The 54,635-nt window shown below is 48.9% G+C and overlaps 3 protein-coding genes across 4 annotated transcripts; 1 reads left to right on the top strand and 2 right to left on the bottom strand.

Moving 5' to 3' along the window:
- The first annotated feature begins 1,813 nt into the window (after positions 1-1,813).
- Positions 1,814-35,879, top strand: CLCN6 (chloride voltage-gated channel 6). Of its 2 annotated transcripts, XM_027564883.1 has the most exons (23): positions 1,814-2,127; positions 2,915-2,974; positions 8,958-9,023; positions 9,702-9,767; positions 12,375-12,441; positions 14,484-14,590; positions 15,612-15,738; positions 16,928-16,995; positions 18,275-18,333; positions 19,178-19,310; positions 20,331-20,444; positions 20,692-20,858; positions 21,397-21,523; positions 23,825-23,951; positions 24,224-24,377; positions 24,718-24,877; positions 24,967-25,073; positions 26,061-26,247; positions 27,187-27,344; positions 27,461-27,617; positions 29,199-29,306; positions 29,450-29,575; positions 32,665-35,879. In XM_027564883.1, exons 1-23 carry the CDS (start codon positions 2,041-2,043, stop codon positions 32,743-32,745), a joined length of 2,613 nt encoding a protein of 870 aa, XP_027420684.1. In that variant the 5' UTR covers positions 1,814-2,040; the 3' UTR covers positions 32,746-35,879. The 2 variants fall into 2 exon arrangements, with proteins under 2 accessions (XP_027420684.1, XP_027420685.1); XM_027564884.1 differs by lacking the exons at positions 29,199-29,306; positions 29,450-29,575; positions 32,665-35,879 and having other exon boundaries at positions 1,818-2,127; positions 27,495-27,616.
- Positions 35,880-38,659: 2,780 nt separating this feature from the next.
- On the bottom strand, positions 38,660-40,565 carry NPPA (natriuretic peptide A). The gene is made up of 3 exons (XM_027564082.1): positions 39,907-40,565; positions 39,484-39,810; positions 38,660-38,957 (listed from the first exon to the last, which is right to left on the bottom strand). Exons 1-3 carry the CDS (start codon positions 40,024-40,026, stop codon positions 38,946-38,948), a joined length of 459 nt encoding a protein of 152 aa, XP_027419883.1. The 5' UTR covers positions 40,027-40,565; the 3' UTR covers positions 38,660-38,945.
- A 9,785-nt stretch (positions 40,566-50,350) lies between these two features.
- On the bottom strand, positions 50,351-51,999 carry NPPB (natriuretic peptide B). Its single transcript, XM_027564081.1, has 3 exons — positions 51,607-51,999; positions 51,086-51,332; positions 50,351-50,554 (listed from the first exon to the last, which is right to left on the bottom strand). Exons 1-3 carry the CDS (start codon positions 51,730-51,732, stop codon positions 50,538-50,540), a joined length of 390 nt encoding a protein of 129 aa, XP_027419882.1. The 5' UTR covers positions 51,733-51,999; the 3' UTR covers positions 50,351-50,537.
- Positions 52,000-54,635: the final 2,636 nt, after the last annotated feature.

Below are 54,635 nucleotides of genomic sequence, written 5' to 3'. Positions count from 1 at the left end.
CAACTTGGAACAAAGACTGTCCAGTCTGTGCATGCCTTCCAAGCTGTTGTCCTTACACACATCAGTGAAGTCAGTTCAAGAAACTGCACAGCCACCATAGCTGAAGCCCTGAACCATGGCAACCACAGGCAGGCCAGGCTGACAGATGGCACAGGGCCATGGGGCAGTTTGGTGCGGAACATGGGACACACTACTCATATAACACAAAAGTATCCAGTGTGTGGCAACGCGGAACATTACAGGAACAACCAGGCCAAGATCATGTGTTTCAGGGAATGCCTACTGCCAAGCCCATGTTCTTAACTAGTTTGGGGTCCTAGACTCATGAGAAACTGATGAGATCCAATACTCCTCTACCCTAAAACATACACAAGTGTCCTTGGTACATGCAGGGTCAAGGAGTTGACTCCAGACTATGCTTTCCATCCTGAGGGATGCCCATTTTGATTCTGACCTAAAGCTCTAGTTTCTCTGAAAGGGATGAACACGAAGAGTAAGAAAGGGGAGTGTGTCAAGATCAGCCGAGTCTGGCCTCTCCTCAGAAAGCTAGCGAGTGAGTGCATCGTTAATCATCTGCTGGACCAAAACAGGAGCGGGGGAAGAGGCTGAACCGCCTACAAACTAACTGCTCCTTCATTTGTTCATGAAGACTTCTTAGCTCTGACCAGGCACTAAACTCGTTTCAGCATTTTTTCACTTAATCCATTTTAAGTTAGGACCCCAAAGGACCCTTTTGCAGCTGTGGATTCACATGTTTATCTCCCCTCTTCCCAGTTCCCTGAGACCAGAGCCAAGTATTCTGCCTACGGTATCCCAATGCCTGGCATCCGGTAGTAACAACTGGCACTCACTGGGCACCAACAGGCCAGGCACTGTTACACCGTTCTCAGAACAACCCTCCACCAATGGATGTGCGTGCTCAGTCAGTCAGTGTGTACAACTCTTTTTGACTCCATGTAGCCTGCCAGACTCCCCTGTCCATGGGATTTCCCAGGTAAGAATACTGGATTGGGTTGTCCTTTCCTTCCCTAGGGGATCTTCCGGACCCAGGGATCGCACCGGTGTCTCCTGCCTCTCCAGCACTGGCAGGCGGATCCTTTACCACTCAGCCACCTGGGAAGCCCCTCTGCCATTTGATGAGCACTTACTTAATCGGTGCCAGGCACCCGCAACAGTGGAGAAATACTGGAGTCCACCACTCTTAGAGGGGCCCGGGTGGGCACTTGTGTGCAGCCCGATGCAGTGGGCGTCGGGGACAGCAGTGCCAGCGGCCCTCGGCTCTTCTCAAGGTGTTCAGCCACTCTGGCACGCTGCGAACAGAATCACCGCGTCACTGGGTCACGGGTGGGGGCGGGAACCAAGGCCCAAGTCCGGTCCCAGGGCACTGGGTCACCACCCCACCTCAGGGCCGCTTCAGCCCTTAAGTCCCTCCGTCCAGGTTGGGGGCCGAAACTGATTCTCTGCTCCAGGGTTGGGGGGTCGCAAGGCAGTCAGTGGGGGCTACATTAGTCTCACCGAGGGCGCGCGCGCAGAGGGGGCTGGCCAGCCTCCACCGCTCCCCGCACCGCCCCCCCCCGCAAGAGCCCGCCCCCCGGTGGGTGGCCCCCAAGGCCCGGGTCTCCCCTGCGGGCGACGTATGCCTCGCCGTCACTCACCCTCTGGTCACTGATGACTCAGAACTAGCGGCCTCCGCAGCGGTGTGGCGGCTAACGAGGCTCCGGCGGAGGGGGCGGGGCTCGGGAGGAGGCGAGGCGCGGGTGTCAGGTTGCTAAGGGAGGCGGGAGCAGAGGACGGAAACCGCCCTCGCGGACGCCCGGAAGCCCCGCCCCCAACATGGCCGCGCCCAGAAGTCTCGTTGGAAGCCGGCCCTCCGCCGTCATGTGACGCGAGCCCTCGCCCCACCCGTCTGCAGCCACTCCCCGTCTCCATCCTCAAGCTCGAGAGGGCCACGTGACACTCCCGGGACCAGTCACGTGAGGCGCGGATCCTGGGTGGGAGGGGGGTTGGCAGAGGGGTCCAGAGTGGCAGTAAAGGAGGAAGATGGCGGGATGCAGGGGGTCCCTGTGCTGCTGCTGCAGGTGGTGTTGCTGCTGCGGTGACCGTGAGACCCGCACCCCGGAGGAGCTGGTAAGGAGCGGGTGGAGTCGGGCTGGGGAGGGGGCGGTTGCTAAGGGACTGCAAGAGGCGTTGCCGGGGGTGGGGCCGGGTCGAGCTAGGCCCGCAGGTGGCCGCGGGTGGGGCCTGGGCTCCTCACGCCGGGCTCTCGAAGCATCTGCACGACTTCACGTGCCCAAGTCTGGGGTCTTTTCTCATAAGCCCTCCCTGGAATCTGAGGGAAGATCTAGGCCAGCTCCAGTCAATCTCATCCATATTAATTTTTTAGTTTCCACCTAAAAGGAGTTTTGAATGAAACGAGCATTTTCAGAATGAGCCCCTTCACTGGACTTTGCATATCATGCCGCTGGCTTAGTTTTTCCAGCGCTCTGTCACTGTATCCTTCACCCTTTCTGGGTCACTGATAATCCAGCTTCCCTCTGCAAAGCACCCTGGGAAAACTTGAGTTGTATCCTCAGAGTTGACAAGTCTCTCCTGATGTAAGACTCCACGTGTTGTCAGAAGGAACCTGAATTCTTTCCCTCTTAAGCTGGCAGGTGACATCTTTGAAGTGTCCTGAAGATGAGTGGTGATTTGAAGAATGTATGGTAGGCGTGAAGAGCTCAGCTGATGACTGTATACCCTCACCACATCACCCCCATCCCAAAATGTTTTTGTTTGTTTGTTTTAGGTGTTCCCATTTGATGATAATGGCTACAGAGGATTTAGAAATTAGTAGCTGGTTTCAGCAAATCCTTCTGTCTCTTTCCACTTTTAAAAACATTGAAAGGGTCTCCCTGCTCTGTATTTGGTTTTCTAGACCATCCTTGGAGAAACACAGGAGGAGGAGGATGAGATCCTTCCAAGGAAAGACTATGAGGTAAGATTCTTAGATGCTGTCTGGGTAACAGAAGAAGTGAATGACCAGCTCACTTCAGACTTAAGCATTGGGATTCCAACCAGAGATGCTCTGTGACCTTCTCTCCCAGGGAGTGAGTAGGTAAGAGATAACTTCTTTGTCAGAATGGGCTGTTTAAGAAGCCCTTTTTTCACCTTAGCTTCAAAGCAGGGTCTGAGTGTGTCTCCAGGCTTTCATCAGTCTATTGCACCTTAACCTGGTTAGAGCATGTGTTTGCCATTAGACTGTTTGCTTTTGTAACTTGGAGAGACCCAGAGTCAAAGCCACTGACAGCATTTGCTTGTAAACATGTGTGAGCCAGGAAGCCTTGCTTTTCTTCTAAGAGAACTGAGTTTTCAGATGATTGTTTCCTGCCCAAGCAGCTTCTCTCGGAATTGTCAGTTCTTGGTTATAGTTCCTGACTTCATGCACGGGACTCAGAGAGAGAGAGTGTGTGTGTGTGTTTTGTGTGGTGGGGAGCAGTAGGGCCAGTGCTGCTGCTGCTGCTAAGTCGCTGCAGTCATGTCCGACTCTGTGCGACCCCATAGACGGCAGCCCACCAGGCTGCCCTGTCCCTGGGATTCTCTAGGCGAGAACACTGGAGTGGGTTGCCATTTCCTTCTCCAGTGCATGAAAGTGAAAAGTGAAAGTGAAGTCGCTCAGTCATGTCTGACTTTTAGCGACCCCATGGACCGCAGCCTACCAGGCTCCTCCATCCATGGGATTTTCCAGGCAAGAGTACTGGAGTGGGGTGCCATTGCCTTCTCCGAAGGCCAGTGCTGCTAGAGTATACCTTTTATTATTTAGTCAGCTTATAGTGACATTTCTGTGACTTTTGAAATGGCAAAAACAAGCCATGGTTGTGATAGAGGATTTTCATATGATTTGCAAAAAGAAGCTAGGGAAAAATCTACAATCCTGTTCATGAAAAGATGACTGTTCATTTTATTAAACGTCCTTTTCCGTGCCTTCTTTTAAATAACAAAGTGAAATTTTACTAAATACACTATTTTAACATGGTTTTCCCTCCCAGTTGATAACAAATTTTTGTTTATCAATAGATACTTTTCTGTAATTCATTTTTAAATGGGGAAATAGTATTTCATTATCTATGAAATAAGATAATGTTTTTTATCTGACTTTTCTGTGTTATGAATTGCATGGTGGTGACCATCCTTTCTTGTTTATCTTTAATTGCTTTCTTAGAACTAATTCTCAAAGTGAGATTAATCGTGTCTATACTTAATGACTTAAAAAAAAATAATACCATGTACTTTAAAAATTCAATATTCTAGAGCAGTAACATACCCAGACTAATTTTCTTTCTAATATCTTATGTACGCTTGCTGTAGAATTTAGTGTATCTATTATGATTAGTAGCTTCTCATGGAACTTTTTTTAAGTTCCATGAGAAGCTACAGATCATAAATGTAGACAAATGGGCAGAATAGTACACTGAAAACCCCCTGTACTCGTCACACAGCATCGTTCAGTCGTGCCTGACCGTGTTGCATGTGTGTGCCCATCCGCTTCCCCGGTCCCCTATTATCTTGAAGGAAAGTCTATGCATCATATCATTTCACCCATAAATAATTCAGTTCGAGTCTCTAGTGGGTAAGGACACTTTTTTTCCTATCATAAGCCAGTGCCATTTTCACACCTGAGAAATTCACAGTAAGTCCTTGATGTCAAACAACCAGTGTTTGGGTTTTCTAGTTGTCTTATAAATGTCATAAGTACTTTTTCATAGTTTGTTTGAGTTGGGTTCCAAGTAAGGTCCTAACCTTGCACTTGATACATCTTTTAAGTCAAATAGGTTTGAGATGAAGTAGATTCCACCTTCATCTTTGTTTTGTTTTGTTTCATCTTTTTTTTTTCCCCTTGCAATTGACTTAACAAAATAATTTTAAGAGTCTAAAATTTGCCAACTGTACCGCAGTGGCATAATGTGTTACTCTGATGTGAGTGCTTTTAATCAATCAAAAAGCACTATATCCAATGATGTATTGTCTCATATTTCTTCTTAAAAATTTATTTTATTTGGCTGCGCCAGGTCTTAGTTGCAGCAAGCGGGACCTTGAATCTTCGTCAAGGCATGCAAACTCTTAGTTGCAGCATGTGGGATCTAGTTCCCTGACCAGGGATGGAACCTGGGCCCCCTGCTTTGGGAGCATGGAGTCTTAGTCCCTGGACCATCAGGGAAGTCCCATAATTCTTAAATACGTGTTTGCTTGTACACAGTAGAAAGATTTGCAAGAATTAGTATGATAATCCATTTCATGCTGTCACCTCGCCGTCCCTCCTTGAACCTGGTGATATCATTCTAATGGTTACAACTGACACTGTCCCAGCCTTTATCCTCCTCCTGAGATCTCAACACTGCATGTCTGCTCCATTGATCTTCTGTTCCCTTCACTCTTTTTGCTAAATTGCACTCATGTCAGTAATGCATTTCCTCTCACCTGATATGCATATTTGTGTAAATTTTATGGGTTAATGTTCTTCCGTGTGAGTCATTAATATTTCTCAATTAACCATCTTCTTGAGAGCATCTGCTGTAAGAGCAAGTTAGTTAGGCATTGATTCAGAAAAGTCAGCTCAGATTTTATTTATGAGGGATCAACTAGAAAACCCTTCTTGCTGAAGATCTTTATAAAATGTGCTACTTCCTGCCTTAGTGGGCTTCCCTGGTAGCTCAGCTGGTAAAGAATCGCCTGCAATGCGGGAAACCTGGGTTCAATCCCTGGGTTGGGAAGATCCCCTGGAGAAGGGAATGGCTACCCACCCTGGTATTCTTGGCCTAGAGAATTCCACGGATAGAGGAGCCTGGCAGGCTACAGTCCATGGGCTCACAAAGAGTTGGACACAACCAAGTGACTAGCACACACAGTTCCTGCCTTAGTAAAAGTTCATTGTATGTACTTGACTTTTTCTTTAATAAGTTGGGGATCTTACAAGATGTTAGAATCCCCGTTTGACATCCATTCTCATTATAGATGGTTTGAATAATGTCAACTCCCTGTTTGTGGGATGAGACCATTCCCAAGGAGTATTGTTTTTCTGCATGCCACAGAACCTATAGTGCCCTTTTGAGGTAGAAAAAGGCACCCCCTTAGAGCTGAGGACTTAGAATTTCTAACAGGCCTCCCCTCTCTGAGTCATTTCAACGCCGACACCTCTGCTAAAGGCCCATCGAAGGTGCTTTTTGTGTGGGCCGTAAGATGCCTTCCTGAGTGAATTTGGGCTACACCTCAGTCCCCATTTGTGCCCTGTAGCCGAATGCCATGTTTGCTCATAACCATGGACATCAGCCCTGCAGCCTACCTATACAAGTTTTATTTTTAAAGAATTTTATTTTAAAGAAGTTGTTAGTTTCCCAAACCAAAGAGCAACATATACAGCAGAAATAACAGAAAATTAGTCATGACAAAGGAGAAGTAATTATCTGGTTTTAATAATAGATCATATAGTTCATGGGTACATGTTTACCAAATGTCAAATTTTCAAAGCTTAAAAAAAAAAGTTTGGTGTTCTTGTATTACAGTTCTTTCTAAATGCCCCTTTTAATAGCCTTATGGAGCTATAATTCACATTCTATACAATTTACCCATTTAAATTGTACATGCAGTGGTTTTTAGTATATTCACAGAGTTGCACAACTATCATCAAATCAATTTCAGAATATTTTCATCACCCGGAGAGAAAACATGCACCTGTTAGCAGTCACCGCCCACTCTTCTTGCCCCTGACCGTAGGCAAGCACTAATCTACTTTCTGTGGCTATACCTTTGCCTGTTGTGGATGTCTGCAAACCTTCTCAATGTTTATGGAGCCTAAGCATTATTAGAACCATCAAGCAAATAATTGCTAGTGATTTTTATACATATTGGGCATGAAGGATATCATATTTTTCAACATGTTAATTTTTCCCATTTGTTCCTAGAATGTGATGTCACTTAATTGATTAAAATGTGTGTGTGTGTACACATACACACATATATATGTATATGTGTGTGGACATACAGTTACCCCTTGAACAACATGAGTTTAAAGTGCTCAGGTCCACTTACATGCAAGTTTGTTGTTTTTGTTTTTTCCAATAAATATTGTATTTTCATTTTATAAATCTTTAAGTGTGGGGAAAAATTTGTGTTGCATTAGAGATCACAGTGTGTGGAATCTAAAGAACTAGGGTTGAGTCCTGATTCTATCCACATTATTTCAGCTTGTTGTCCTTGGTTGAGCCATTTATCAAATTCTTCATTTTTGAGGAAGAAATAGCAAAATGTGGATTTTTACCTGTGTGGAAAGTTGCTTCCCCTAACCCCTTTGTTGTTCAAGGGTCTACTGTATGTGTGTGCATATGTGTGTGTGTGTGTGTGTATGTAAACCATATATGTGTATATATATTACCACTAAATACACATATGTTTAATCATTCACTGATGGGTCTAGTTTCCCAGCAGAAATATTGTTTAATGGTTGGTTTTTTTTTTTTCCCCTGATTGTTTTTTTTTGTTTTATAATCAGGCAGACAATTTTGTTTTAATATAAAAAAATGTTCACCATATTTGCCAGGAAAATTTTAAGTAATATCCAGATGTGAGTGCCTACTGAAATACCACCTCAGAGTTAACCATTGTGAACGGTTTTCCCAAACGTTTTCTATTGTTTGCTGACATACAAATCTTTGTTTAATCAAAATAGGATGCTATTACACCTTTTAATCTACATCTGCCTTTATTTATTTATTTTGCATCTTGCCTTTTTAACTTAATCTTTGCACATTGGCCACATCTGTCCTTGAAGACCTGTCCAAATTCTTTTAATGGCTACATGAATGTGTGCGTGCTAAGTCTATTCAGTCGTGTCCAACTCTGTGCAACCCTATGGACTGTAGCCTGCCAGACTCCTCTGTCCATGGGATTCTCCAGGCAAGAACACTGAAGTGGGTTGCCATGCCCTCCTGCAGGGGATCTTCCCAACCCGAGTCTCTTACGTCCCCTGTATTGGCAGGCAGGTTCTTTACCACTAGTACCACCTGGGAAGCCCTATGACTACATAGTCTTGCATATTGGGTGGATAAAAGTTGATTTGATCAGTCACCTGCTGCTACTCCAGGACCCTTTTAGAAAAGGAATTTGGACTTTGGGTAGTCACAGAAATGGAATGAACTATCACATGTCACACCTGCGTTTGTTTAGCGGCTGACTCTGAACTCCTGTGTGGGAGTGTGGCCACCAGGCCAGTGTCCCAAGTTTGTTCACTAGCTGATGTGTAGGTAGCAACAGGTTATGGGGAGAGAGCACACAGCAGACTGTTTTCCTTTGGTGCCAGACTGCTACTGCTTGTGCATGATGTAGAAATAAAATCACTTCCTTTGAATTGTTCCTCAGAAATGTCCCTGGCACACCTGCAGATTGTTTGCGAAACTGCTGTGTTCCGTGAAGTTTAAGGAACTGTTTTAGGAGCCAGGCTGGATCTGTGCCTCTTCTAACATAAACTGGAAGTTGTTTTTTTTAAAACAGTCTCCACGTTTGTCTCGTGACTCACCTCTTTTTCACAGATCCTAACTGCAGAAGATACTTAAAATTAGACTTGCTTAATTAATTTGGTTCTGGTTAATGGAAGCATTTGTTCATTAATGGAGTAAGTTGGGTAACACCAGTGAGGGCATGAGGACTTTAGTGTTTGGCAGAAACAGGGCACTTAAAAATATGTAGTTTAAAACTTCCTAAAGCGTATTCACCTACAGGGGTGCTGCTGAAACGTCCATGTAAGTGATTTTGATTAAGAAGGACCTGAGGGCGTCCAAGAGTCTGTGTTTCTAACAAGCCCTTCCTGAGTGCTGCTCTGGCCATCAGTGCTTTGAGTGGTGGGAACTGGAAGGTTTATCCTTTCTAGGTTATGGTAATTCTTCTTATCTGCTTATAACTTTTTCTTTACTCACACATCCCTCTTTCAGAGTTTGGATTATGATCGCTGTATCAATGACCCTTATCTGGAAGTTTTGGAGACTATGGATAATAAGGTGAGTTCCTTATTGATCTTTTGGGACCAAGTAGGTTTTATGACAGCCTCTTTTTCTTTTTTTAATTTATTTATTTTAATTGGAGACTAATTACTTTACAATATTGTAGTGGTTTTTGCCATACATTGACATGAATCAGCCATGGGTGTACATGTGTTCCCCATCCTGAACCCCCCTCCCACCTCCCTCCCCATGCCACCCCTGAGCACTCTGTCTCATGCATCGAACCTAGACTGGTGATCTGTTTCACATATGATAATATACATATTTCAATGCTATTCTCTCAACCCTCGCCTTCTCCTGTAGAGTCCAAAAGGCTTTTCTATACATCTGTGTCTCTTTTGGACAGCCTCTTTTTTGTTCTAAATACTTTAGTGATTTCCTTAACCTTTGGACTCTTAACCCTTTTCATGGGATATTTATTAATACCATCTATTAACTAAATTAAATCTGTTAATTCCTTAGTCCTTCAACCTGCCAGCCAGCATGTCCACTGTCAGTGCACCTGGCCTGGCCCTTCGCGTTCTTCATTCTTGCATTGTAAAGCTTCCCTACCACACCAGACATCATCTCTGTGCTTGCTGTCCATGTGGAATTTAGTCTGAAACTGGTTGCCTAAGATGTAGTTCCCCGTTGCTGCCATCATAATCCTGAGTCATTCTTTTCCTTTGTGAACAGAAAGGTCGCAAGTATGAGGCAGTCAAGTGGATGATGGTGTTTGCCATTGGAGTCTGCACCGGTCTGGTGAGCAGGCGAGGAGATTGTGGGCCAAGGGGCAGCAGAGGGCAGAGGGCATGTGCCAGTCTGGCAGATAAGTCATTTGTCCTTCTAACAGAGAATGCCTTTTTTCTTTCTTTCTTTTTTAAGTGTAATCCTGATACTTTTTTTATACTTTTCAATTTCTGAAATGAAAGTGAGCCATGCAACACTGATGTCCTTTAAAGCACTTGAAGTCTTGCTCAAGACCTGTCCTTTGTTATGTGGTCCCATTAGGTAGATGGCAGAGTGGGGAGAGTGCTTAGTGGATGCTGAAGTCACTGTGCAGGGAGAAAGCAACATGATGAGAACGAAAGTGTGGCTATTATGCTCTTTGCTCGAGCACAGCATGCCAGTAAATAGGACATCGCGGATCTCCATGAACTCATTACGCCATCCCTCTTCCCTGAACACTGCTCATTTTACCTAGAAGGTAGAGCTGGCAGTTGTGGGTAGAGGAATACGCCTGAGTGCACAGGGTTCTGCGTCAGCACATTCACAGATGAATCCCAGACAAGAAGAAATCATGAAATATTGCCAAAGATTGTCATAGCAAAAGTCTGGAACCATAACTGCTGACTCACCGTGCTTCAACCCGGAGCAGAGAAGCTGGAAGAGTTAGTAGACAATCCAAATGATAAATGTCAAATCTGATTTTCTGACAATACATTGTTAGAAAAGGGGATTGTCTTCATCCATACAGACTGCTATAGCAAAAGTACCGTGGACTGAGGGGTTTAAACAACAGGCATTTACTTTTCATAGTTCTGGGGTCTGAAATGTCCAGGCCAACAGATCTGGTGTCTGGTGAGGGCCCAATTCGTCATTCACATATGGCCGTCTTTTTGCTGTGTCTTCAGGTGGCAGGAGAGGCAAGGGAGCTCTCTGGGGTCTCTTTTATAAGGACACTAATGCTATTCATGACCTAATTACCTACAGAGGCCCCCCCCCCACCTCCTAATTAGAGGAGGTTAGCATTTCAACATATGAATTTGGGAGTGGGCAGGGGAGACCACAAACATTAGCCCGTAACAGTGTATATGTATTCTTAAGCAGTAGCCTGTTCATCACCTTTCTCTAGAATTAACCACAGGTTTCAAACTTAATTCTAGATAACGTACTCATTAAGTGTAAATGCGTATTTAAACATAACATAGCCATAGGAACTGACCACAGGTTTTAATTTCAGATTTTTACTGTAGTAAATTCAGAGATGAAGGAACATCTTACTATTTAAGATTAATAGCATTCAGGAGGCCTCTTTGATAATGTTCTGCCATTGTGGGGAATCGTGGGCTGATTTAATTGTTTTATTTTGCTTTATAGTTTCCTGGTTGCAGATTACCTTGTAATAAGCATAGTCACTAGCCATATAGGTGTTAGTCTTTCTGCAACCGTCGTGTCAAACTCTAGCAACTTTACCGAACACCCTCCTGTTCTGCCTTAAGGCAGGTCTGAAAGCAGACCTGCCTTAATAATGTAGCAACCATCTCCTCTTGCTGCTGGCTCTCTTCTCCTTTGATCTGTCACTGTTTATTGTTTCAATATTTAAAAGCCCCCCAAGCACTGGTTTGTGGGAAGACCAGAGTTAAAGGCACAAAGCCTTTGATCCTGAATTCACATGGTCAGAAGTCTTCCCAGTTCTCTGTTAAGTCCTGAGCATGCCCTTCAGAGAGTGAGCTAGTGGAACAGGAGTGGTTTTCTCTTATTCACCAGGCTAATCATTGGCTATACAATGGTTATAAATCGAAGTCATGATTTATAAAATGGTAATAACAGAGTGCCAAAGAATCAATGCTTTTGAATTGTGGTGTTGGAGAAGACTCTTGAGAGTCCCTTGGAATACAAGGAGATCAAACCAGTCAATCCTAAAGGAAATCAGTCCTGAATATACTTTGGCTGCCTGATGCAAAGAGCCAACTCATTGGAAAAAATCCTGATGCTGGGAAAGATTGAGGGCAGAAGGAGAAGGGGGTGACAGGAGATGAGATGGTTGGATGGCATCATCAATGGACAAGAACTTGAGCAAACTCTGAGAGATAGTGGAGGACAGGAGCCTGGCATGCTGCAGTCAAGGTGGTTGCAAAGAGTCGGACATAACTTAGTGAATGAACAATAACATGTGCAACAGCCATATACTACTCCTGAGTAGGTACTGGCTTTCAAAGTAATATTCTGATACCCTAATGTTTTCTACACTTACCCAGCTAAGGATCACTGAAAGTGTGTTTGGCTTTCTCCTTTTGACCCTACCTTTGGGAAGAGCAGAGCAGGCCCTCACACGCCTCTGTACTATTTCTAAGCACTCTCAGTCTTCCTTGGTCTGAGGTTCTTTTTTTATTCTTATCCCTATGTGTTGTAACTCTCCTTCTGACAACTTAGCTACACCCCTTCTTTTGTCCTCAGAAGGGCTGTGGGACCAGACTCAGGTGGGGCACTCCTTGACTAAGGAAAGGCCTGTTCACACATGGCCTGTTGGTAGCATGGGTGCATGTGACCAAGGAGAACAAGCGGTGGGGGGTGGGGGGCTGTGTTTCCAGGGGAGTGCCTATGACAGTGTGGAAACTCAGGTGACAGCTCTTGTCCTCTTCCCAGGTGGGTCTCTTCGTGGACTTCTTTGCTCGGCTCTTCACGCAGCTCAAGTTTGGTGTGGTGCAGGCATGTATCCTTTACAAGGGTCACAGTGTTCCCCAACATGTGTGGTTGCTCACCCTGCTTTCCCATACAGAAATGAGTTTACAGACGTGATCTTTGAAGAGCTACTTATTGGCCACTTGTGATTAAAGTTTTGCATTATTATCAAAGGACACAGAGGAAGACTTGAATAGAAAGATGCTCATGGTCATGGTAGTAAGACACGAAGCCCAGATACCTGTTTTTTCTTATCAGTCTGTGAACTGATTGTGGTTCCAAGGAAAATCTCACTAGAATTGTTCATGGAACTTGAAAATAATTCTCTTCCTAAATTTGTGTGGAATCATAAAGAGCCCAAAGTATCTGAGACAGCTTTGAACAGCAGATGGGACTGGCCGTCCTAGATGTCAAGATTTACATAATTTAAGATATAGTAATTAACCCAGTGTCATATTGGTACAAGAACACCCAGTTAGACCAGTGGAAAGTAATAGAGAAGCAGAAATGGGCCCACACACATACAGCAATGCAGTGAGTGACAGAGTTGATATTATAAATCAGTGAGAAAGGATAGGTTTGTTAATAAAAGATGCTGGGAGATTGGTTACCCATCTGGAAAAATACAAAATTAGATTCTTACTTTGTACTATACATTAATTCCAGATGGATTAAAGATGTAAATAGGCAAAACAAAACTTGAAGAGACTGTGTAACGTCAAGACCAGGGAGTAATCTCTAAGAACTCCAGAAGGCATGAAGATCAATAAACTTGATGACATCAAAGTAAACATTCTGTTTATACACGCATCAAAAAAAAAAAACTCAGACAATAAAACTCCATAAACAAACTGAAAAACAAGTTTACAGCTTAGGAGAAGTGACTCTCTGTGCATTTAAGAGACAGATAATTAGTATCCATAATAGAGGGAGAACAGCAACTCAATTAAGAAAAAAGCCGAAAACAGCTCAGTAGAAAAACATACAAAGGATGTGAGCAGACAGTTCTCAGAAGAGGAAAATGACCTGTGGAAGAGCGCTTACCTCACCACCAGCAGGGAAGTGAAAGTTAAATACACAGGACGGTGCGCGTCCCTGACTCCTGTGGAAGAGCGCTTACCTCACCACCAGCAGGGAAGTGAAAGTTAAATACACAGGACGGTGTGTGTCCCTGACTCCTGCGTTTGTGTTCTAGGCGTGGCCCTCAGACATGCACAGAGATGTTCATTGCATCTCTGGGATTGCAGAACACTGCTGTCACAGCAAGATGGGAGAGTGGGCCAGTTGTAATTTAGATGGTGTAATTTCACATAGAAGTTAAAATGAACCAGAGCTTTTAGATCAACATGGCTAATTCTCAAAAAGTGTTGAGGGAAAGAGAGCAAGGGTAGAAGGTGCATCAACCGCAACGCCACTGTTTTAATTTCAGAAACACTCAGAACAGTATGGATGCACATGGACGTGTTCCGGGGAGGATGTGCAAGGGTTCACCTTAGGGGTTTCTTCCATGAAAGAGGGAGGGAGACACAAGGGGTTTTGTTGCTGTTTTGAACGGTATCTAGTGTTTGAATTTTCAAAAAGCACCTGGAGCAGATGTGGCTTAACACTGAGATTTGTTAAGGCTCTGAGGGTACAGATGTTTGTACATCTTGTAATGTTTGAAGTATTTCATGATTTTAAAATGGTTCCTAGTGTAGGAGACAAAGGCTTCCCTGGTGGCTCAACGCCTGCCCATGCAAGAGTCGCGGTTTCTATCCCTGGGTTGAGAACATCCCCTGGAGAAAGAAATGGCGACCCACTCCAGTATTCTTGCCTGGGAAATCCCTTGGACAGAGGAGCCCAGCAGGCTACAGTCCATGGGGTCGCGAAAGAGTCAGACATGACTTAATGACTGAAAACACCAATGAGAAGATATCTCAGACAGTTGTGTTTTTGTGAAGTTTATATGTGGAAAACAGGAAGATGTGCAGTAAGCAGCCCCCATGCTTCAGAGGAAGAAAAACTGCTTCATACTTAGTGGTGGCAGAACCGCCCCTACTGGCAGGCTCGTTTTCCTTAACCCCATTTCTGCAGCGGTGGAGGAGTGCAGCCAGAAAGGCTGTCTCGCGCTGTCCCTCCTGGAACTCTTGGGTTTCAACTTGACGTTTGTCTTTTTCGCAAGCCTTCTTGTCCTAATTGAGGTGAGGTGTGATGGGGGTGAGGCAGTGGGGGTCTTCTTGCTCATGAGGTTGTTGGGGAGTCCATTTTTCTCTATCTCCATTTCCGAAATGTCAAGACACTGATTTAGTGTCTTGTAGAAAAAGTGATCTCTCTTTCACTTAGAGAGGTTTTCTGAAAGTGGTTTCAGCCTCTGGGGAGATTAAAGGGGAACAATCTGGACTAGGAGGTTGCCTCTCAACCTTGACAGCACATTAGAAGAAACCCCTGGGGAATTGTGAAAACACCTTAGAATAACAAATGCTTTAAACCTTGCTGCTGCTGCTGCTAAGTCGCGTCAGTCGTGTCCGACTCTGTGCGACCCCATAGACGGCAGCCCACCAGGCTTTCCCGTCCCTGGGATTCTCCAAGCAAGAACACTGGAGTGGGTTGCCATTTCCTTCTCCAATGCATGAAAGTGAAAAGTGAAAGTGAAGTCGCTCAGTCATGTCCGACTCTAGCGACCCCATGGACTACAGCCTACCAGGCTCCTCCATCCGTGGATTTTCTAGGCAAAAGTACTGGAGTGGGGTGCCATTGCCTTCTCCGGCTTTAAACCTTAAAGAACTTTAAAAGTGACCAATACCCAGCTTAGACAAATGAGGTAAGAGTCTCCGGAAATGAAGGGCGGCATTTGGCTACCTGATGCGAAGAGCTGACTCATTTGAAAAGACCCTGATGCTGGGAAAGATTGAGGGCAGGAGGAGAAGGGGACAACAGAGGATGAGATGGTTGGATGGCATCACCAACTCGATGGACATGGGTTTGAGTAGACTCCAGGAGTTGGTCATGGACAGGGAGGCCTGGTGTGCTGTGGTTCATGGGGTCACAAAGAGTCGGACATGAACTGAACTGAACTGACTGACTGTTGAAAAGCCTCCCCTCGCAGGAGATGTTAAATCACCAGGAACTTGTTAGAAATGCATCAGGCCTACTGAGTGTGGTGCTGTCCAGGGTGAGCCCAGTGGGTTCTGAGTTTCTGAGTATGCCTGCTCTCCCCCTCAGCCAGTGGCAGCCGGTTCTGGGATCCCCGAGATCAAATGCTATCTGAATGGCGTGAAAGTGCCTGGAATCGTCCGTCTCCGGACCCTGCTCTGCAAAGTCTTTGGAGTGCTGTTCAGTGTGGCTGGAGGTCAGGAGGGTCTTTCTTTCTTCTTTTTTTCTTTTTTAAAAATATTTATTTGGCTGTGCGGGTCTTATTTGTGGTGTGCAAGCATCCTCAGTCGTGTCCAACTCTTTCTGACCTCGTGGACTGTAGCCTGCCAGGCTCCTCTGTTCCTGGGATTCTCCAAGCAGGGGTATTTGAGTGGGTTGCCATTTCCTCCTCCAGGGGATCTTCCCAACACAGGGATCAAACCCGCATCTCCTACATTTCCTGTAGGAGGCACCATTTCTTTACTGCACCATCTCAGAAGCCCTGTTATTTGCAGCACACAGGGTCTTTTTAGTTGTAGCATGTGGAATCTACTTCCTTGACCAGGGATCAAGCCCAGGTCCCCTGCATTGGGAGCTTGGAGTCTTAGCCACCGGACCACCAGGGAAGTCACAAAAGCATCTTCCTGACGTTTATCTTTCAAGCCTTCCAGGATTGAAGGCGACAAGAATCATTATGGGTGTACATTAAGCAGATGTGGCCTTGGAAGTTTCTACCCTCAAACAGATCTCTGCACTTTTTGTTGATGAGTTAGTTTTTAAATGTAAACGCTGTTAATAAGTTACCATTCAGAGCTGTCTGACCAGCGCACCATTGAGTTTCAAAGTAGAGCGACTATCTAGTTGGTTTGTGGAGTTGGCTTTTAGCAAAGTCAGCAAGATTTTTGTGCCAGATGGTAAATATTTTAGGCTTTGTGGGCCAAGTGGCAAAAAAGAGCTATTGTGTAGGTGCTTAAACTTACATAACCACTTCAGATGTATCCACTCAAGAACGTAAAAACCATTCTGAGCTCTTGGGCTGTATAAAAATAGGCAGCAAGCCTGTCTTGGCCCACAGGCTACGATTTGCTGACCCCCAATTTGGAATTTCAAGGTTGCTGCCGCTGCTGCTAAGTCGCTTCAGTCGTGTCCAACTCTGTGCCACCCCAGAGACAGCAGCCCACCAGGCTCCCCTGTCCCTGGGATTCTCCAGGCAGGAACACTGGAGTGGGTTGCCATTTCCTTCTCCAAAAATTTCAAGGTTACTTTCTCTTTATTTGATAAGGATTTGACTCACTGTTAGCAAGTCACTTGATCACCTCTGTTTTATAGTTGTAAAGAGAAAGGTCTATGTAACAAAAATTGTTCTGTGCTGATAGATTGTCTTGCCTTTTTCCACCTGTTCCCAGGGCTCTTTGTGGGGAAGGAAGGCCCCATGATCCACAGTGGAGCAGTGGTGGGGGCTGGCCTCCCACAGGTAAGGGTTGATGGGCTATCGGGGGCGGATTGGCCTTCAGAGTGGGCCTCCTGGGCAGGGACATGTCCGTAGTTAAAATCGGGAGAAAATCCATCAAGAGCACCCTAATGTGGCCTTGGGATCCATTATCAGTTTGGGTTGATGAGAAACTATGAGGTCTATCTCCCAGGAGAGCAGGTAGCTGGTACCTGGAGGTTGTATTGGGGCCCTGCAGGGTCCTGGGAGCAGAAATGGAACAGAGAGAGAGTTCAAACGAAAGTCACCCGGTGCTCCCACAGCCATTGCCAAGCGCCTGCACACAGGGTGGCTTGCAGAGCATCCCGAGAGAGGCTGGAAGCCTTGGCTATGATGGTTTCAGGCACAGGCCGATGCTGATACTGTTGGATGCGGCAAGGGAATAACAGCTGCTGTTCATCAGGTGCCATCTGGGCCAAACTCTCTTGTCCCATCTCCTCTCTTCTTTAAAGCCACTTCAGGGACTTCCCTGGTGAGTCCAGTGGTTAGGACTCTGAGCTTCCACTGCCATGGGCCTGGGTCCCATCCCCGGTCAGGGAACTAAGATCCCACAAGCCATGTGGCCCAACCAGAAAAAAGCCCCCTCGGGTTTAGTTGTCCTCATCAGCATCATTCCTAGATGAGGAGCCGAGGCTCAGGGAGGCCAAGGGGCTCACTCAGGACTCCCAGACTCCCCTTCTCACAGGCTGGTCCACAGAGGAAAGTCTCAGTTCCTTGTGAACTGTCACTTGTAGACAGTTTATGTCTCACATTCTAAGGGGAGGGAGTTGCTGCGGTCGCTGTGTTGTCCAGGAGAAGGAGAGAAGACCCTGTCGCCCAGAGCCCATCTTTTGATCTCTCTCGTTACTGCCTCATCTCATCTCCATGCACTGGCCTCTAGGAAGTAAGCCGAGAGGTAGAAGGAGGCCAGGCCGGGGCGGGGCGGTAGTCTGAGATTTTGTCAGGCAGTCACTTGGCTCTTCCCTGGTGACTGCCCCGAGCAGAGCTCACGTCTTCTGTAGCAGCTTTCAGTTCCTCTCCACCCTTTACCCAGCTGTCTCCCCTTTTCCTTTCAGACTTGTTGACTATGTACAAAACGCAGTTTCTGAAGGAATCCGGGGGTAGGAAAGAAGTTCCTCCTCAAAGTCAGCTCTTTTAGCAGGTGCTGTCCTAGACTCTCCTCCTTGTGGCTCCTGCCCAGGAGCGGTCAGGCTGCAGGGACTCCCAGTGCTGTGGCTTCCTGCAGCCTCGGGCCCCTCCCTAACTCTGTTTTCTCCTGTTCTAGTTTCAGAGCATCTCCTTACGAAAGATCCAGTTTAACTTTCCCTATTTTCGAAGTGACAGGTATGGAAAGGTTAGAAATTGGGGTGTTTTTTTTTTTTTTAAACAAGCTGTTTATTGCCACTGAGACCTTGTACCTGCTCTAACCAGGCTCATAGTCTCCCTGCCTTGGGTGGGCTGCATGCAGAACCCGACCATCAGGAAGTAGGTGGGCTTTGAATTATTTTTCTGAAAATTAGGAGCACAAGGGGCAAGCAGGCATCACAGCTTCTGTTTTGCCATAACCCAGGGCCTAGAAGCATCTCTGGCAACAAAGAACATGGTCCAAGATAAAAAATACAACCAAGAAAGTCCACTGGCATATTATCAAGAATGGAGTTTATTTACTTGGTCCGCCACTTCAGGCTTGGAAGGTCTCTGCACCCTGTGCGATTTGCAGGTGTTACTGACCTGCATGCCTGGCGAGGCCCTTGCAGTCAGGGGCCCACACCCAGGTTGGGGTCCACCTTCTCACCTTCCTGCCAGGTACTGTCACCTGTCCTTCTGCTTGCAGCCACACTTGGCCATTTTCTCTGGTATTGGGCTTTCTGGAAGGAAGGTCTAGGGAGCCGGTGGCTCAGTGGTGACACCGGAAGTCTTCGACCTGCCTTCTGAGAGTTCATGCTTGGAGTTGCTAATGTCAGGGAGCCTCCCGCCTGGCGGGGTTCAAATAGGGGAGAGCACCTGGCTGGTTCGTGAACTGTGTTCAGTGCTGAGTCACTTCAGCAGAAATCGAAGCCCTTTGTGAGCCCTGACTGTTCTTGGGTCTCGAGATAATAGAATGTCGGTGCATAAGGAAGTTAGAAAACTGCCCTTTGCAGCCTGAGGACTGTTTCTGAGATAAACCATCTCTCTCTCCACCCCTTAGAGACAAGCGGGACTTTGTATCAGCAGGGGCAGCTGCCGGAGTTGCTGCGGCTTTTGGGGCCCCCATTGGGGGCACCCTGTTCAGTCTGGAGGAGGGTTCGTCCTTCTGGAACCAAGGGCTCACATGGAGAGTGGTAAGGAGGGCCTTCCCCGAGCTTAACCACCCACCCCCACCCCAGGTTTCATCTGGACAACTCTTACTCGATACATTTACCAGGAGTTTTTTTTCTCCTCTTTCGCTGTTTACCACAGACATACTTTATGTACAGTCATAAATGTCTGAAAATAAAAGGAACAGAAAAGGTAGACCATGTCAGCACTAACCAAAATAAGGCTGCTGTCGGTGGTTCCGTGGTAAAGAATCCACCTGCCAGTGCAGGAGACTTGGATTCAATCCCTGGGTCGGGAAGACCCCTGGAGAAGGAAATGGCAACCCCCTCCAGTACTCTTGCCTGGGAAATCCCATAGACAGGGGAGCCTGATGAGCTGCAGCCCATGGGGTTGCAAGAGAGTCACACAACTGAGCAACTCAACAACAAAAAGTAATTTATTAGTGTTAAAGCAGACTTTGAGACAAGGGGAATTACCAAAGTGAATAAGGGACATATAGCAGTGGTAAAAGGCTCGATTTAATGGATAGTTTCAGGCTAACCTATAGTTTTGATGAGGCCACACTGACTTCCTTTGCTCTAGATGCCTATATCCTCCTATGGACTGTTCTCTACTTCCCATATTAACTCCTGTGGACTGTTCTCTATTTCCCATATTAACATACTTCCCGTCCCCAGTGAGACGTTACCCTCTTATGACGAACTATCTGACTGGAAACGTGAGACCAGCTGTGGTCCTGACTGAGCTCCTGTCTGCTCGCTCAGGGAACACATCTTCCTCTGGTGTTTGCTGTTCCTCTTTTAGCATAGGGTCTGGTGCACGATAGACTTTAAATAGTCCACAAAAGGCTGAATGCAAACTCCTACTAGCCCGATTTCCAGCTTTTCACACTTGAGGTGAACTTACAGCCGTGGTCACCTGAGCCCCATGTCCAGACCTGGAGTTGGAGGTCTCTGTGTGGAGCAGTAGGTTTACGGGACGCATCCAGGAAGAAGAAGGACTTGCGGCTATGAGCTGTTTTTGTTTTTGTCCCTGTTTCCCAGCTCTTCTGCTCCATGTCTGCCACCTTCACCCTCAATTTCTTTCGTTCTGGAATTCAGTTTGGAAGTTGGGGTTCCTTCCAGCTCCCTGGGCTGCTGAACTTCGGCGAGTTTAAGGTATGTTTTGTCCTTGCGCTCAGAATTTCTTTTTTGACCCGTGACAATTGCTCTTAAGTAAAGTATCAGAGAGAAGCTGGCAGAGGTAGGTGCACCTGGGCCCTGTAGTCTTCTGCATGCGTGTGCTCAGTGTGGGCAGGATTCCAGCACCGCTTCAGCTCTCGTCTCTGTCTTCTCTGCTCCTGCCCCTTCCTGTTCTCACAGGCACTCTGGTTTTTCTCTCTCCCTCCCCTGCCCTTTCTCTCAGTGCTCTGACTCTGATAAAAAATGTCATCTCTGGACAGCTATGGACTTGGGTTTCTTCATCGCGATGGGGGTCATTGGGGGCCTCCTGGGAGCCACGTTCAACTGTCTGAACAAGAGGCTTGCAAAGTACCGTATGCGAAACGTGCACCCGAAACCTAAGCTCGTCAGGTACCCTCGCAGTCGCCTCCCCCACCTGCTGTGGCTCCCCGGCCCTGTGTGGACCGGGCCATCTCTCCTGAGGAATAGACCCCACTTCCCACGCCAGCTTCCAGGTCATGTCTAAGACTGAGAACAGAAATGTGTTTATCAGACAGTCCAAGAGACTGCGGCTGAGCTTAACTTATATCAGAGCCACTCTGGCTCCCGGCCTCTCTGGACTTGGCCACGGGACACGTGGCAGAGTCAGTATCGGCCCCGCCAAGGGTTGCGCTGTCATGAGACTCTCACCTGGGACTTAAAGTGGGAAGCCGTTCATTCCTTGGAGAGAGATGATGTGGCCGCAGCAGCCTCGCCACTACCACCTGTACAGATTTGTACATAGAGATTGCTGGAACACAGCAAGCCGCTGATACATTCTGCGCGTGTGCTGACTGCCCAGGGGCAGCTCTGCGTGCTCTGGGGCAGGGAGGGTTGGGGGTAGGCAGTTTCAAGTTCCCAAGACCAGGTAGCTTTGTGACCCATGCTAACAGCTGTGCTTGCCCCCTAGAGTCTTGGAGAGCCTCCTGGTGACCCTGGTGACCACCGTGGTGGTGTTTGTGGCCTCCATGGTGTTGGGAGAATGCCGCCAGGTGACTTCTGCGGTTCAAGTCGGGAATGACTCCATCCCGCTCCAGGTAACCCCCTGTGCACCTGCTGCCCTTGTCCTACGTCCACAGAGACGAAGCATCGAGAATGTACGACGTGCCTCTGTTGAGAGCCAGTAGGTGCATCGGTTCACTGTTCCACACCTGAGTCAGATTGCTGGGTGGGGGATGGGGGTGGGCTGGGGTTCGTAGCTGTCATTTTACCTAAGAGAGGGTGTTCACCAAACTGGCTCTTTTTCACTTTTGTGAACAGTCCTGGTCATCATAGAGGGGACTCCTGTCTCTCCCCCGACCCCCACAGTGAGGTAGGCATTGGAGCTTAGTTTACAATGTGTGTTGGGTCTAAGAGTGAACCCTAGGGTGGAGGCTGGAGGTTCTCTCAGTACATGTCTTAATGGCCCCTGGGGAGCTACTGGAGTCCCTCCGAGCCCCTTTGGGCTTTTGTCTAGAACGGCTGCATCTTCCATGTCCCCAGGAACACTAAATGGCTAGAATATACTCAATCAGAGGTCAGTAAACTATGGTCCATGGACCACATCTAGCCCTTGGCAACTGCTTGTTATTGTGTAGCCCCCGAGCTAAAAATGGTTTTTACAGTTCTAAGAGTTGGGAAAGGAAAGCCAGAAGAACATGCACTAGAGACTATATGTGGCTTGCAAAGCCTAAAATAGTTACTCTCTGGCTTTTCACAGGAAAAATCTGTTGATCCCGGTTGATGGTTATTCCCCAAGACCACCTCCTTTCCAGGCCAATACTTTCCAAAGTGTGTTCTAAGGAGCATTTATACACGATTCAAGAGCAAACAAATGGAAACAGATTCTGTGGTCAAATGAGATAACCAGGCCTAAGTAGGTTTCTTAAACACAGGACTTCTCCGGGCCTTTAAAGTTCCAGTAAGTGTTAGGAATGTTCGGCGTGTTCTTCGTGTGCCAGGTGCTCCACTAAGCACTGCACACCCATGACCTCACTTAGTTTTTACCATGGCCACTCTGGCTAGTATTGTCCCCACTTGACAGATGAGAAAACTGAGGCAAACTGAGGTCTTGCCCAAGACCAGTCAGCTAGTAATAGGTAGCCTGAGATAGGTGTCATTCCCCTGTTACAGATGAGGAAACGGAAGCTTCACGAAATGGAGTACCTTTCCTGAAGTCATAGGAGGGTGACAGGGTGCATGTTGGGTCTGTCTGATCATGGAGCCTGTTCCCTGCTCGTTGCAGATACACTGATTTCCAGCAAGTGCAGTGATGCTCCTCTATGCGCTTGACCACAGGACTCTTTCCAGAGCGCCTTCAGCACTGGGTTCATCCAGACCTAAGTTGGGGAAACATTGCATTGTTGGTTATTAAGCTGTTTCCTCAGCTTGTCCACCCTCGACAACTGTGCACACACATCCCAGTTGCCTTCTCCTCCATGCCAGGTTCTGCCCATAGGGGGCGCTCCCTGTTTCCTGCAGCAGCCTTCATTGGGCTGTTGCCCAGCCAGGCGCACCTCGTAGAATTATACTAGCCCATGGCCTGCTATCATTACAGTGTCCACGTAAGGGCATCTCTACAGTATCATTGATAGAATGGGATCCAGGAACGATCCGTCTCCTCAGTTAGCTTTGCAGTAACACCCATTAGTTGTTTGCCCAGGGACAGGTATGAGGTTCACCCCCTGTGCTGCTGAACACCAGCAGCCAGAAAACAAACACCGCACTGATGAGTCTAGCAGTGCCAGGCTCTCATCTGCTCACACAAGATGATGAAGGGGGTAAGAGGGCTGGGATGTGAAGAAATCCCGTCTTTTCCCAACTTGGGTTTTGTTCAGCCAGGTGAGGGATAGGCAGCCAGGAGCAAGGTATCTGCAGTAGGCCTCATAGACACAGGTTTCTTCTGCAGCAAACTCGGGGCAGAGGCTTTTTCCACTTGGAACAAAGCTGGGCTTAGGTACACAGTGCCCACTCTCCTCTGCAGCCACCTGACCACTCTGGGCCTCTTGTCAGGCCTCTACCTCGTCCTCCACGGTCCGTGGTCCCTGGGGGCCAGGCTTCCCCCAGTGCCTCTGACAGAAGTAGCACTGAGCCAGACCTACAGTGAATCTTGGGTATAGTTATATTTTTGTTGCAGCTGTGGATGAATAAGGGCCATCATCCTGATTCTTTCTCAAAATCTGAGGAATACAGTATCACAGTTGGCTGCTTTTGGATCTCAATCTACTTTTGCTACCTGTTTTATTATGAGTAAAGCTTGCATGCCAGGTTTGCTGCAACCTCTCTGGAGACGTCCCAGTTGAAATCTCAAGTGCCCTGGTCAGGGACCTGTGTTTGACTTTTTGATTCTTGTTTCTCAGGTCACATCAGAAGATGTGAATTCAAGTATCAAGACCTTTTTTTGTCCCAACGAGACCTACAATGACATGGCCACCCTCTTCTTCAATCCCCAGGAGTCTGCCATCCTTCAGCTTTTCCACCAGGATAGTGAGTCTCAGGGGCTGGGCTTTGGGGCAGGTACAAATGATTATTCACCCGCCCCTTCCGTTTACCCTCAGACACAGCTTGGCTTACCCCTAATTTTGAGCAAGAACAGGGCTTTTTGTTGGTGACATCACCCCAGACAAAGATAGGCTTTCTGCCTCCAGCACTGGAGGTGAACCGGACAGGATGCAGTAGGACCTGGTGGGAGCTGGCTGGTCTGGGAGGCCTTGGTAAGCATCTTGGTGGACTCAGGTCAGTCTGCTCTTGCTTCGCAGGTACATTTAGCCCCGTCACTTTGGCCTTGTTCTTCGTCCTCTATTTCTCACTTGCGTGTTGGACTTACGGCATTTCTGTTCCAAGTGGCCTTTTCGTGCCTTCTCTGCTGTGTGGAGCTGCTTTTGGACGTTTAGTTGCCAATGTCCTCAAAAGGTACTCTGTGCATGTGTGTGTGTGTGTGTGCGCGTGCGCACGTATGCACATGTGTAGGAATCATAGCTTCCCACATGGCTTCCCCGGAGGCTCAACAGTAAAGAATCCACCTGCAGTGCAGGAGACCTGGGTTTGATCCCTGGGTCGGGAAGATTCCCTGGAGAAGGAAATGGCAACCCACTCCAGTATTCTCGCCTGGGAAATCCTGTGGACAGAGGCACCTGGCGGGCCATAGTCTGTAGGATCTCAATAGTCCGACATGTCTTAGCGACTGAACTACCCTCACCCCACCACACACTGTGTGATTCTGAGCCATGTTCTCGGTCTGTTTCTTCACCAGCTACATTGGATTGGGCCATATCTACTCCGGGACCTTTGCCTTGATTGGTGCTGCGGCTTTCTTGGGTGGGGTCGTCCGCATGACCATCAGTCTCACGGTCATCTTGATTGAGTCTACCAACGAGATCACTTATGGTCTTCCCATTATGATCACCCTGATGGTGAGTGCGCCCCTTCTAGGCCTCGTTCAGGTTCAGGGCCCAGTTCCCCCAACAGCAGCCTATTTTTAAGCCTTTCCTTTGTATTTCAGGTGGCCAAATGGACAGGGGACTTTTTCAATAAAGGCATTTATGACATCCATGTGGGCCTGCGCGGCGTGCCGCTGCTAGAATGGGAGACAGAGGTGGAAATGGACAAGTAAGGCCAGGATTTCTCTTTGTGTCCTAGTTCCAGAATTTATAGAGTCTAGGGCCCAGGAACTTTTGTATCAGGGGGTAGTAGTACAGATTCTTGGGTTGGAAGAAGGTAAGTAACAGTGGCAAGCACGTTTGTCCCCAAGTGTTTGCTGGAGAGTGGAGTGGCCCCGTGGGCTGGAGGCTGGGGTGGGCAGGGTCGCTTCATGGACTGTTCAGCCACTGTGGCATTCTAGTGAAACAGGAAGTGTTACGATTGAATGTTTAAGCGTCCGATCCTTGTGAGTGACAGCAAGCTGCCTCATGTGTGCCCAGTGAAGAGTTGTCTATCAGCGGTGACTCCTCTGGGCATAAACACCAGCTTATCCATCAGGCCTCTCATGTCTGGAATCACGTGAGGTGCTTAAAGTCTGTCCCGTAGGAGTCAGCCAGCTTCCAGAAAGGACCAGCCAGTCAGTATTTCCAACGTTGCAGGCTATGTGGTCTCTATCACAGTTATCCAGTTCTACCATTTTAGTGCAGAAGCACCCGTGGACAACATGTAAATGAGCAAGCATGACCAGATTGGACCTGTGGGTGATAGTTGCCATCCCTGGTCTAAAGGGACACCCAAAGATTTTCATTTTAATTCCCATGTCATTAGCAGTTCAATGGTGATACATGACATGTGCCATGGGGTGCTGAGGAGGGATGGCCAAAACCCTGGGCAAGCGGATGGGGTTCATGGTGAGGGGGCGTTTGTATAGAGATGAGGGTCTTGGCCCACCCATCTGACAAGGCAGGGAAGAGCATATTCCAGGCACAGGGAACAGTGCATATGAAGGGGATGGGAGTACCAAGAAACACGTGTGTTCAAGGATCGGCTGGAGGTGGTTCAGAAGAGGGACCCTGGTGGTCCAGGCAGTACGGAGAGGGAGCATGGCTATGTCACGGCTGCTCCCAGTGCCACGGGCTCCGTCGTGAGGCTGGACCACTTCTCTCCCTCCCGCAGACTGCGAGCCAGCGACATCATGGAGCCCAATCTGACCTACGTCTACCCGCACACCCGCATCCAGTCCCTGGTCAGCATCCTACGCACCACCGTCCACCATGCCTTCCCGGTGGTCACAGAGAACCGGGGCAACGAGAGGGAGTTCATGAAGGGCAACCAGCTCATCAGTAACAACATCAAATTCAAGGTAAAGAAAGTGATCCTGGAGGAGGGGTGGACCATGGACAAGTGGTTCCCTGACACACACACTGACCCCATGCTTGTCGTACCCTGTATACAGGGTGGCCCTGGTTGGCTCTTGAGAAAGTCAGCATTCTTGTCATCATACGCGACAGTGAGTAAGGACTGGACAGGGAGTAAGGACTTCGTTAGGCCATCAGGATGTGTGTGCATTCTCACTCCAGCAAGCCTGTGGATAAGTGGTGGTTTTAATCAGCCTACCAGGCTCCTCAGTCCATGGGATTTTCCAGGCAAGAATACTGGAGTGGGGAGCCGTTCCCTTCTTCAGGGGATCTTCCTGATGGAGGGATCGAACCCGTCTCTCCCACAATGCAGCCAGATTGTTTACCATATGAGCCACCAGGGAAGCCTGGTTTTAATCAGCAGTGGTTAGCATTCAGTGCAGGTTGTCCCAGAGAGGGTTCTGAATTGCCAACAGTGGGCTTTGACCTACTTAAGAAAGACGTTCGTAGGAAGCTGTGGGACAGACAGGGAAGCTGAGGAACCAGGCGTGGTGCACCCTGGATGAGCAGGTGGCTGGCGGCTCCTCTGTGGGTACCAGGAGGCATCAGCATTGAGGGAGGGTCCCACTGCCTCACTTGGGCCACGTGCCCACCCTTGGCTTTGGAGGTTGGGGGCACATCAGTTGACAGGCCTGCAGAGATATGACGTGGGAGCACTGCCTTGCTGTCCCCACATCAAAGGAGTCGGGCCGTGGAGCCGGCAGAAACCTTGGGCTCCAGGAGGCTCCTTGAATCACAAGTCTCTGAGCCGCCATGCAGGTTTCTTGCCGTTCTGGTGTGGGCCTGTGCCTTTTGACCCTCAGGGTCACCCACCTCCTCCCCTGAGTGGATGCTAGCCCGCCCTTGAGCAGCAGTCTGTCATCACTGCCCCTTCCCATCCTCAGAAGTCCAGCATCCTCACCCGCGCCGGCGAGCAGCGCCGGCGAAGCCAGTCCATGAAGTCCTACCCATCCAGTGAGCTGCGCAACATGTGCGATGAGCATGTGACCTCTGAGGAGCCAGGCGAGAAGGAGGATCTCCTGCAGCAGATGCTGGAGCGGAGGTGAGGGGGCCCCTCGCCCGGGGCCATCCCTGGGAGTGCGGGCGGGGCTTGGGGCTGTGGACGGGACACGGTCCTGCTGAGGGTGTCCTAGGCAGCGTCTGGTTTTTGTATAACAGATACACCCCCTACCCCAACCTATACCCTGACCAGTCCCCGAGCGAAGACTGGACCATGGAGGAACGCTTCCGCCCGCTGACCTTCCACGGCCTGATCCTGCGCTCGCAGCTCGTCACCCTGCTCGTCCGAGGAGTCTGTTACTCTGAAAGCCAGTCGGTGAGTCTCCCTTCTTGTCCACACCAGGCCTCTGGAAAGCATGAGGGTGCTTGGAACCCAGTCCCCACACCTGCTGTTGAGCAGTGCGTGCAATCCCCGCTGCCCTATGCTGAGCAGGGCTCAGAGTCCCTCCAGGGCCTTGCCCCTTAGTCTCTGCATCTGTTGTTAAGTGTCCTTCTAGCCAGTAGCCTTTTAATATAATTTCTACACTTCAATTTCTGCCATGTATGCACTTTGTTACACGTGTTATCCAAAGAAATGCCTTTGTTCTTGTTCATTTCCCTGTAGTCTTTTCTTTGCTTTGGTTTATGTGTGTTCAAAGTGGTCCATATAGTGACCTGCAACACACTTCACCCCTTCAGATGGAGCCTGAAAAACTCACACAGAGACCTAGTTCCCAAACTAATTTTCCTTTGGGTCTTGCCCGTGGGCAGCCAGCCTGAGGTCACCCATGGTCTGACTAGCCTGCAGAAGAGCAACTCACGTGGGCAGGACAGGAAGGGCCACGGATGGAGTAGCTCAGGCTTGGGGGTATGGCATGTGGGAGGCCCAACCTCACTGGAATGGCCCAAGGGACGAGAGTTGGAGGAATGAAGCAGGCCAGACTATACAGGGCCTCGCCTGCAGACAGAAGCCACCAGTGCTGGCCTGAGGAAGCCCTGGGGGTCAGCGGTGGACAGCAAAGACCGTGGGCCAAGGGGAGGGAAGGGGAAGAAGATTGGGGAGGAGTGGTGACTGGCCTGAGAGCTGATGGTCTCGGTGCCCTGTGACGGTCAGCGGCCTTGAGAGCTGAGGGAAAGTCCAGAAGACTCAGGATGCAGGAATAGTGGTAAAGCTCCCTTGTGACTTTACTGGGCTGACTTTCCTGGGGCTGCTGTTTGCAGTCGCTGCAAACTGGGCAAAATCCCACAGGCGGGCCCCTCAGATGCTTCCAGCAACAGCAGTGTGTCCTTGCTTGGTTTTGAAGGCCCTGGGACAGAACGCCCGGTCGGCCGGGCTGTGCTTCCTCTGAAGGCTCCAGGAGAGGATTCTTGCCTTCCTCATTTGTGGTGGGTGCCCTCGGCCTGCCCTGGCTGGAGGGCCATCAATTGTGTCTGCCTCTTTGTTACCCGGCCCTCCCTCTGTGCCCTCGCCTCTTTTAGCAGGACACCAGTCCCTGGGTTTGGGGCCCACCCTCCTCCACGTGACCTCATTTTACCTTGACTACATCTGTAAAAGCCTCTTTTCCAAGAAGGCTACATTCACAGATTCTAGGCATTAGAATGCAGACGAATCTTTTAGGGGACTCAAGTCGCTACAGCTACAGCTACTATTAGCACTTTTCTCACTGAAACTCTAGAATAGCTCACATCTGTTCTACAGATGAAAGGGACGTTCAGAGAAGTTAGGAGACCCGCCCAGGGGACACAGCTAGGGAATTGGCCGAGAAATGGCTTTGGAGCAGGAGGTCTCACTCCAGAGCACCTGTCCTGGCCCTGCACTGCCCGCCTGGCTCTCAGACATTGAGGGAGGGTCCCCTAAACGTGGCTCCACCAGCGGCCACATCCAGTGCAAAGGACAGTGTCTGGGTTGGGATTGCAGAGTGCCAGCCAGCCACGCCTCTCCTACGCCGAGATGGCTGAGGATTACCCGAGGTACCCCGACATCCACGACCTGGACCTGACCCTGCTGAACCCGCGCATGATTGTGGTGAGCAGGGCTTCCCTGGGGGCCGGGGCTGGGTGAGGAGGCTGAGGGCCCATCCCGCACGGCCTGCTCCTCGTCTGCGTGGCTAGAGTCACATCTTGGGCAGGCAGGACTGGCTGTGGGTCACCATGTTGTCTCCTCTGCAGGACGTCACCCCATACATGAACCCCGCACCCTTCACTGTTTCGCCCAACACCCACGTCTCCCAAGTGTTCAACCTGTTCAGGACGATGGGCCTGCGGCATCTGCCAGTGGTAAATGCGGTGGGCGAGGTGAGTCAGAACCTGTGAGGCTGTGTCTCCTGGAGGGGAGCCTCTAAGCTCAGCGCTATAGGAGGAGCAGCAGAACCCCACAGGGGTGCCCCTCAAACTCAACCTGCTCTGCGCTCCCCCAGCAAAAGTGAGGGGCGGAGGGGTGGGCGGGAGAGAAGCAGCTTCCGAAACCTTCCCCTTTGGCCTCCTGGGTGTTTCCTACATGTGGTCTCCTGTGTGGCTGGCAGGTGGAGCCAGTGTCACACTGGTCTTCCTTTCTGTGGAACAGGAAAGCTTAGGCCTGGAGCTTCCCTGGGGCCTCAGTGGTAAAGGATCCATCGGCCAGTGCAGGCAACGCGAGTTCAATCCCTGAGTGGTACAGATCCCCTGGAGAAGGAAATGGCATCCCACTCCAGTATTCTTGCCTGGAGAATTCCATGGACAGAGGAGCCTGGCAGGCTACAGCCCATGGACTCACAAAAGAGTGGGACACAGCTTAGCAACTAAACAACAAACCTCTCTATATCCTAAAATCTTTCTCTTCTCGTTGGACTTGGTGGTGCCTTCTTATGGGAAGGGGGTCAGTTCCCTACCTGTTACGGGAATTTATAACACTAAATGAGAGAATTTCAGGCAAACTACTCAAGAGAGTGTTAAAAGATAAACTACCTACCTAATTATTATTACAGATTTTTCCATTTTTTTCTTCTTAGAACTTCATTTTTTTTCTTACTACAGCAGTATTTGATTGTAGAAAAGTGTGAAACTATAAAAAAAAAAAAATCTCTATAGAGGCAGCCATGTTAATTTTTTAAAGTATCTCTTGTTTTTTCTTCTGCATCTAGGAGTAAGAGACTTTGTATGTCAAGTTTCAGTGAAAACGTTACCAGTGCCTGTACTGTTTCATATCTTAATTTTTCAATGAATCTATGGGAAATGACTTTCCATGGCAAAAAGTATTCCTTTAGGACATTTTAATGGCTCAAGAGCATTCTGTTGTACAGTTGCCTGGTCACTTACTCAGTTCTCTGTGGTGGGATATTTAGTTAAATTTCACTGTGAAAGTGAAAATGTGAGTGTGTTATTCACTCAGTCGTGTCCAGCTCTTTGTGACCCCATGGACTGTAGCCTGCCAGGCTCCTCTGTCCATGGGATTTCCCAGGCAAGAATACGGGAGTGGATTGCCATTTCCTTCTCCAGGGGATCTTCCCAACCCGGGGCTCACACGCAGGTCTCCTGCCCCGTGTCTCCAGCATTGCAGGCAGATTTTTTTTTTTACAGTCACTGTAATGGTCACCTTTCTGAGGCTTTCAGTCAGTGCCCCCTAGCTGCCTTGCAGGAAATGACGCTTCTCCAAAATGAGGGCTACCCAGCAGAACCCCGATAGCATACATACCCTTACATGTGTTTAGTGGCTGGAGGTGGAATCGTGTTCCTTGGAACACAGCTGTGCTGACAGTTTTGGGACACCCACCCCAGTGAGACATGAGTCACTGCAGTGACTGTGGAACCCCCTGGTTTTCTGGACTCTCCTGCTCTGCTGAGCTGCTTTTGCTGGTTTAGGGAGGAGGGTGGGTTCCCTACACAAAGCAGTTCTCTGGATACCAGCTGGGTGTCCTCAACTCAGTTCAGTCCTGACACTGTCTACCTGAGGATGGTGTCATGTCCCTTGGGTTAAGGGCTCAGCCCCAAAGACGGTTCACCGTACCCCTCCCCCACCTCGGTTCTCAATCGAAAGTCTAGGTTGTCACCTGTGCTCCTGACTGACTGGCTATAAATAGAAGGTTCCCATGACCCCCTGCTCACAGAATTCAGAGCAACAGTTACTCATATTCTTTCATTAATGTCTTTCTTCATTCAGTCATTTGTTTACTCATTTGTTCATTATTTATTGACTTATCGGCTGTGCTGGGTCTGTTGCTGCACAGGCTTTTCTCTGTTTGTGGTGAGCGGGGGGCTACTCTCTAGTTGTGGTGCGTGGGCTTCTCATTACAGTGGCTTCTCTTGTGCAGAATACAGGCTCTAGGCAGGTGGGATTCAGTGGTTGCAGCTTCTGGGCTCTAAAGCACATGTTCAGTGGTAGTGGTCACAGCCTTAGCTGATCCATGACCTGTGGGATCTTCCCAGACCAGGGGTTGAACCCATGTCTCCTGCACTGCCAGGCAGATTCTTTACCACGGAGCCACCAGGGAAGCACCCCCTCGTATTCTTTTATAATAGATTGTAGTCCATAACCTGGAATGGGCAGATGGAAGAGATACACAGGGCAGGGGATGGGGGAAGGGGAGGCTGAGCTCTGCCTCCTCTCTGGCAGGCTGGGCACCCTGCTATCACCTCACGGGTTCACCAGCCTGGACGCTCTCCAAACCCTGTGGTTCAGGTTTAATAGAAGCTTCATGTCACAGGTGTGGTTGATTACATCTGTGGCCATTGGCGATGGATTCAGCATTTCCCACCGCCCCCCACCCCCACCCCACCGGGTAGGTAGGGCTGACAGCTCCAATCCCTTAGTCATACACTTAGTTCCCTGGGAAACCAGCCTCCATCCTTAAAGGCTTCCCAGAAGTGACGACATTAGCATAAACTCAGCTGTGGTTGAAAGGGGCTTGTTATGAATAACAAGACACCCTTATTATTCACCACTTAGGAAGTGCTGAGAGTTTTAAGAGCTGTGTGCCAGAAACTAGGCTGATGACCAAATATATTTTTCTTACTATAAATCCAATATCACAGTGACTCAGGTAGTTCTGAATGGTGAAGCCGGCTGGGTGTGGTGGCTGTGAAGCTACAGATGGTGAGCTCTGCTTAAGAAGACATTAGTGTCCAGATTCCAGCTGGCCCAGCTCAAATCTCTGCGACTGAATTTGTCCCATTGGCTTCCAGCTTGCGATCCCGAGCTTTCTCTGTATCTCGTTTCCATCTAGAAATGAGGTGCCCTTCGAAACAAGCGTCCTGATCGTGTTGTCGGGTCTGCCCTGGTCCTTCCGAGACCTGATTCTGGCCCTGCCGCCTGAGACAGGCCGGGCAAGCTCTGTTCACTCAGTCAGTCAGTTGTCTTCCCAGTGGGTTTCACTCTGCAGGTGACTTGGGTCTTTTCTTCCTGGTCCTAGATCGTGGGGGTCATCACACGACACAACCTGACGCACGAGTTTCTGCAGGCCCGGCTGCGGCAGCACTACCAGACCCTCTGACAGCGGGCTCAGGCTCAGCCTCACAGCCGCGTGCCGGCTGCCCTCTCCGGAAGCCGCCTTGGAGGGCAGCAGCTCGGGCTCCGCCACCACAGCTGGCCAGACTGTTCCCGGGCACGGAAGATCCCCAGTCACCCACTCGCTTGGAAAGCCTACAGTCATCGAACACTTTGCCGTCAGAGATCCTGGGGGTGGTATGGGACCATCAGAGCCTGGATTTGTCTCACTGCTCAGCAAGTATCTTCCCGTTTTCTGCTTCCTGCGTTCCTCCATCCAGTGCCGACCTAGGCCCCAGCCCCTGTCCCTGCTAGCACCAGGACCAGAGGAGAGTCAGGCCTTGCCCGCTGGAGGGTGACCCTCAGAGCAGGTGTCCCGCCTCCTCTTTGCCACTTTCCTAGGGAAGCCAGCTGTTGCCTTAAAGCATCATGGGAAGGGCTTTGGCCAAGGCAAACACGGGTTGGGGGAGATATGCCAGTTGCGGAACTCAGTGAATGAGGAATTGGGCCCTGAGAAAACCACCCATGTTTCAGAGAGCACCCCCCCCCCCAACTCATTGAGACTCAAGTTGACACCTTCACTAGTTCATTTTAAGGGAAGTTCTTCTGGGTGTGAGGTGGGGCCCCTGTGGTGTGAACCTCCTTGGAACCACCAGCTCCAGAAGCACAAAGCGTTTAAATCCTGCTCGTGGTCCCTGAACTTTATGATAAAGCTGATGACAGGGTCAGATTTCCACCTGTCCCAGCTTTGAGCATTTCGGCTTTCTCTCTAATTTCCTGATTACCCATGGTCTCCTTGTGCTGTGTTTTCACCTCGGTCCTCCTCCTCTCCATCAGATTACTAAACTTCCTCAAGTTCTACCTGCCTTTTCGTGGTGAAGCAGCCACAGCCCAGAGGACCTTGCATCACCCCTAAAAGCAGGGCTCCCTTAGATAAAACTGCTTCACTTGACCCTGGGGAACAGTGCCATTATTCATAAGACGGGAGGGAGTGAATCCTGAACCAGGAATGTGGGCGGGTCCGTGATGTGGCTGAGAAAGCCCGAGTGTGACCGCACAGCAGGTGTTCATTCGAGGAAGAGGGTGTCTGCCCTTCATAAGCATCTCACACTCGCCTGCTGCCAGCCGTCCCCACCCTCCTGAGGGGCTCAGCAGCGGCAACCTCAGGAAGGGTTAATGGGTAGTGGGAGGTGCTTCCTGCCAGCTCACACCCCAAGGTTTTAGCGTCAGACATAGGAAGCCTCCCTCTCTGTTTCTGTGACTCAGTTTCCCTCTCGGCTGTTTGGTCATCTCTGAACAGGCACCCAGAATGAGCATCTGTGTGTCAGGCATTTGCACTTACTTTCCTCTTTGTTCTCTCTACATTCAGCAGCATGTTTTTTTCTTTTTTAAATTGGAAGACAATTGCTTTATAATGTTGTATTGGTCTCTGCTGTATTAACAGCTTGGATCAGTCATAATTATATACATATACACACAGCCCCCTCTCTGGAGCCTCCCTCCCTCCCATCCCTTTAGACAGCCCCACAGCAAATGTGCTTGAAGACTCAAGGTGGCATCTGTTTGCATTTAGTTAGTTCCCGTTTTTTTTTTTTCTTTAATCATGGAAGTTGCCAGAGGGCATTAGTGCCAGGCCACAGCAAGGCTTTTCTCTCCCCTGAGCCTCCCAGCTTTGTTGCCAAGACTGCTGTTCAGCCTGGGGATGAGTACCCACCCTGCTTTGCCAGCTCTGGTCTTGTGCTCCACGCACTCTAGGGAACAACACCCGCACCCAAGGGCTGTTTCCACATCGTCCCCAGTGACTAGGGCCCCTCTGTTCTTCCCTTTTTCTCATCTCTTTGATCAACATGACTTTGATATATAAATTTTTTGACTCCCTTGGGTGCACTTGACTTATGAAACACAGATGAACATTCCAGTAAGTAATTGAGGAACTCACCAGGAACAAAAGAGCAAGCCCTCCTAAGTGTGATGGTGTTCAGCCAGCTGCCACTGTTCTCAGGCAGCATCCAGAACTGGAACCTGCTCCCCTCTTGCTGCCTTTCTCCCCTTCCTGAAATTGGCAGGACTGAGGTCCTCCCACCTTCAGGGGGCGGGGTCATACAGCTGTCTGGGAGGCTGCCCTGGGTGAGTGTTGCTGGAATTTATCCTTCCCGCACACCATGTTGTGTTTAAGTCACCTGATATTTTGTTCCCATCGGTGCAGCCCAGAGATAGACGGCAGAATGCAGACACCTCCCTCCCCCTGAACAGATGCATCAGACCCAAACCCAGCCCCTCTGGAATGGCACGTCATTGTCCTCTCCTGGCGTCTGCCCTTTCCAGACAAGCCCAAAGACTAGCACAGCTCCACTTGTAACACAATTAACTGTCAGCCTCATTCCTTTGATTTCTGTTAGTTAGAAACCTGCATTTCAACATCTTGCCTGTTTGCAGCACGGTCACCTCCCAGGGATGTGGCCTCAATAGATTCTCAGGGGCCAATCTTGGGATTGGCTAGAGGTGGTGTCATGTTCCCCAGCTGAGGTGTCAGGGGAGGGAGCAAGTCCCACCCCACTGTGGGACCTTTGTGCTCTGAGAAATAACTGCTCATGACCACAGAGGATGAGATGTTTAGATAGCATCACCAACTCAGTGGACATGCATCTGAGCAAACTCTGGGAGATAGTGAAGGACAGGGAAGCCTGGTGTGCTGCAGTCCATGGCGGTGTAAAGAGTCAGACACGACTCAGCAACTGAGCGATAAAAACAGCTACGTTTCATTAACAGTTCCTGGCTGGGATGGACACTTGCTTGCTTGACCCAGCTGACCATATGACATTTCTCATGCAAAGTCACGCACTGACATGGCCCTCGGGGATGAAAAAGCCTGCAGGAAGGCCAGCAGCACCCTGGCGGCCCCACAGCAGTGATGTGCAGTATTACGCCACAGCTTGTGGACCTTGATCATCTCGTCAGTAGCAGCTTCCTTCTTCTCTTTGCACTGTTTATACAGTAACGTTAGCTAATTCTATGGTGTATATAAATTGTATTTTTTTTTAATTTGTAAAGTTCTATTTTTATTTGAACTCTTGAAACTTGGAGGTTCTCATTGTAACCATAATGTGTCAGAATAAAACGTCTCCATCCATCTCCATCATCCTTTTGTCTCCACAGTGCCCTTTTTTTAGCGTGGTGAGGACTTGTTTTCCTTTCATTCCTCCCCCCTCTCTAACATGTACAGATTGCAAAGGTAGAGAGGGGTGTGTAGCCTCAGGTCTCCTGTAGCTCTCCCAGCAGGACTCTTCATCCTCAGGGGGCCACTTGGCACCTTAATGTAAGAATCACTTAGTCCTAAAGATCTCAGCAAAAACCACAGCAGTAGCCCTGCTCTGTCCCCCCTTCAGATCAACACTGCCGGGCTTGTTCACAGGTCCTTTCCACCTATAATATCGCCTGTCCTCACAGGCACTCCCTCACAGAACAGCTGGTGAATCCATTCAGTTCCTGCCAGTGCTTCATTTAGGATACAGCCCTGCGGGCAGATTCCCCCAGTGTCCAACCAGAAGAAATGGACCCGGTGCTGGGCCTAAGGACTTTCAGACCTTGGTGCCAGCCTCCATCACTGCCACCTCTCAGGGCTTTTGGGTCACATTGTGTTTTGCCGGAAATGTGATTTCTTGGTCTCTGGGTGATCTGCTTTGAGTTGCTGTCCCCCAGTGGCAGAAACACTGGCTGGGCTTTCCTGGTGGCTCAGATAGTAAAGAATCTGCCAGCGGTGCAGGAGACCTGGGTTCAACCCCTGGGTTGGGATGATCGATCCCTGGAGGATGGCATGGCAGCCCACTCCAGTATTCTTGCCTGGAGAATCCCATGAGCAGAGGAGTCTGGCGGGCTACAATCCATGGGGTCGCAAAGTTGGCCAGGACTGAGCGACTAAGCACAGTGGCAGAAGCAGCCTCAGCCTACTCAGGCCCCTCCATGCATCCTCCCTCAGCTGTCACCCCTTCACCCATCCCTGCTTCAACCTGTCCCTCCCGCAATTCATCACCCCTTCCACCCATTCCCCAGTGTCCTCTAGGTTCCAGGGGCGTCTCATGTATTTGGCACGTTCAGTCAATCCCATCCATGAGAACCTGCTGTGTCACTGTGACACCTTGGCAGTGAGCCCAGCTCCCCCCCTCCTCCCCTGCCAGCAGCCCCTGCTCCCCCAGTGCCAGACCTCAGGAGCCAGACGCTTCCTTTCTCTCCACCCTCCTGGTCCTTGTTAGTCCTCTGTTCTTAGTTTTCCACCCTCTGCATTCAAAATCCACGCAAAGAACATCTCTTTTAGAAGCAGTTACCTTAGAGTTCTTTCCCTACCTCCCTGCCTAACCATCAATTCTCTGCTGGCCTCCCCCTCACTCTACATGGAGCATATTACTACTTTACTTCCTCTTCTCTCAGTTTCTGTACAATCTGACCAACTATATGTAGGGTGCCTGCTGTGCCACATGCTGCAGGGCCTGCTGAAGGGGCATTTACCTCCAGGAGCTTGCAGATCAGGGACACAGACCCAGTTGCATACCCAGGCATGTTGTGGTGACTGGTAATAGTTATAAAATGCTGCCAGTGAAGAGCTTGATCTGTCCTGGGCATGTGGTATCCTGGAAGGCTTCAGGGAAGAAGTAGCATTCTTAATGAGCTTAAGAAATGAGTAAAATGTTTGGGAGAGGTGGGGAGCTCTGGATTAAGGGCATCTACGTGGAAGGAACAGCATGAATAAAGGCATGGGGAAGTGAAGGTGTAGGGGTGTTGGAGGAATGTCATAAAATCTGACACGGCGAGTGTGGTGTCAGGGGTAATGGGTGGGAGGTGGCTCAGAGCCCTGCTCCCTGGTGCAGGTAAACCAGGGCAACACCCATTTCAGAAGCAGATACAAAGAAACTACCTCTTCAGCAGCTCCCACCTCAGTAAAACATGCAAGTCCAAACACCTTGAACATGAATTTGGGAAAACCAGTGGCTAATTTTTAAATTTGGTGCCCCAAAGATGCATGAAGTTGAAGTATGTCAGCACAGCAAACATTCCTTTCTTCATTTTGCTCAGCTTTTAAGCCCAAATATTCTGCCTATTCTTCAAAGAACTGCTGAAGAAGAACGAAAGTGCAATTCACTCAGCTGCCACACTTAACTCTCAAAAGGTGTCAGAGAAGAGTTAGTGTCCTGATTTCATATATGCCCCTCTAAAAAAAGGATAACTGTAACCAAATAATACTGTGTGTACAAAAGTGTCATACTGAGGACAGTCTACCTTAGATGTGACCAGGAAAAAAACCCAAATGTTTATAAGTTTTCTTTTCAATACCTAAGTGCTCTGAATGTGAGCAAGTCTGAGTAAAGATAAAGGCCCTTTTGGTCTCCTAGGGCTTTTTCAGAATCAGTGGTGAGGCTGCAGTGTGAGAGCAAGTAGAGAGCTGCAGTTTGAGCCCCTACCCGCCAAACACACACACACTTGGAGGGAGAAATGAAAGGAAGCTGAAGCCCAAAGCCACACACCACCAAGGATGAACATGATGTGAACTACGGATGTTGGATGATTATGATGTGTCAGTGTAGGTTCATCGATGATAACAAGTGTCGCTCTCTGGTGGGGATGTTGGTTATGGAAGAGGATGTGAACGGGGGGTGGGCAGGGGTACGTACGGAGACTCGGTAGCCCTGCTCCCTGGTACAGGTAAACCAGGGCAACACCCATTTCAGAAGCAGATACAAAGAAACTACCTCTTCAGTGGCTCAATTTTGCTGTGAACCTAAAACTGCTCCCCCAAACAAGTTAATTCCTTTAAAAAAAGAATGAAAAAGGAACTGAGAATTCTTCTCTCCAACAAAAGGTAAAATGACAAGGAGTATCAGGCTGAACTCCCTTCCGGAAATGAAAGAAATCACACCAACCCGAGCCTACTGCTTCTGTCCATGGTGCTGAAGTTTATTCATTTTCAAACTGATGTTGGTAACAGGTGATTAAAACTTAACACATGGGTGGGAGAGGTGGAGAAGCCACAGTTAAATCACTTTGTCTACATGTAGCATAAAATGTGAGAAATGTTGACAAGAAGCTGATGCTTGAATAGAATGCTCGTCACAGCTCAACTTGATGGCAACCAGATGCGACAAAGTTGAGTGAGAGACCCCAGGGGATTCTCTTGAAGACTGCCCGGGGCCTGGCCTGCCTTTTCCTCCCTGGCCATTATCTTCGATACTACAAGAGAGCAGAGACATGTTTGGTTTGGTGACCTGACTCCACTGGAAAAGCCAGCTTCATCAGACTGTGCTCCCTTCCCACCAGCCTCCACTCCAGCCTGATGACCCTCTGACTTCTATAAACTGGTAAACAAATTGCCCATTAGGAACTAGTAAAGTCAGTCCTGCTCAATTTCAATCCTTTGGGATCTGATGATTCTGCAAAGGACACAAACTACCAATCAGCAAAGCACAGGTTATTTGGCCCCATGAACAATTTAAGTCCCCAGTGCTCGTGGCAGTAAAGTCTTTTTTTCTTAGCATTCTCTCAGAAAACTGTAGCTGAGGTTGGTATCATTGTCCTGAGACTCAGAGCACACCCTCCTCCCTGCCAAGTTGGGGCAGAAATTTCAAAGGGGTTGCTTCTATGCTGTCCCTTTCCTACTGAAGGCATTCCCTGGCGATGTTCTTTCACAAGGTTTGAACTTCAATGAAGCCACAATTTCCTTCCTCCCCATCCCATTTCCATTCTCAGGTCCTCTTACCCGGAAGCTGTTGCAGCCCAATCCACTCTGGGCTCCAATCCTGTCCATCCTTCCCCCGAAGCAGCTGGACCTCCGCAGGCTCCGAGGGGCAGTGAGCAGTGCCCTCAGCTTGCTCTTCAGGAGGGCAGATCTATCGGAGGATTCCCAGGGGCCCCGCCCGAGGACGCCCCCCTCTCTCTGGGCTGGGTTGACCTCCCCCATCCAGGGAGGCATCTCTGAAAGGGGGCTGAGAGGGGCCCCAGCTTCTTCATTCTGCTCACTTAGTACTTGTGAGGGCACAGCCTCATCTTCTAAAGGCATCTTGTCCTCCAAACGGTCCAGCAAATTCTTTACAAAAGGAAAACAGGGAAAGGGAGAGGTCTCGCTGCCTGGCACAATGTCACAACCCCCTCACCCCAGACCATGCCGCTTCCCTGGCCCTACCTTGAAATCCATCAGGTCTGCATTGGACACAGAGCCATACACGGGATTTGCTCCTGTTTGCCCTGGGAGCTGAAATGCCAGAAAGAGGAGGAAGCTCACGGTGATGGCGGAGGAGCCCATGCTGGCGTCGGTCAAGGAATGGTCGGTCTGGTGCTTGCTGCCTCCTCCCTGTCCTCTTTGGCCTTTTGCTGTTGGCCTTTGTCCGTCTCTGTCTCCCAGCTGCCCTGAGCCTCCTCTTTTTATAGCCCCCTGGCTCTCTGGGAGCTCGTCCGGGAGAGGGACGGAACCCTCCCCATTCTGTCACTTGCAGTGATAAAGCAGCTGAGTGAGGAAGCAGCAGAAGATGCCCTTTTAAAGTTATCAGTCCAGCCTGCTTGTCACAGCCCCTCTGCCTTGAGCAGCCCCGACAACCCCCAGGACCCTCAGCTGCAGGAGCCACATTCTTGTTGATTTGCCTCAAGAGGTTCCCACTTCAAAGGTGTGAGAAGAGCAAAAAAGAGTCCTTGGTTATCTCACAACGATGCCTCCGGCTTCTTTCTCCTCGGCAACGGGACTCGTGCGGGGAAGCAGAGGGTGACGGTTGGCGGGCGCCCAGCTCCCCTGTTGGTTTGCCGCTCAGCTGTCAGGGCTCCAAATAAGGGCGGGAGGGGAGGATGTGGCAGGCAGCCGGCTGCTCGGCTCAGGACAAATTAGTCCAGATGCTGGCGCTGGCCTCACACCTGACTCATCAGCAGTGGCGAGAGCAGACCTCTCCCTCCGCAGGGCTTCCCCCACCCCTGACTGTCCCTCTCAGTGTCCAGGTGAAGAGAAAGTAGTTTTCTAGAGTCCTAAGTCAGCCGGAACCAAATGGGACCAATGTCCCAAGAACTCCACTCCCCAAAAGAAACACAAGACAAGTTTTGGGAACACGATCATTCCTGTGCAGAGCCTGCCCTCCTTCACTGCATGGTTCCCTCAAAGTTGTGGGGGGAACTTGACTCTAGAAGGATGCTGATATTTTCATTTATGGAAGCTTGCTGCTTCTAGAAACTCACACTCGGATGTGAAGTTTGTAACACCTCGCACCTTCCTAGGAACACTCCCAAGGTGAGGTTGGCTGATGGAGGCAGCTGTGACCCATGCAGTTTCCTTTCAGGTCTTTCATGTCCTTCTCTAAGGCCCAGCAAGCAATGAGCCATCAAGGTCTCTGTTTTCCTGGCCCCCCAAAGAGAAACACCAGGCAGTGAGCCTCTCTATCTGCAATGAATGGCCTCTTTTGGTTGTTGTTGTTGTTCATTTGTTCAGTTGCTAAGTTGTGTCCAACTCTGTGACCCCATGGACTGCAGCATGCCAGGTTTTCCTGTTTTCCACCATTTCCTGGAGTTTGCTCAAACTCTTGTCCATTGAGCCATCTTACCCATCTCTTCAGCGGCTGCCCCCTTCTCCTTTTGCCCTCAATCTTTCCCAGCATCAGGGCCTTTTCCAATGAGTCAGCTCTTCCCATCAGGTGGTTGAAGTATTAGAGCTTCAGTTTCAGCATCAGTCCTTCCAATGAATATTAAAGGTTGACTTCCTTTAGAATTCACTGGTTTGATCTTTGCAGTCCAAGGGACTCTCAAGAGTCTTCTCCAGCACCACAATTGGAAAACATCCATTCTTTGGTGCTCAGCCTTCTTTCTGGTCCAACTCTCACATCCATACATAACCACTGGAGAAAATGTACAGCACTGGCCTCCATTTACTAAGTGCCAGACCCAACGCTATACACTCTTCAATGCAATTTATCCAGCGGGGGAACACTACACTGAAGGGATGAGAACCCTCCATTGCAGCCCAAAGCAGTTAAATTGCATGCATCTTTGTGGCCTTCTTTTCCTCATCTGTGAGCCTTAAAAGAACTGTTACTGTATAAATGCATTTTGAAGTGTGAACTGACTCATTGGAAAAGACCCTGATGTTGCAAAAGATTGAGTCAGGAGGGGAAGGGGACAACAGAGGATGAGATGGTTGGATGGCATCACTGACTCAAAGGACATGAGTTTGAGCAAGCTCCGGGAGTTGGTGATGGACAGGGAAGTCTGGTGTGCTGTAGTCCATGGGTTCACAAAGAGTCAGACACGACTGAGTGACTGAACTGATCAGAAGTGTGAACTGCCATATAACTGCATGATACTCATAATGGTTATCTTTATTGTTTGGTTGGAATATGCGAGACATGGTGCTGAGAGCTTTATGTGGATTCTTCCATTTTCATCACAAGCCCCAGGAGGTAGGTTTTGTCCCCATTCACAGAGGGACAGAACTGAGCCTGAGAGCATCTGTCACTTGCCCAGTGTTACTCAGCAGGATCAGGACATGAACCCCAGATCTGACGCCAAAGCCTGTAATTTCAGCCCACTTCTCAGATACTGCTGCTTCTTAGCACAAAGTTTCCTTAACAATCCCTTTAGTCTCAGTTCCTGATTAAACACTGCCCTAGTCCCAGTCCTTTAGATTGCCTCTAAGCACCTCCTTGCCGTCCCCCTGTCCTGGGGCTGTAGATTTGCATGCTTGGCAAGTCTGTGAGTATGTGGACTGTCTCGGGAAATCAGCATACCCAAGCCCCATTAATTTTGGACACACACAGCAGCAAGTGGTATCTTGCAGTAAACAGCAGTAGTGAGCTGGAATCCAGACCTTAGTTCCCTGACCAAGAATCCTAACCGTTAGACCAGAGAGGCCAGCAGCTAGGGCCTAAATCCCCAGTCCTTGCCTACTGAGATAAGAAGGAATTCTGATGAGGAGGTAGAAGGTAAAGAGAAAAGTAAAATGTTTATTGGAAAGGCAGAGTGCTTGCAGAAAGACGCATGGGTGAACTCTGTGAGAGCTGTCTCCAGAGTCACACCTTTGGAAAGTTTAAATCATTATAAAGGGCCAGTTTTCTGGGTCTTTGTCTCCCCTCTGGCCAATAGTCTTGTTTTGCCCCTCCTGGCTACTTTGTCTCAAGACCCTCCCCTCCCAACCAAATAGATTTCAACACAAAGACATCTGGGAGGAAAGAAGCAAGACTCATTATGGCCTGGCATCCCCTGACTTTTGACCCCCAGGGAGACTTTCTGCACTTGTGTAGTGTCTCCCTTGCCCCAAGGAGGGGGAATATGTGATTTTTTGACCCTTCACTCAAACAAGGTTTAGCCCTTTTCTGTTCTTGCCATGATTGTTATCTTAAGGTGTGCATAAGAGACGAAGCCTGGCTATTTACCCTGTTTCTATTGTTACTTTCATTTCCGAGGGTAAACAGGAGTGAGAGAGTGCATGCGTGCTCAATCAAGTCCAGAGGGGAAACACTGCACTGAAGGGATGAGAACCCTGCATTGCAGCCCCAAGCAGTCAAATTGCATGCATCTCTGGGGCCTTATTTGTGACCCCATGGCCTGTAGCGCACCAGGCTCCTCTGTCCATGGAATTTTCCAGGCAAGAATATTGGAGTGGGTTGTCATTTCCTTCTCCAGGGGATCTTCCCAACCCGAGGATCAAACCCGTGTCTCCTGCATCTCCTGCATTGTCAGGTGGATTCTTTTCCCACTGAGCCACCTGGAAAGTGCCTAACCTGGAGCCCACCTATGTCCTGTCTCAGGCAATGTAAACAGGATGCTAGTTGTACAGGTCCAGCCTGAAGCCCCCTTTTTCTTGCCCCATGAAATGTAAACAGGAAGCTAGCTTTGAATGCCTAAACTGGAGCCCATCTATCTCCTGCCTTACCGTGACCTATTTACACACCTAACTTGTTTCAATCTACCCTCTAGAACTTCAGGAATTGCAAATGGAATGACAGCTCTGTCCTAGCCAGACCCTCTTCCACCTATGCTTAGTCCTTGGCTGCTCAGATGGAGAGGCTGTTACACAGCAAGAGGACAGGATATCAGGGCAGTACGTGTCCAGAGGACACGAGAGACATCCAGGGTAGCTTTATTCTAAAGGAGAAAGCAAACCTCTTTACTAATTTGGATTGGCCAAACTCAACTTCAAATCCAAAATGAGTGCAATTCTGAGTAGGGAGGCATCTGGGAGGAAAGAAGCAAGACCCATTATGGCCTGGTATCCCTTGACTTTTGACCTTCAAGGAGACTTTCTGCACATATGTATCTCGGGAGGCCAAGAACCACCATATCCTGACGTATCCTAGAATGAGCTCACAGCTTAATTGCTTGGGTAGCAGGGTTATTATTAGCAGAGGATTCAGTGAGCAGCCACCCTGGGGGAACTGATGCTCCTTGAGTGTGCGTCACACAGGCTGTCTCCTGGAGATGTCCTTTGAGATAGGCTTTTGATGCAGGCAAGACTTCCGGAAGGGCACCATGGTGGATGGCCTCTGCTGTGGCTTAGCCTCTGAGGGCTGATGCTGCTCTTGCATCCAGCGCCTCTTCTGAAGTCTGTCAGTGGCTCAAGGAAAAGTGAAAGTCCCATGCAAGTTTCCAGAAGAAGAATTTAGAACTTTTTTCAGTTTACTTTTATTATTAAAACTTTTCCCCTTCCAGAGTGAATCTGGAGTAGGGGCACAGGTGTCATTTTTTGAGTTTCTTCTTTTGTCTCTGTTTTTGTTTGTGTTTTTTTTTTTTTTTTTTTTTTTTTTGCAGAAGGTGGGTGGCAAGAAAAGAATACTTAGTTTCTGCCCTGAGGACTTTGTACAGAACACCACCTCCTGCACTAACAGAGCCCAGGGAAAACAGAGAGTCCCCAATATACTCATTACCCCAGTGCTATGAAAGCCTTTGATTTGAGCCTGAAATGGAAAATGACTTGACGTACACTTTCTCTTTCTTTCCATGCCCCTGATCCACTTCAGGATATGTGTGTGAAAGAGTTAATATTTAATGGGGTGTTTAGAAGCCAGCCTGTGGGAGTGAAAAGCAAAAGACACAGAAGACCAGATCCACCCCCCACCCCCACCTCTTCCACTAGCTGAAAAATCAAAAGCCTTTATTTCCTTATCACTGGAAAGAAGTCGTCTTAGTCATATGATGGAATGAGGGTTGCAAATGGCTAGGAGAATCCAGAATTGGGGCATCTCATCTCTAGCTGAGTTTGGTTTCATGATCCTCCGGGGAGACACTGTGGGCCACTTCAGGGAGCCACGAGTCCCCAGAGATGTTACACCTGTGCAGAACTGGTGTGAAAAACCCATCACATTCCTGGCATGACTCTGTCAGACCTAAAGAGCCTAAAGCAGAAGCCCCGGTTGGGAGAAATCGGTAGGACACTGGTCCGTATTTAGGAATGATTGCTTTAGACTTTGAAAATAATGTTCTGTTTCTTTGGTGCAAACTGGAGGTCACTGAAACTGGAATTTGGGGGCAAGTTGCCCAGGGGAAAAGGCCCAAGGCAAGTGTATTTGCTAAAGCTTTTGGGGCTTCTACTTAAGTGAAATAAGAGTGAGGGGAAAAGGGAAGAATTAGTCAACTATGGCTGCGTGACAAATTACCCACCTCTTAGCAACCTTTTGTTTTTCCAGCTGCAATGGCTCTTTGTTGGTGTGCACGGGCTTTCTCTAGTTGCTTCACTCTAGTGAGTGGGGTCTACTCTCTGGTTATGGTATGCTTGTTTCTCATTGCAGTGGCTTCTCTTGTTGCAGAGTATGGGCTCTAAGGTGTGTGGGCTTCAGTAGTTGCAGTGCGAGGGCTCAGTAGTTGTGGCACCACAGGCTTAGTTCCCCTCAGCATGTGGGATCTTAGTTCCCAGACCAGGGACAGAACCTGTGTCCCCTGCATTGGCAGACGGATTCTTAATCAGTGGACCATCAGGGAAGTCCCTACCTAAGCAACTTTAATCAACACATATCTATTATCTAACAGTTTCTGTGGACCAGGGATCTGGCTCTGCTTAACTGGGTACCAACTTTCTCAGAGCTTGCACTGGCTACAGTTAAGATGTTGGCCAGGGCTATGCTCATTTCAAGGCTTGGCTGGGGACCTGTTTTCAAGGTCACTCATGTGTCTTTTGGCAAACCTTGGGTCCTCACTGACTGTTGCCTGGAGATGTCATTTCCTAATGACATGGACTTCTCCATAGAGATGCAGCTGACTTCTTTTAGGTAGAGAGAAAACCGCCATCTTTTTGTAACCTAATCTTGGAAGTGGTATCCCATCATTTTTGTTGTCCTCTGTTCATTAGAAGTGAGTCACTAAGTCCAGCCCATACTCAGAGGGAGGTGATTACCAAGGGCATGAATACTAGGGGATGAGCATCACTGCAGACCATCTCAGAGGCTGCCCACCACAGGTAAGGAAAGAGAAAGAGCAAATACACAGTGATATGTTACCAAGTTGGTCACAGCTTTGAGAAAACAATTTAGCGGTAGGTTGGTTGGTTATTGGTTGGTCAGTGTGTTGGTTGGTTGTTGGTTGGTTGTTCATGGTGCACATCTCCAGAGAATTTCATGGGACCCAGCATCTTGGAACAGTCTGTGAAGAAAGAAAAGGATGAGGGCACTGCATCGGATCCTTTGGGCTGCTGTTACAAAGTACTACAAACTGGGTATCTTAAAACAACAGGACTGTATTGTCTCACAGTTCTGAAGGCTAGAGTCCAAAATCAAGGAGTCAGCAGGGCCATGTTCCCTCTAAAACCTGTAAGGTAGGATCCTTCCTTGTCTCTTGAAGCTTCTGGTAGCTGCCAGCAGCCTTTGGCATTCCTTGGTTACAGATGCATCTCTCTGATCGTCATCTCTTCCTTCTTGGGTTTCTTTCTTTTTTTCTTGTAAGGACACCAGTCAGACTGAATTGGGCTTTGCTGGTGGCTCAGACTATAAAGAATCTGCCTGCAATGCAGGAGACCCAGGTTCCATCCCTGGATCTGGAAGATCCCCTGGAGAAGGCAATGGCAACCCACCCCAGTATCCTTGTCTGGAGAATTCCTTGGACAGAGGAGAATGGTGGATGACAGTCCATGGGGTCACAAAGAGTCAGACGCAACTGAGTAACTAACACTCACTCACTTATACTGAATCAGGAGCCCACCCTACTCCAGGATGACCTCATCTTAATTTCCTCCACAGTGACCTGATTCACCACCCCCACTCCAGCACACCACCCATGGACATATCTGGGTGTATGCCCTCCAAGGAATACATGCCCTCCTTGGGGGCCTCACAGAGAGGAGGAGTCTCCCTCTGGCTAAGGCATGATGGTTCTGCTCTCCCCCCCGATGCAGGAAGAACCAAGTAGAAAGCCTGGAACAGGGGGGCCAGTTAGGAAGCTGGTGTACCAATATGGGCATGAGTGGTGAGGGAAAGAAGGAGGAATGGACATGGTACCTGCCTGGGTGGTCCAGTCAAAGAAGGGAGTCAAGGAAGATTCCAAGGGCTGAAGTCATCAAGGGTGGGGAGCCCTGGAAGAAGGTTTACTCATTTGGGAGTGTCTTTGTTTGGGTTCTCCTGAGCCTGAGACATGTATTCAAGCAAAGTAGTTTATTTTGGAGACAATCCCAGGAAATATTGGCAGGAGACTGGGGAAGTGACCAGGGAGAGGGGTTTAGTGATCACCATGGGCAGCTGAAACTTAATCCCCATCCCCTGCAGAGAAATCTGGGGACCAGTAAAAGATGCACACTGCCTGTGAACCGAAGGCACTACTTGGTATGGGTTGAGTGCTGCTCCTGGTTCATGTCAATTTCCCAGATTCCTGCCTGCCCCCAGGAAGTGGGCTCTGGCTGCCAGAGAAAGTCCTGGGGCAGGAAAGTGGGATACTTCCAGATGGAAGCAGGGCTGTTGTGCACTGTGAGGGAAACGATTGTGTTTGGCAGTGTCAGAGACACAATACTAGGGGCAAGAGAGTGGGAGCCACTGTCCCAGGGCTGAAATGCTATAGAATGCCCACACAGTTCCATGAGGCCTGGCTCTTCATTCCATGAGAGAGACAGGCCTCTTAGTGGAAATGCACTGATTTCATGAAAAATTCTACAGAGACAAAGATAGACAGCTGAGAACTGCAACATAAACAAGACAAATGGCCAAGTTCATGACTTCGTGCTTAGACCTGGTTCTGTGGAGGTGGGGGGAGATGCATTCTTTTTTGCCACAAATCATTCTCAAGAAGGTCAAAGCTTCCCCAAAAAGGATGGAGAGGGGAGTGTAAAATCAGTGACAAGAGATGAAGAATTCAGGTCCAACTCTGTCCTGACTTCATTCAATAGCTTTAACACTGGAGACCCAGCAGAGCAGGCCCACCCTCTACTGAAGCTCCTTTCAGCAGCAAAGCTGTGGGCTGTGAAGCATGGGTCTGTGTTCACCATGTTTTTCTGGGTAGGTTACAGTGACAAGCATCCATGGAGATATATAATCTAGCAGCTTCTTTGGAGGACAAGGTTGATCATAGGTAAGTCAGGGAGATTAAGGCCATGGCTGTAGCTCCATGGGGATGTGTTTGAAGGGCCAGGGCCACAGGTCAGGGAGGGCTGGTTTTAAAGGGCATCCTTAGACAGTTCATGTGCCATTTCACTGCCCACAAACACCAAACAGGAGGAGCTTGCTGAGATGTCATTCCGCTGGGTACATCAGACCACCAACTCCCCACCCTCCAGAAGTCACATTTGGCTCTTCGGTTTGTTTTACAGTCCTTTTTCCTGGACAGTGGCTTGGGTGAAAAGCCTCAAGTAACAGATGTGTCTGTATCATGCACAGACTCTGTCACCTGAGCCCTATTTATGGAAGAACTGGACTTACCTGGAAGACTTCTGAAGTGCTGGCTAGGTTTGTAAAGTGGGTGTTCTGGGAGGAATCTGTCTTCATCACCTGAGCAGGGGAGAGAAGTTGACAACAGGCACTGGCCCCAGATGTTGAACTGACTGATGCCATTATGAGGGGACCGTCCATCCCACCAGCAAGCCTAATTCACTGGCCTGGGAAGGGATGGATTGGTCAATGATTAGGTGTATGGATGTTGGGCCAGCCTGTGTGGGCTTGAATCCTGGCTCTGCCACTTTACCAACTGAGAGACCCTGAGCAAGATATATTACCTTTTTGTGCCTCAATTTGTAAAATGAACAATAATAAGAGTTCTTCCTGCATAGCTGTTGTGAGGGCTGATATGAGTTCATGGAACTGTGCCTGGACATTATAAGTCCTTTATAAATGTTAATTATGCTAATTACTCATTACCACCCAGGGCCAAAACAATTAGGCAAAGATGACTCACGGGTTTTTTGTTTTGTTTTGAGAATAAATTGGCCCTAAAACCTTATTTTCAAAACTTTAAACTCATTAGATACCTATCACCTCAGATGCAAACTGGGTTAAAATGAGAAATAACACAAAGATCCACTAATTCTGGTTCCCCTTCACTCAAAGAAACATCAGATGAGGACAGCAGGAAAGTCATGAGTGCAGTTAAAGGTCTGGAGCTCAGGGAAAGAGTACAGGCTCCAGATTCACAAGGATCCCTGCTCAAATTCTAGCTCTGGAACTTAGCAGCTGTATGCTTTTATGTAAGATGCTTCCCTTTTTTTGGTCTCAGTTTTCTCGTCCATAAAATGGGGATACTTATAGTCCTGTCCTCCTGCTGAGCTGGTACCATAAAAGGCATTCTTGGCAAAAGAAACTGCATAGGCTGAAAGCAAGAGCAAGTTCCATCACATGACGTGGGATGCCTGGAACCCAAGATGCAGGGGGAGGGGCATCCTGAGAGGAGAGGGAAGTGACCCCCTACCAGGACTCCCAGCTGATTAAGGCAGCACAGTAGGGTTCTGGGGCTTGTCTCTTTTCCTGCCTTAGAATAAAAATCTTTCCTCTCTAGGGCAGAGAGGAAGTAAAAATGTGGGACCCCAAGGGAAGGGCACTCTGAAATGCTGGGCCTCTTTCAGGCACTTCTATGCTTGTGGGCTCAGAAAATGAAAATGCTATTAAACTCAGGGTTTTGAAGTCACCTTTCCAGGATGACATCAGGAATTGAAGGCCTGAACCTGAGGTTGGAGGCAGGAGGGAGAACTCACTCATCAGGAATGCAAATGAGCCAGCATCCCTGTCTCTCTCTCTCTCTCTCTCTGATACACACACACACACACACACACACACACTGCCCTCGATCTCTGAGAGCTTCTGGAAACAACAAATATACGGAGAGTGCCTTCAGTCACAGAATTCTAGGCAGAAGGAAGGCTATTGTCAAGGGGCAAATACCCTGCCACACACCCTCATGCAGCAGGAATACATCAGGGTCTATTCAGCTCCCACGGAGAAACTGTCAGGCTTTCAAAAGTAGTTTCTGGAAAGTGTCTCAAGTGTCTGAGTGTTTAGAGATATTTCCAAACAAGAAAATCTTTCAAGAAAAGTAGTCCCCCTCCCACCAACTGCTTGATCATCAGCCCTTGAAGCTGTGTCCCCACCCCACCATTAAATGGACACCTTTGGGACTTGCAAGAAAACACAGGGTTTTTTGTTGTTGTTGTTGTTTTTAAATGATGCGTTATTTTTTTAAACACTGAGACAAATGAATTTCAAAAGGAAAAAGCTATAATACTGACTTTATTTCATCATGGAAAATTTGTGTCCAAAGAGAAGAACCATCTTATATAAAACAACCAAATAAATAAATAAATAAAAATAAATAGGAGTTGCTTCCAAGGGGATCAGGGGTTGATGGAGAATCAGATGCAGCCATATCTGCAGCCAGGACCTCTTCTTAGTACCTCCTCAGCACTGTGGGGGGAAAAGAGAGGGTGATGATGACTTTGAGGTGGGAGACAGGCAGGATCTGAGCTTGCCCTCACCCTGTGCCACCCCTGCCACCCCCCTCTTCAGTTCATCTGCATGTTTGGGACTTTGGACTAACCCATCTCCCTGGACCTCCCCTTCCTCCTTGTAAACTGGAGATTACCATCCCCCCTGGTGACCTTCCCCTCTGCCTTCGCAGCTTTAGACAGTTCAGGGGAAACCAGGAGGAAAAATGTTAACTATTCTCTGCTCCAAGGAGGGCCTGTTGAATAGTGACTGAATTACATCCTAAGGTGATTCTGCCCCTTTCAGTCAGAGGCAGGAGGTGGATAGAAGGGGCTCCCAGACATGATAATGAATGTTGTCCAAATTTAATATTCCCAGAAAGGCATGCCTTGGCCCTGAGGACTGCCAGCAAAGAAGAGTGATGTTCTTTGTTCAAAATTTGGTCTCCTGAGACATCGGACCCAGAAGTGGCTCTAATGATGTGCAGTTGGAATGGGGATAGGTGCTCACCGTTGCAGCCCAGGCCGCTGAGGGAGCCGATACGGTCCAGCCTCCGTCCAAAGCAGCCAGAGTCGCGCATCATCTTGGGGCCCCGCAGGGCCCGGAGGATGCTGTGGTGGGGCCCGAGGAACCCCGCGGGGGCTGCCGCCGGGGAATCCCAGGTTTCTTCCAGGCCCTGGCCCTGCTGGAGGGGCTCCACGCGCAGCTGCTCCGCCTGCAGCTCCGAGACCCTGTCCCGTAGACGGTCCAGCAGCTCCTGCAATGCACGGTGGGGGAGCCAGAGCTTCAGAAACCCGCACCTGGGCCCAGCCGCCCTCGACGGCGCCAAAGCGATCCAACCGCGCTGAGTACTGGCTTCCCGCACCCGGTCTCGCCATTTTCTGATTCCCTTTCTGATTCTCATATCACTAATTCCCTAGGGAGGGTGGGGACCTCTTGGGATGTAAGTAGGGGCGTGGATGGGGACCCGTTAATTGCTGCTGTCCGCGCCCTCCTGGCGAACCGGGTTTACGCAGTTCAGCAGAGCTCACCTGTAACCCAGGTAGTTCCGAGACCGGGCCGGGGCCACCCACCGGGTGCGAACGACATCCTAGCAGCGACAGGTGCAAGAAGAGGAGAAGCAGAAGCGCCCGGGACAGCGCCGTCTGGGGGTCCATGTCGCTGGCGGAGCGGATAGAGGTTGCGGCCGCGGCTGCTTCGCTGGGTTGCGCTTCACGTCTCACCTTCTGAAAGAGCCCGGTGGGCGCTCTCCCGGATCCTTGGGCAACAGCGGCCTTTTATTCCTGGTCCTGGGAGCCGGGCCGGCCCTGCCTCTCTGGGTTATCTCTGATTTATCGGCCGCATTCCGGCCCGACCCGCTGAGCTCAGGGCGGGGGAATGCACCTCTCCGCGCCGAGGGGGTGGAGGCTGGGGAGAGCAGGCCTTGTATAGAAATGGACCTGACCGGGAGCTGGAACGCGTGCCCGGGGTGGGAGGCGGGGAGGGGGAGCGGTTGGAGGGGTGGGATGCGGGAGTGGGGGCGTAGGCAGGGAGGGGTAGACACCAATAGGTCCTTCGTCTCTCTCTGCTTCCTTTCCTGCGAAACCTCCGGGGGCATTAGCGTGGATTTTTTTCTTTCCTCCCCACCCCCATTCCTGGATTGAGCAGAGAGAACCCCAGCGATCAGAGACTCGACGCAAATGCCGGGCGCACGAGGTGACTCACAAAGAACAGCCCCAGCCAACACCCCATCGCTGCAGCGCGTCTTCCCTCCCCGCCTGGAACTCGGCACCCCGCCTGAAAGCGCGCAAGCCTGCAACTCTGCCCTGCGCCAGACCGCCGGTCCCCCGGGCGCGCTGACCGCTGTCCGTGGTTCTGATCACGTTGAGCCACCAACGCAAGAGTTCTTGCTCTCCTCAACTCCCGTCTTGCCAGAAAAACAAGCACGGGGCAGGGGCCAAGAGACGCCTGAGACCCCCTCCCCGCCCTCTCACGTCCTCCTGCACTAGGATGCTAATTCTCCAGTGTCACCTGATTAAAAGTCTGGGTATGACAAGGAACTTCTGGAATGCTGACCCTTCTTCCGTCCCTTAAAGGGTAGAGCTGATTTGACAGGAATTTTGAGAGGCAAAGCCCAGAGATGAAGTCATTCAGGAATGCCTTCTATCACATCTCCTCCAGGTGCCAACACCTCCTCTCCCCCACCAAGTCAACATAACGGAAAAAGCAGGGATGACTGCAAGATGGTTATCTATTTATGGGACACTATGGGTGTGAAGGAGTGTCTTCTGCACTGCCTCCTTCAACTGGTTGTCCAGGATCTCATTCCCATTTGCAGATCTGGTCTGCAATTTGCAGGTCTGGGCCTCCTGCCTGTGATAGCAAAAGGGGCTCCAAGGGGAAAATGGCCCTGGGAAGAGAAACAGCAGATTAAATCCCCCTTAAAGTGTGCATGACTGATGTCACCTCCCCTTCCAGATAACTTGTGTTGGCAAGCATCGGGATGAGGGAGAAGGGTTGTTCAGGAAAGGAACGGTGTTGTGACAAAAATGGAGAAAGGGGCAGAAGCTGGGACCACTAAGCAAATCTTGCCTGAAAAACAGCACCTCCCAGGTATTGAGTGAGAAAATTGTTATTATTGTTCTTCACTTTTGTGGATAAGGAAACTGAGCTCAGAAAAGTTAATGTACTTTTTTTCTTTTATTTTTTACAGCAAAATTGATTTTTTTACTTTAATCAAGGTACAATTGATTTACTTAGTTTCAGGTGTATAACATAGGGATTCAATATTTTTATAGATTATACTCCATTTAAAGTTATAAAATATTAGCTATATTCCAATAGCATATATTACATCCTTGTATCATATCATTTTATACCTAGCAGTATACCTCTTCATACCCTACTCCTGTTTTGCACCTCCCCCATCCCGCTCCCTAATGGCAGCCACTAGTTTGTTCCCTGTACCTCTGGATCTATTTCTATTTTGCTATATCATTCATTTGTTTTATTTTTTTAGATTCTACATAGAAATAAAAACATATAGTATTTGTCTTTCATGGCTGTACCAGTTTACATTCCCACTGACAGTGCATCAAGGTTCCCTTTTCGCCACATTGTCGCCAACATTTTTTCTTTGTGGTCTTTTTGATGATAGCCATTCTGACAGGTGTGAGGTGATATCTTATTCTGGTTTTGGTTTGCATTTCTCCACTAGTGATGTTGAGCATCTTTTCATGTGCCTCTTGGCCATCTGTATGCCTTCTTTGGGAAAACATCAAATCAGGTCTTCTCACCATTTTTCCATCAGATTTTAAAAATATTGACTTGTATGAGCTGTTTGTTTGTTTGGGATAGGAACCTCTTATCAGACACATCATTTGCAAATGTTTCCTCCCATTCAATATCGTGAATCATGAAGTCGCTCAGTCGTGTCCAACTCTTTGTGACCCCATGGACTGTAGCCCACCAGGCTCCTCCATCCATGGAATTTTTAGGTTGTCTTAATCTATTTTCTTAGATCACACAACTGACAAGTGCTAAAACCTGGATTCTAACCTAGGTAGTCTGATTTTTAGACCTGAAGCTCTTAATCACTGCCAGGGTGATTGTTAGGTGTTTCTACTAAAGAAAAATTAGATTACCCTATGGTCATTTCTGAAGTTACAGAAAGCTGTGCAGTGAAGTATGTGTAAATCTGGTCCCTGACACAAGGGGAAGGAGGTCAAGCAAAGGCAAGTTCAGCATTTTACAGATAAAGATGGGGGAGAGTTAAGGACTGTGTAAAGATGTCAGTCCTGGAAATATTCTGGGAGCTGGAACAGTGTGTGCATGTGTGTGTATGTGTGTGTGTGTGTGCGCACATGCACACCAAAGGAAGAATATCCAAAAGTTAAATGGTGGAGAGAGACAACAAAAGGCAGCCAAGAGCAGAGCTGGGACTTAAGACTGGGGCTGCTGAGGGTGTAGAGAATCCCTAGAGCTGGAAGTCATGAGACTAAGGGTTGGGAGCAAGACAGAGTCCATCAACCAATACCTTTCAAGAACTGATTCTGTATCTAGCCTGAGCCTTGCTTTGCTC

Source organism: Bos indicus x Bos taurus, chromosome 16 (genome assembly GCF_003369695.1).
Source record: "Bos indicus x Bos taurus breed Angus x Brahman F1 hybrid chromosome 16, Bos_hybrid_MaternalHap_v2.0, whole genome shotgun sequence".
Taxonomy (NCBI): Eukaryota; Metazoa; Chordata; class Mammalia; order Artiodactyla; family Bovidae; genus Bos; species Bos indicus x Bos taurus.
The sequence above is the reverse complement of the archived record's forward strand: the minus strand, read 5'-3'. Positions and strand labels throughout refer to the sequence as shown.

Bases quoted from the DNA above. Each gene is read 5' to 3' on its own strand.
- CLCN6 (XM_027564883.1), top strand. From the start codon at position 2,041: ATGGCGGGATGCAGGGGGTCCCTGTGCTGCTGCTGCAGGTGGTGTTGC. The intron at 24,878-24,966 runs GTGAGTGCGCCC...TTTGTATTTCAG, and splicing joins CCATTATGATCACCCTGATG to GTGGCCAAATGGACAGGGGA. The intron at 26,248-27,186 runs GTAAAGAAAGTG...TCCCATCCTCAG, and splicing joins GTAACAACATCAAATTCAAG to AAGTCCAGCATCCTCACCCG.
- NPPA (XM_027564082.1), bottom strand. From the start codon at position 40,026: ATGGGCTCCTCCGCCATCACCGTGAGCTTCCTCCTCTTTCTGGCATTT. The intron at 39,811-39,906 runs GTAGGGCCAGGG...CCTTTTGTAAAG, and splicing joins CAGACCTGATGGATTTCAAG to AATTTGCTGGACCGTTTGGA.
- NPPB (XM_027564081.1), bottom strand. From the start codon at position 51,732: ATGGACCCCCAGACGGCGCTGTCCCGGGCGCTTCTGCTTCTCCTCTTC. The intron at 51,333-51,606 runs GTGAGCTCTGCT...CGTGCATTGCAG, and splicing joins CGGAACTACCTGGGTTACAG to GAGCTGCTGGACCGTCTACG.